This window comes from Aristolochia californica, unplaced genomic scaffold (assembly GCF_029961685.1).
Source record: "Aristolochia californica isolate CCGP_79_NKW_82.1479 unplaced genomic scaffold, dmAriCali1.0.hap1 SCAF_9, whole genome shotgun sequence".
Lineage (NCBI taxonomy): Eukaryota > Viridiplantae > Streptophyta > Magnoliopsida > Piperales > Aristolochiaceae > Aristolochia > Aristolochia californica.
Genome location: NW_027182290.1, coordinates 30,402,443 through 30,457,304, shown reverse-complemented (window position 1 = coordinate 30,457,304; position 54,862 = coordinate 30,402,443). Strand labels below are relative to the sequence as shown.

The 54,862-nt window shown below is 37.8% G+C and overlaps 4 protein-coding genes across 4 annotated transcripts; all 4 read right to left on the bottom strand.

Annotated features, from left to right (window-relative positions):
* Positions 1–10,546: 10,546 nt before the first annotated feature.
* On the bottom strand, positions 10,547–13,977 carry LOC137940753 (beta-glucosidase 24-like). Its single transcript, XM_068785885.1, has 13 exons — positions 13,822–13,977; positions 13,651–13,717; positions 13,495–13,553; positions 13,171–13,246; positions 12,989–13,069; positions 12,770–12,857; positions 12,264–12,516; positions 11,988–12,103; positions 11,552–11,802; positions 11,424–11,455; positions 11,237–11,342; positions 11,051–11,156; positions 10,547–10,948 (listed from the first exon to the last, which is right to left on the bottom strand). The coding sequence occupies exons 1-13, from the start codon at positions 13,975–13,977 to the stop codon at positions 10,717–10,719; spliced, it is 1,623 nt and encodes a 540-aa protein (XP_068641986.1). The 3' UTR covers positions 10,547–10,716.
* Positions 13,978–24,087: 10,110 nt separating this feature from the next.
* Positions 24,088–24,699, bottom strand: LOC137940752 (berberine bridge enzyme-like D-2). The gene has a single exon (XM_068785884.1). The coding sequence runs from the start codon at positions 24,697–24,699 to the stop codon at positions 24,088–24,090; it is 612 nt and encodes a 203-aa protein (XP_068641985.1).
* An 11,930-nt stretch (positions 24,700–36,629) lies between these two features.
* LOC137940751 (reticuline oxidase-like) lies at positions 36,630–38,273 on the bottom strand. Its single transcript, XM_068785883.1, has one exon. The coding sequence runs from the start codon at positions 38,271–38,273 to the stop codon at positions 36,630–36,632; it is 1,644 nt and encodes a 547-aa protein (XP_068641984.1).
* A 4,394-nt stretch (positions 38,274–42,667) lies between these two features.
* LOC137941308 (ABC transporter G family member 42-like) lies at positions 42,668–54,380 on the bottom strand. The gene is made up of 24 exons (XM_068786658.1): positions 54,059–54,380; positions 53,554–53,955; positions 52,692–52,901; positions 52,367–52,451; positions 50,521–50,680; positions 50,324–50,400; positions 50,147–50,200; positions 49,000–49,090; positions 48,300–48,601; positions 47,786–48,067; positions 47,298–47,614; positions 47,032–47,192; positions 46,822–46,931; positions 46,497–46,650; positions 46,236–46,388; positions 45,864–46,033; positions 45,438–45,770; positions 45,018–45,308; positions 44,782–44,865; positions 44,531–44,664; positions 44,001–44,228; positions 43,708–43,879; positions 43,262–43,516; positions 42,668–43,147 (listed from the first exon to the last, which is right to left on the bottom strand). The coding sequence occupies exons 2-24, from the start codon at positions 53,946–53,948 to the stop codon at positions 42,878–42,880; spliced, it is 4,488 nt and encodes a 1,495-aa protein (XP_068642759.1). The 5' UTR covers positions 53,949–53,955; positions 54,059–54,380; the 3' UTR covers positions 42,668–42,877.
* Between the last annotated feature and the right edge of the window lie 482 nt (positions 54,381–54,862).

Here is a 54,862-nt window from a genome sequence, read left to right as displayed (position 1 = left end):
CCGTTTTTGCCGATCCAATCTGTAAAAAAAACGGTAAAATGGATAGACAGCCATCTTGGTTATACAAATTTGTCCATTGGAATTAAAGCTATTAAGAGTCGAATTAAATGGGTAGGTTGTGGTAGTCCGTTGAGAGGGTTGAACAATAAGGTTGAAAGACACGCTTGCATTGATCGGCTGGTGAAGGTCAGATCGAGCCGAGTGCTTTCCGACTTGAGTGACTAGGATTCGGACACCCAAGGAATGAACAGGGTCTTGTCCTCCTCCGAGCTCCGCGAGAGGACCCATAGGCATGTCCGACTGATCTGAGTGAGGCCAGGTGGAAAAGAGCGCTTGGCGTCCCACACAGCGGTAGGTCCAAAGTGGGAGATCCTATATCCGTTATCCGCCTCGGCAACTTGTTCCTTTTGGGTAATTACTAATTACCAGATGCAGAGCGGGAAAAGATAGGAGTGGTTCAACCTCCCGACGGCGTTTTTTGAGTCTGGAAATGTGGCATCGAGTAGCAAACACGTAATTAGAATAAAGATGGACAAACGTGGGTTCAATCATCCAATTAAAAAGGCTACAAATATTTCACATTGGGTCAATCAAAGGAAATCGGTTGCGGTAGGCCGCGCACATTGGTTTACCGCTCTGAAAAGCGCGTTTCTTCGGTCTGAACTTTGAAAATCCTTTTTCCTCGCATTTCTAACATTTTACTACGACCGCCGACGCTGATCGCTGTCGTCGAGAAACGGGAAAATGGGGAAGATCAAAATCTCGCGGGTTCCTCATTCCAACTAGTCATTGACCTCTGAGGTTTTGGGGGGAACAGGAGATGTCCATTCGACCACGTGGTAAAGTGATGATGGAGGAGACACGTCTGGTGGTGGACGCTACGACGCGTCGAGGTTCACTCAACGTCATCATTTTTATTGGCTTCTATACTTTGTGCCCCCGTCTGTAGTAGTAGGCAAAACCCAGCCCTCTGCAGCAAAGGTGGTGCGCGTATTGTTTTTCTGACAAGTCACGTGCAAGATGCAACAATAAAATAATTAATTTCATCAAACGCATCTCACGTTGCCGCGTGAATCACCAGATCCCGCAACTCATATTTAAATAGAAAAATGAATGTGCAAACAATATAAAAACAATAAAAATTGTGCCCTGTAAAATTAAAACTTAAAAGGTCTTTTTCCTGATGATTAGAAATTGTAAAAAGAGAAAAACAAGAGCATCACTGCATCAGTCTCAGATCCAACCGAAAAGAGAGTTCTGATGAAGTAATTGATTTCAGAAAGGGACTTAGTGACGTGCAGCTAATCAGGAAGAGACGTTGCTGTCACGGTTAGATCAACCCATTTTTTAATTTTCAAGTAAATGATCCATCATCTGTTTATATTATAATCTGGGATTAGATGAAATAGATTTGAAATCAAAAGCGACTTATGTTAGGAGTTTGGTCACCAATCTCCTATTCTTATATTTTAATTTCACACATTAACGTTAAACTACTGTAAGACAATAATGTGTACATGTACAGAAAAATAATAGTGTACGTGACATTTGTGTCTATATCGGCAGTAACTCATCCTTCCTTGATAACTAAGTTTATTTGGCGCTTCATGCATGCCCCAGACAGTGGGAAGGGATTGGGTTTTTAATTATCAGGAATGGGTCGATATCGCTCCAACTAAAATGGCGGTGGTTCGACACACGGCTTGAAGATTGGATTCTTCTCTTTTCTGGACCATTTATTGTTTTATGGAAAAAAAGGAGAGAGAAAAAGGCTGTGTGTGGAGAAATAGCAGCCACTCGATGCTAAAGCTGTCATCTTGTGCCCGACTGCTCTTGTCATCTGCTGGGGGCTCACCTTTGAGGCGACTGCAAACGCTCCTGGGAGGGCTCCGCCTTTTCTTTTGTTTTTTTTCCTTTAATATTGGCATGTTATTCACGCCCTATCAATTTTCATTTTGTTTTAAATTCATAAAAGATCTGTTTAGTGCGATCAATACTATATAAATTGAACACGCATATTGCTTGTAACTTCTTGTTACAAATCTGATTTTAGAGGTAAAGTGTGGGGGGTACGATTCACGTTTTTCTTTTCTTACGAACGGGGATTTGACACGTTTAAAACTTCCCCTTTTATGTACACATACAATGAGGGAGAGACATATATGACAAGACATTTTCTTCTTCATTTGTTAACATTACACATCACCTCATTCTTTCCTTTAGGTGTAGAGCATTCCTACAATGTCATTTGTTATTGATGTGTCATACTACTTTGCTTATGTGGCATTTTCATGTAATACTACATGTTACCCGTGTGCCAACTCTTTTAGTGCTTAGTCGTGTTTCATGCAATGATCAGGACTTTGATTCTAATTATTGTTCCTGATTTTAACCATTAATTGATTGTTTAGCTAAACCTCCATTCTTTGTTTATTGAAAGGTCTGACTTTTGTTTAGCAATTGGCGATCGAATTCATTCAATCTTGATCTTTGATCAATGTTTGATGTTTTGAACCGTCAATTGAGCTTTGATTTTAGTAATTGACCTTGAGTGTCATAACCATTAATTAATTATTTGACTAAATTTCTATGCTTTGATGGTCAAGTGGTTTGACTTTGACTCTAGATCAATTGGTAATCAGATTTCTTCAATTTTGATTAATTATTGATCGATGCTATAATTTTGATGATCAATCAGGGTTCTAATTTTGATGATTAAATTTTCATATCCACGTATACATAAATCAAATTCTAAGAACAATGTCATTCTAATGTATAATAAAATCCTTACAATATATTACACAATCATTAGAAAAAAAGATACTTGAATCATAATTTATTTATAAGATATACTTACTCAAATTAAAATTACTAAATAATCTTTTATATAATCGGGTAATCAATTTATTGAATACAAAATAACCCTTATCCACTAATGTTCCTTTTAATCAACCGTAATTCAATAACTAGATAAAATTGTTCAAATTCTTAGTTGAGTAATAGTTTTTGTTATGTTTTTATTTTATTTAATAAAATAAATAAAAGATTGGGTAAACCAACAAGATTAACACCTTGAATCTTGTTATACCTAGGCCAGAAAAAATCCCAACTCATTTTTAATGAAAATTGCCAGGCATTTTAGAGGAAAAAAATAATAATACACTTAATAATTGATAAATGGGTATAGAATCCATGTCCGTTCCGTTTTAGTGTCACCAAAGGATGAGGCAGGGGATAGAAGATCCTTCATTTTTCATTAATTTTATATCCATTGAGAAATACGATTTAAAATCCAACTCGCAAAATTTGATTGTACTCATTCCTTGGTTGGATTTAGCCTTCGACAAACCCTATATGCCGTATCAATTTCTATTTCCAAGGCCTAGATTAGATTTACCAGTTCGTCACCTGTCACATACTAATATTAGGGTGATTGTATCTTGAGAAATCTAGCCTCATAAAGAATTTGCGAGATGCCTTGGATGAGTTTGATTTGATCGCCTAACTTCAAGATTAGGATGAAGTACCTTAAGAAATCAAGCCAAATGATAGAAAATGCAAGAGGCAAAAGATGCCATTACCAAGACAACTTGACTTCAAATAGAGACTGAGCTCAGTTAGAGTTGTGATTGTTAGGAAATTCAAATTTCCTATTCTAATTTGGGAAACATATTTATTATGTAATTATATTTTTTATCATTAATAGAATGAGCTGAAATTAAGTGATCTAATTTTATTAAGCCCATTAAGGAATGGGACATGGATATGGGCCAATTGAGTAAATACCATAGGGAATTATGGAAACCCTATATAAGGAGACACAAAATGGTTATGGTCCCCAAGATACTAAATCACACATAGTTTTTCTTCTCCCCATCCAGAAGAGAGACAAGGTCCCATTGAGGAATAAGGTGAAGGCGATTTAGTTGAAGAAGACCACAACATCAATATCCGTTCTTATCGTTCGTCGCAGTAAATTCCGCATCAGAAGACAAAATTCACGAAATGGATCCAGGTATGTTTTCAATCCTAATATTCTAGCATGTTGTAAAATCTGGATTAGAATTTACTATTACGGATTCTAACAAGTGGTATCAAAGCGGTAATGTTAGTTTATTAGGATTTTTAGATTAATTATGTAGAGATCGACATTGAGCACCGGCTCTGTCCAAAACTGGCACCAGCGCTCTCCAGGAAAGTTGAATTTCTCCACGGAAGTCGTCAGACGCTACAACGATATCTGACGGGATAAATGGGAGCGGTGACAAAATCCGCTGTAACGATGCCCCCACCCCCCCTTTCTCTCTGCGCGTGAGTAGAGCAGGCAATGGAAGAAGCCGTAGAGCCCGTCAATGCAGCGACGTCGGGCGGAAAAAGGGGAAGGCGACAGAGGAAGCCTGAAACGTTGTCCGTTGGGTAGCGTTTTTCTGTCGTCGCCATATCTTTTCCGTTGTCGGGAGGGGAAAGGAGCGACTACCAGAGAGACAAAAACGGGAACGGGTGCCGGAAGAAGATTGGGCGACAACAGCGCCCGTCGGGAGTGCTGCCGTGCCATTGGGCGACAACCGTGCCAGTTGGGAGCGTTGTCGTACCATCAGGTGCATTGTCGTGCCTGTTGGGCGACAACAACGCCTGTTAGGTGTGTTGTTGGGCGCTTTAGTGCCGGTTCACAGCAATGGGCGTGCTGTAATGCCTGTTGGGAAACTGCAGTGCCGGTTCCCCGCAGTGGGCACACGTCCATTGGGCAACTGCCTTGCCCGTTCACAGCAGTGGGCGCGCTGCCATGTTCGTTGGGTAACCGCAACAGCCGTTGAGTGCGTTGCAGTGACCGTTAGAAAAAAAAAACTACTATGGGTTTGTAAGATTTACCTAACGAGATTGACTTGGGTGAGTCAACTCGAACCGGTTGCTACAGATCAGGTCGACTCGGGCTAAGCTGACTCTTGCATTTGGCGCATATGTCCAATAAGGCTGCTTGTATTTGTTTGTTACATTTGGATAAATATTTTATTTTTTTATATATATATTAAATTACAGAACATTCATTGCAGTTCCAAGGAAATAAAGGCAAACGCCGCTGCGCCAATGGGGCGGTGCCATAGTGTTGGGCAACTGAATAAAAAAAAAAATTATTTTGTTCTGTTAGTCTAGTATTTTCAATCAAATTGTTTGAAATTACATGTTGCCAAAGTAACCTCTGTATTGTAGAATAATTTGACTAAAAATACATAGATGTTTGTACGGAGTTATTTATGCAAATTGTGTTGGGCCCAAAGGAAGACACAATTTGGCCAAATCAATAACGTACCTGTGATGATAAATACATGACAATTATAAAGACTTTTCATGTGAACAATAATCGGTCCTAAGAAAGGCTATTGTTTGACAGAACTGATTGTCAGTATTTAATCATTGCACTAAGAGTACCACTTACAATTAATTTATTTGTCCAAAGACTAGGAATTAATATTGTACTAGGTATCTTGAGATGGGTCCCCAATTTGGATTTTATTTTGTACCTGTCTTATTTTTCTTTATATGACATGCTAGTTAATGTTAGTATGGTTGTTTATTTTGTTCTTTATATAGTTTCTATTGATACTGCTACAAATGTTCCTGCTCAAATAAGCAGCATTCCAATGCTTGGCGGGACGAATTTTAAGGCATGGAAAGATACTCGGTTGTATGGATTTGGATCTTGCACTTTGGGCAGAGCCACCCATTTCTACTCCAAATAACCTCAATGAGGTTAAAATTGAGAAGTGGGAGCGCTTTAACTGAATGTGCTTGATGATCATGAAACACTCCATTCCGGAGGCGTTTTGGGGCTCTATGACAGAGAGCAAGAGTGCCAAAAAGTTCCTAGAAGAAATTGAACAAGATTTTGCCAAAAATGAAAAATCGGAGGCGAGTAGCCTTTTGGCTAAACTCGTTTTGATGAAGTATAAAGGCAAAGGGAACATAAGAGAGTACATCATGGAAATGTCTCATCTCGCGTCAAAACTCAAGTCACTTAAGTTAGAGTTGTCTGAGGACTTGCTCATGCACTTGGTTCTGATATCTCTTCCTGAACACTTTGGCCAATTTAAAGTGAGTTATAACACTCAGAAGGACAACTGGTCCCTAAATGAGCTTGTATCTAACTGTGTGCAAGAGGAAGAGCGACAACAACGGGATAAGACTGAAAGTGCTCACTTGGCCTCAACATCTCAGTACAAGAAGAAGAAGAGAGGTAAGGATACTGCGATAGGTTCTTCTTAGATTAAGAAACAGAAGAAGCAGGCTGAGGAGTTTACCTGTTTCTTCTTCAAGAAGTCGGGACATATGAAGAAGGATTGTCCCAAGTATGCCGCCTGGCATGTAAAGAAGGGTATGCGTCTAACTTTAGTTTGTTCTGAAGTTAATTTAACTTATGTACCTAAAGATACTTGGTGGGTGGATTTTGGTGCTACCACTCACATTAGTATGTCTTTGCAGGGTTGCCTATGGAGCCGACCGCCAAGTGATGCTGAAAAAATCATCTTTGTGGGTGACGACAATAAAGTTGCAGTAGAGGCTATAGGAACTTTCAGATTACAATTAAACACTGGATTTTATTTAGATTTATTTGAGACTTGTTGCACCGTCTTTTAGGCGGAATTTAATTTCTATTTCCATTTTGGACAAATCAGGTTTTTCTTGTTCTTTTGAAAATAATAAAGTTAGTCTCTACCATAATTCAAATTTTGTTGGTTCAGGTCCCTTAATTGATAATCTATATATGCTTGATGTTGTTAGTTCCTATAGAGAAATATTACAAATAAGTTCACGTGGTACGAAGCAAAAATTCAGTGAGAATTCCTCCACATTATGGCATAAACGTTTAGGACACATCTCTAAATAGAGAATTCAAAGGCTTGTGTCGGATGGAATTCTTGAACCCCCTAGATACTACAAACTTCCAAGTTTGTGTTGAGTGCATAAAGGGGAAACAAACAAACGTTAGAAAATTAGGTGACGAAAGAGCTAAAGATGTCTTAGAACTTATACATACAGATATCTGTGGTCCATTCCCTCCAGCTTCATGGAATGGCCAACAATGCTTTATTATGTTCATAGACGATTACTCTGAATCATATTTAATACATGAGAAGTCACAATCCCTGGACGTCTTCAAGTCTTTCGAAGCTGAAGTTGAACTTCAACTTGGAAAAAAAATCAAGGCTGTCAAATCCGACCGTGGTGGTGAATACTACGGACGGTATGATGGATCAGGAAAACAACATCCAGGACCTTTCGCGATTTTCCTCAAAGAGTGTGGAATTGTTTCGCAATACACCATGCCGTGCAAACCCAGTATGAACGGTGTTGCAGAGCTATGAAACCGAACTCTTAAGGATATGGTAAGGAGTATGATCAATCATTCTTCTTTGCCAGAGTCACTTTGGTGAGAAGATCTCAAGACCACAGTGTACATCCTTAACAGGGTATTGAGCAAAGCAGTTGCCAAACCCCTTATGAGCTTCGGACAAGCAAGAAGCCGATCATTAGGCACTTGCACATTTGGGGTTGTCCAGTTGAGGCGCGGCCTTATAGGCCACATGAAAGAAAATTGGACTCAAGGATGGTTAACTATTATTTCGTTGGTTACGCTGAACGCCCTCGGGGCTATAAGTTTTACGATCCCACATCAAGATCCTTCTTTGAAATGGGAAATGCGAGATTCCTTGAGGATATTGAGTTTGGAGGGGAAGAAAACATTAAGAATGTTGTCTTTGAAGAAGAATCTGTCATTGACAGTGATCAGGTCTCTATACCTATTGTTGTTCAAGACACAGTTTAGGCACTAGAGGCCAATGTTCAAGCTGTTATTCCTGACATTGTTCCAGATCAAAACAATAATGAGATTCTTCCTCTTGTACCACCTTTCGAACAAACTCAACAACCTCAAGAAGTGCCATTAATAAGATCCACTAGGGAGAGGAGGAATGCGATTCCAGATGATTATATGATATTTCTCCAAGAACATGAGGATGACGTTAGATTGACAGAAGAAGACCCGATTAAGTTATGTCAAGCCTTGTGCAGTTCTAACTCTCAAAAGTAGATTGATGCCATGAAGGATGAGATAAAGTCTATGAATGACAATGACGTTTGGGATCTCATCGAGTTGCTAAAAGGTGCGAAGCCCATTGGTTGTAAATGGATATTTAAAACCAAGAGGGATTCAAAGGGCAATGTCGAGAGATATAAGGTCCGTCTAGTCGCTAAAGGCTTTACTCAAAGGGAAGGCACATACTATAAAGAGACTTTCTCTTCGGTATCTTTGAAAGACTCTTTTAAAACAATGACACTAGTGACTCATTTAGATCTAGAGCTAAATCAGATGGATGTCAAAACTGCGTTTCTCAATGGAGACATTGATGAGACGATTTATATGGTACAACCAGAAAACTTTGTATCTGGTGATCCAAAGTCTATGGTTTGTAAATTGAAGAAATCCATCTATGGTCTCAAACAGGCTTCCTGTCAATGGTATCATAAGTTCCATCAAGTCATAACCTCGTACGATTTTGAGGCAAATATTGTTGATGACTGTGTATATCATAAATTCAGTGGGTGTAAATACTTCTTCCTGATATTATATGTCAATGATATTCTGCTCGCTAGTAGCGATATAGGCTTACTGTACGAAACCAATAAATTTCTGACGAAGAAATTCGAGATGAAAGATCTTGGTGGCTTCTTTTGTATTAGGTATACAGATACTTAGAGATCATTCTCAAGGTATCCTTAGGTTGTCACAAAAGAGTTATATCGATAAGGTGTTGAGCAGATTCGGCATGAAAGATAGTAAACCAGGAGACACACCCGTAGCTAAAGGAGACAAGTTTAGTCTCAAACAGCCCCCTAAAAATGATCTTGAAATAACAAAGATGCAGAAAATTCCATATGCATCAGTAGTAGGGAGTTTAATGTACGCTCAAGTTTGTACTCGTTCCGACATAGCATTTATAGTAGGAATCCTGGGCGGGTATTTGAGTAATCCGAGTATGCAACATTGGAAGACAGTCAAACGTGTGATGCATTAAGTGAGGAGAACAAAAGACTACAGGCTTACTTATCGAAGATCAGACAATTTAGAGATCATTGGGTTCTCTGACTCCGACTTTGCTGGATGCCAAGATAGCAGATGCTCCACATCAGGCTACATCTTTATGTTGGGTGAAGGAGCTATCTCATGGAAGTCTGCTAAGCAGCCTCTCATAGCCTCTTCAACCATAGCTGCGGAGTTCATTGCTTGTTCCGAGGCATCCAACCATGGAATATGGTTGCGAAACTTTGTCACATGGCTACGAGTGGTATATGGCATTGACAGGTCATTAAAGATTTATTGTGACAATAACTCGGCGATACTTTATTCCAACAACAACAGGAGCTCGATGAAGTCGAAGTTTATCGACATCAAGTTTCTAGTTGTTAAGGAGAGAGTTCAGGATAAGCAGATTTCTATAGAACATATAGGGACAGACTCTATGCTAGCAGACCCATTAACCAAGAGTTTTGCACCTAAAGTCTTTCATGAGCACACTGCTCATATGGGCGTTATTTCTGAGGATACTTTGGTTTAGTGAGAGTAATTTTTGTACTATATGTTTGCTTTAGACATTGAGTTATTCGATTTTTTAATAAAATTGATTGTTTATTATTTTATTTATGAACTTGCTTGTGTTTTTCTATGTGCAATGTTCACATTGCATTCAGAACTTTGGAAAGATCTCACTAAAGACTAAAGAAGGACCAGTTGGAAATAGGCATGTTTGAGATCACATTGCATGTAATTTCTATGCTACTCATCCATATTTGATCTATGTCATTGAGTGTATTAGTATAGTGATCATCGTGGTTTAGTCACGACTGTAATGTGATGAAAGTCACGGTGGTTCCATTATTAATATATAAGATGGTTCCATTATTAATAATATACAGATGCGCGCTTCAAGAATTTGTGATATAATTGTTTCCAGAATGATATGTAACCCAAGTGGGAGATTATTAGGAAATTCACATTTCATATTCTAATTTGGGTAACATATTTATTATGCAATTATATTTTCTATCATTAATGGAATGTGCTGAAATTAAGTGATCTAATTTTGTTAAGACCATTAAAGAATGGGCCATGGATATGGGTCAATTAAGTAGATATCATAAAGAATTATAGGAACCCTATATAAGGAGACACAAAATGGTTATGGTCCCCAAGATACTAAATCACACACAGTTTTTCTTATCCCTATTCGGAAGAGAGACGAAGGTCCCATTGAGGAATAAAACAATTTAGTTGAGGAAGACCACAACATCAATATCCATTCTTATCGTTCGTCACAGTAAATTCCGCATCAGAAGACAAAATTCATGAAATGGATCCAGGTATGTTTTCAATCCTAATATTCTAACATATTGTAAATTCTGGATTAAAATTTACTATTACGGATTCTAACAATGACAAGAACAAAGAGTTGCGTCGAATGTATATAAGGCATAAAACCCTGGTGAAGTTTAATCGAATCAAGGGTATAATATATTGGACCTCACGTTGCCGAAACATTTACTTTTTATCTTTTAAACATCCAAACATATAGTATACACCTTCCATGTGTATACACCTGCCATTGGATACGATAGGACACCCAACATGGGAAACGGGGCATAAAAAAAAGGAAAAAATGTAGCTCAAGAAGAAGCCCTGCTGAGGTACCCCAGTTTCCCATTCCGCCTCGAAGGTCTCCCGAGCTCTTTATTCATCGCTTTGCTAAACCAAATGCCAGAAGCCTTCGGAATCCGGTCCAAATTGCTACTGGTGTAGTTAACATAGTAAAGGCCGAGCCGGAAGGGATAGCCATTGTCCCACTCGAAGTTATCAATATAAGACCACAACAGAAACCCCCGAACATCAGCTCCTTCCCTGCTTTGGAAAAATTTACACGAAATCTTTAGGACAAGTTCCCTCTTCTTCTGTTTATCATTGGTGATGTTTAAGCTGATAAAGAGAGCAGTTCACAGTTACCTCATTGATTGAAGAGTATAACTTAGAGTATCCTTTATGAACTGGATTCTGTCTGTGTCTTGGAAGATCTCGTCCATCTGTTGCCCATTGTCAAGACTCACATAACCTGTCAATTGTTACTTACACATGAGTTTACTTAGCAAAGAGATGGATCATACCCAGTTTGAGGAGACTATTCTTGTCTACCTGTTTCCGTGATGTAAACTGGAGGATTGTTGTATTTGGTCTTGATGTAATCCAATAACATTTTTATTCCCTGAGGATATGCTCGCCAATATTCCACACCTCCTTCCTGTATACAGCTTCAAGCGTGAGTTGCAGAAGGAGAGTTTCTTAATAGTTCTAATTACAGTTTTAATTTTAATGTACTTACACTAGGCCCAATTTCAACGCCATTTTTCTCACCTGTATAGTAGCAATAACAATTTCCAGTTATTAACGAAACAGATCTCGCATAATTCTACAGAGAAAAAGGGGAGAAAGAAAGAATGGGCAAATTACTTGTGGTGACTGAGAAAGTGTCTGGAACATCGGGGCTGTCAGGCTCTTCTTGCCCTGGATCTACTGTCTTTGGGGGCGGAGTCCAAGTGGCATTGTCCATCACATAGAGAGTGACGTAATGGTTCACCCCGATGAAGTCGAAAGATCCCTTAATGTCATCAGATTCCTCTCTGGTGAACACTGGTAAACGGCTTGCTACTATCTGTTTGACCGATAATGGGTAGTCTCCGAAGAAAACTGGATCCATGTACCTGAGATGCAGATCAAATATGAGAATCCAACAGCATTTGCTTTTTTGTTACTTTAGTGTATGAAATCGAAGGAGGAGTTTAAATTTATGAACATGATGCGGCAGCACCGGGAAGGGAAGATAACAGTTCATGTTCTTAACTGCAATGAAAGAATTCAAAAATAATGAGTTGACGGAGAAACATACAGGCCTAAAGTGTTATCCAGAACTCGTTGACTGGCATCTACATCCTCGTCTGACGAAGTAAGAGGCATATACCAGTCGGAGTGAATTGAGATACCGATAGTACCATTTTGCTTCCCCTGCTCGATGATTCAAACAAGATCAGAGAAATAATTAAATAAAAAATTACGAATTCCTACTGTAGTTATCTTAGGGTGGTTAATCAAATGAACTCTTGCAGGCTTCATTTGGAGGAATTCGTAAACCAAAGAAAATCAACAATTCTGTTATGCGTTTCACCTGATATTTGGATCTGTAAAGTTTGACTGCGCTTGAATGTGCGAGGAGGAGGTTGTGAGCGACTATATAAGGCTCTGTGGAAGAGTCCCCTGCAGCACATTTTCCAGAGGAAGGGGAACATCTCCCGGGAGCATTGATTCCATTTCCATAACCATGCGTGGCAAAGATCGAAGGCTCGTTTATGGTCACCCACTTCTTCACTCTGTCCCCGAATTCCTTGAAGCATAAATCAGCGAATTCAATGTAGTCGTCCCTGAAACCACCAACCCAACATTTGTCAACATCTAGCTCGTTCATTGCCTCGACAGTTTTACGAGAATTCTGGGTCAGCTACTTGATTACCCGCTGTAATCAAACACTCGTTAGCCATTGCAATGAAAAGGTTAATGGAATAGCTACTCAATAGTTAAAATGGAGATGAGAAGGCACAGTTTCTTTGGTTTACTAGGCACAATTAATTTGGATTTTTTCCCCCTAATCTAGTTATTTGTACGTGGGTGACTCACAGAATTCTCTTGCTTCTGAATCCTCCATATTCATCCTCCAGAACTTGAGGCACGTCCCAGTGGAAAATGGTAGCCATGGGCTCAATACCTTGAAAAAAAAAAAAACAAAGAAAAGGAATAAAGAGTAAGAACATAAGACGGTGCCTTGCCAGTTGCAACATAGTACTCCTGCGAATATATAAAATTAAGCTTCTCAATGAGACTGAACCATCTTCTTACCATTTTGTATCAGTTCATCAATGAGACTGTTATAATATTCCACGCCTTTCCTGTTCACTTTCCCGTATCTTTGCGATCCTCCTGTCCGAAGTCAAAATTCCAAATTAACTAAAATCCCTTCCCATTCCCTGAAAGTTGCTTAAGAAAGACTTGCAAACGCTTCTCTGTACATCACTTAATACCTGGAAATATTCTGGGCCATGATATTGAGAACCTGTACAGATCCGTCCCCAAGGTCTTGAGAATCTTACTATCTTCCTGAAATGTATAAACTAGAGTCAAGCTACAGAATTCACTTAAGGAATAAGATTAATAAATCATTGTTCGTTAGCTCTATTCCTCGATTAAAAATTTAGAAGCTATGAAGCATGGTAAAAAGCATGAATCTATATAAAATAGAAAATTAGGAATGAATGAAAAGGGTCTGTGACTGTTTTAGACTGTTGCGTATTCTGTTCAAACTACTCCTGTAATTTAATATTTTTTAATCTGCAACTCAATCATACCTTGTAGCGATGATAAACATCAGCGGCTATATCTCCAGTTCCCCCGCCCAGAACCTTTCCTGAAGTCACAAAAAAAGGTTTGATCATGCGGAATCAACATCTCATTGAAACGGATAAACTGTGCCATGGATGAACTCGTTGAAAATTTATGTTTACCTGGAATTGCAGTGAAAGTATCCCAGATGCTTAGTCCTCTTCCATCTTCATAAGCTGCTCCTTCCACCTGACATTCTCGCAATGCGTCAAAAGAACAGAGAGAAGTAGGAAAAGTTAAGCTGCTGAAATCGCATGAGATGTCGAGATCATTTTTTATATTGTTTCGTATACCTGATACGCAGATGTGCTGAAACCGAATTGAAAATCTTCGGGGAAGAACGTCCTGTCCACTGCATCGCAGAAGATTTCTACGTTCGTAAACAGAATCAAAGAAAGGAGTAAAGAGATGGTGGTGTTAAGAGGAGACGCCATCTTCTCCGGGTTCATCGCAGGGTCGCTAGACGCAGCCTTGTTTCACGTATAATATATAACCAGCGAAGGGCAGTCGCTTTTCCCAACACTAAAATCTAATGACAAATCCACCCACGATGATCATGATCTGCTCTGAGAGGCAGCCGCGGATTTTTATAAAAGACGAAGATAATAGAAGTCTTTCCGGGGGACTTTTCTGTCATTATGAAAAGTCTGCGTGTCTTTGCTTCATGGGGTTCCGAGTTCCTAGTCGAACTTCCATGGACAACTGATCTCTTTCATTTTCAGGTCTTGTTACGGTAAAAAATGGCGGCTTCAAGGCGGAAAAGTAGAAGTGCTTGGCTAATGGCAATCGAATATTTATCAGAGCCCACGAGAGACGAGCCCCGGCTGCCTGCATCTCTCACGTGGGTTTCTTATCTGAAGTGAATAAAGAAGCTGAGAAGAAATAAATAAAAAGAGTGGGATAAGCTTATTAATATATCATCTCAATATTCTAATCTCCTATTTGTTTGTAGGAAAGAGAGCGTTACACATCCGTTTAAGTTACTTGACGTGTGGGAAAGCCAGGCGGACTAAGACCCACCACTCATTGACATCATACATGAGGCGACACTTAATTGGTTAGTGAGAGTAAACAGACTCTTTAAATTTGAGACAATATTTTTGGAAAAATAAATAATTTGAGAAAAAATAAGAGTTCCCCTTTAAATTTCGTCTCAAAATACCTATAAACACCTGATTTTTTATGATAATAAATTTAACCATTTTATATCGATGTGAGAAGAATTTTTGCATAAAAGAAAATTAATTAGTTTTTTTTTTTTAAAAAAAACAAGACTCAAACCCATGCCAAAGGCTCCAACCTACAAAAATGACATTGAACTATGCACAGGAGTCTAGCCCATCAGGTAAAAAGATTCAAATCTTATGAACAAAAAACACTAAAAAGAAGAATGCAGATGACCCCAGGCATAGGAGTTGAACCCCTTAAGGCTAGTAGAAAGAAGTAAAGAATAAACCCTAGTTGCAAAAACTTTTGGAAGAAACCATAAAATCGACCCCTATATGGTGAAGAAGTAAGAGGAGTTGAACCTATGGGAGGATTTGATCCCATTTGAATGAGTAACAACAAAAAGGATTTAACTCCACCTAATAGAAAATTTTAGGACAAAATATGGAGTTGACTTCTAAAGGGTACAAAAGCTAGAGTAGTCAAATGCAAATGAAGATTCAACTATAAAATTATGCGTTGGAAGAAAATGGAGTCGAACCCAGGCACAAGATTCGACCCTGTACAATAGAAATTTAAAGTTCATGAATGTTAAAACCATATCCAGTTGTTGTAAGTCTTCAAATTTATTAAGTTCCTTACCAACGTGTTCAACAACATAAATAGGGTTTATTGATTATTTTGATCAAATTTTTGGACTTTGTTTTCACCTATATTTTCTAAATGCCAAAAAATCTTTATGTATTCATAACGACTAGTTTTTTGAATGTTGAAAACCATATTATACCAAACTCATTCCAAACATTGAGATATCCTTGTCTCTCCTAGTGCTCCCATAGTGTTTTGCAAATTTTTAGTGCCATAAAAAACTCAATAAGAGATTTTTGACAGAAGTTTTCAATGAAAACTAAGTTTTATTTGCATTGATTTTAATATCAGCTTTTGATTTGTGTAAGTTTCTTAACTGATTTTCAGATCATAATAGGCCCTCATTTTGATATTGGTTGTCTGATTTGAAAACTTCCCCACATTACCAATTTAAGTAAAAAAAATTTAAAGCATTTACTTTAAAACCTAGTACATGGTGGGTTGTTGACTATAGATACCTTTTACCTTATTTTGAGGGGATATTTTAATTCCAAGGCAAGGGTTTCCTTGGAGGAGTAACAATCTACAATATTTATTGTAACCCACTATAAAAATCATCGATATAGGGGTGACTAATTGAATTTAGTTCTATGTCATTGCTTTGATTATAAATAAGATAAAAATGTAATGAAGTTTAAAAATTTGATAAACTTATTCACATCCCTAAAATTGCCTCTATGAGACCTTTCATGTCCTCCAACCACATAAACATTAGGTCTAATAGATCAAACAATTTTTAAAAATAATGTACCTAATCGCTCCCCGGTATTATGGGCTGAGGTAGTAGTTCACCTCATAATACCTTAGCAATTAGTTTTTAAGAGATTGAAACCGTAGCAATTAGTTTTTGAAAACTAACTTGAATTGCTCCTCGTGAATTTTGAAATGGAACAAGTGCAATCCATTATAGAATTGGAAATCATTCTAAACAAACTAATGAGTTGCAACTTATTCCTTGCCAAAGCTATAAGTCAAATAAGAGACATTAAAAGTCAATTGAAAATGTCACTATGCATAATAAGAACCCTATTTGTGAGAGGTCATTTATCTTTTCTAAAAGTGAAATGAAGATTTGAAAGAGAGAAGTTCACGGGGTTAGAATAAGAGAGGAGTAAAATAGAGGAAGAGAGGGAGATAGAGAGAGTTAGAAGGAGAAAAGAAAAGAGATGGGAGAAAAGAGGGAGAGGTGGTAGGCACTTGAATGATTTTTTTCTTCAATCAATATCCCTATTTATAGTATTATTTGGGAAACTCCTTAATTAACTGAAGGAGAAATTTTTGGAAATTGAAAGAATTACATCAACCTAGGAGAGATTCTAGGAATTGAAAGATTATACTAATTAAAAATAAATCTTATCTAGTAAGATCTTATCTTATCAAGAAGAGGGGATATTTTCCTTTTTTACCCTCAGATCTCATGCCACTGGCTATTTTCCCTTTTTACCATCAAACCCCATGCCCCTAGTTTCTTGGAGGCGATAGTTTCTATTTTGTAGTGGCCTCTCTTTCTAATTTTCTTCTTGTCTCCTTCTCTTTTTCTCTTATACTTCTCTAATTCTCTTGTTTCTTGGAGGGTAATTTTTGGTTTTTATCAATGCACTACAAGAAATTAGACACCTGCTAGTCAATTTTTTTGTTGTCGAAAAATCCAAAATTTAATTTACTTTGAGTTGTAGGGTAATTTCTCTATTATCTAGTCTCTCTACTAGATAATAACCTACCACCTCCGAAACCAAAATAACGGATCAAATTATCCTCATCAAAGCAGATAAAGTGCCCTCTATAACAGAGATTGCTTGATCGTAAGGAATTCGATGCTCTCCAATGTGGTACAAGCTCCGTTTGTTAAATGATCTTTTGCCTGATTTTAAGAACCTACCACAAACATTTAACAATGTCAATAGAAGAAAACTTAATTGCTACAGAAAAGAGTATGGAATCTCTATCAGTTGATGGCTTACTTGTGCACTCATTACTCTTTTTTAAATCAATGTCGACTATCAGATTTGAAGACTCAAGCCCTGCATGGGCTAGAGCCTTTGTTACCTGTTGAAGAAACGAGTTATTTTCACGATCTCTCACTATCAACCAAAACAGGTCAATGGAATTATTCATCAAATCAATGTTTCAGAAACATCACAACACCGTATAATGATCATACACTTCATATAAATAAAAACACTTTAGTGATGACAATAAACATGTACACTTAATGCCAAAAACCCTAGGAAAGATTGAAACAATCACCCTTTCAATCAACATTGAGAGTAAACAATCCCTCTGTATTTTGATGTAATATGACAACTACCAGGTGACAACCCTTTGACATATCCCAGTCAATTTGAAACCCTGAAAGTTAAAACATAAGATTAATGAATTGCATATGCAACTTGCTTGATCGACATAAAATCAGTAGCACAATCCCAAATCACCTAATTACCACTTCTCCAATCAACCAATTATCCTTTCTACAACTTTATTCATCCTTTTATCAAAATATATGGAACACAAATCCTCATATGTGTAAGACTTCAGTCAAGATATCCCATTGATCCACATAATAAAGGGAAAGAATATGGTTATAAGCTACCAATTACCCAAGTATCAGTTCTACAGTTGTACCCATCCATTTATCTATGGAACACCCATTACTTTTCTTAGTTTGGGGAATAGGTAATTTGGTAATTGGAATGGGCAAAAATTATTCCAGCCAGTCTTTATTGTTACATGTTTACAAGCCAAAGGGTAGAAATCATTGAGCAAAGACCACCTCGCCATTTCTTTTCAATTTTCATGATCATAGATAGACCAAGCCACTAATAATATTGATAATGCAAGTACTCACAATACATTATAGGATACTGATGGAAAGTGAATGAAACATCTACTTAGGCAACTGGATGCATTCACATGTGGAAGTCATTGAGACCTACAGATTCATTCTGAGTATTTCAATTTGCACCATTGGGTTTTTATGTAATTTTTTGGTACTTCTTTTACTTTGTACAAAATGTGTTTTAATAAACTTAGTCAATATGAAAATAAAATAAAATTAATAATGAGAAAAATCAATAGTTGCTACACTACATATGTTTCTTTAGTTAAGATCAATAGATTGGTATTGAGTTTTTGGCTTGAAAACATGAGTTAATTTGACTTACAAGTCATTTATTTAAATAATTTATTGACAATATTCTTTTAGAGAAGGGACAACACCAAAGTTTTTACTGTTATGGATGGATACGATTATTTTTTGGTATTTAGCAAAAATAGGTGAAAACAAGGTCTAGAATTATGAAAAATTAATTAATAAATTCTATTTTTTTTGTTGAACAGGTTAGTATGTCACTTATAAAATTTGATGACCTACAACATCTAGATTTAGGTCTGACATTCATGAATTTTTTAAATTCTATAGCATGGGGTCAAAACTTGTACTTAGGTTCAACTATGTTTTCTTCTAATGGCTTGATTTTTTTGTTTATTACCTTGATGGGGTCGAATCCTCCTATGTGTTAATGTAAATAAGTATATGTAGATAGGGCATTTTTGTCTTCTTTACTTGTCTAAGGGTATACTTGTAATTTCCTTTTTTATTCCTCATTTTGTATAGGGTTTCTTGTGAGACCGAGAACTGTGTATTGTGAGTTTACAACATAACGAAAAATACTTTTTGAAATCAGAGTAATTTACATGGTATCAGAGCGGGAAATCGAGCGAGTTTGTTTCGATTTTGCATTCTAAGGCGATTCGTTTGTTCTAGCACTCAATTTTTTTTTTGTTTTGCTTGTTTGCGCTCGTTTTGCTCGTCTACAATTTCCAAGTCACCGGTTCCCTCATCGTCTGGTGATCTCTGGTTCTTGAAGACACCGTGTAGCCCCGCAAAAGCTCGATCTCTGGCTGAATCGTCGATTCGACGCCATCAGAGGTGGGTTCTTTGTGGCTTTCGTTGCTTCGTTTCGTTGGAGAGAGGTAGGAGACTTCGATTGTTTTTTTCCCGTATGCTGTAATGGTCTAAATGTAGTGGGAACAGTATTTGGTTGGGTGAAAATTTGATTTTTCTAGCGTGAAAACCTAGAAGAGGTTCGGTGTCATTAGTGTGAGTTCTGTGTGGATTATTGTGGATTTGGATTTGGTTCATTGCTGTTCATAGAGGCTTTGGGATTTGGATTATTATGGATTACTGCTATCTAGAGAGGTTTCGGTATTTGGATTAATATTTGCACAGTTGGATATTTGGTTATTATTGGGAGAATTAGCACTATTGAATTCCCTTTGCAAAGTCATTTGACCATCATTTCTATGGATTCTATTAGTCACTCAAATGATTTGAAGGTTATTTCTGTCTGGTTACATGGGAGTAATTACTCTATTTGAAAGTTTGTGTTGCGCAACTTTTTAGTTGGGAAAGCCTTGTGGGATTACATTGATGGCAATATTACTACTCCAGAACCTACATCCACTGACTTCATCAAAGAAAATAAGAAGTGGTTGACTGATAATGCAAAAATCATCACCTGGATCAACAATACCGTTGATCAATCTATCAGTTTGCAACTTTTGAAGTATGAGACTGCAAAAGAAATATGGGACTATTTGGAAACTCTGTATGAACAGACAAACTTTGCAAAAATGTATCAAATTGAGAAAGAACTTCGATCTGCTAAGCAAGGTGATCGTAACATTCAAGAATTCTACTCTTTTATGACACCTCTTTGGGATCAATTATATATGACGGATCCACCTTCATTTCGGAAGCTACCTGAATATACTAGAGCATGTGATATCGCAAACTTACTGCTTTTTTTATGGTTCTTCGCAGTGATTTTGAAATGATAAGAGGATCTATGATCCATAGAGATCCCTACCTACCTTGTCTGCATCTGTATCTGAGTTGTTGGCGAGGAAACACGATTGAGGTCTTTGGGTGGGCTGTCTTCCAGTATGACATCACCACTTGATATGTCCTAGGTACTTGCTTCTGGCACACACTCCAATTCTCATCAGTTATCAGGGAAGTCTAAAGTGACAGTTGCACAAGATGAATGTTCCTACTGTCATAGTAAAGGTCATTGGAAACAACAGTGCCCCATATTGACCAGCAACAAGAAAAATCAAGGTCATTTCAAACCTACACAACCTCATGTCTCTAGTCATCAAAATCAAGGTCATTTCAAATCTACACAACACATGCCTTTTAGTCGTCAACCTCCGCATCGAGGTTTTCATCCATCTGCTACCGTTAGATCTTTGGATGCTTCAGATGCACCTTCTGCCCATGTTCCTATTAGCAGTGATTCTACGCCCAATCTATCATCATTAGCCATCGAGATCACACACATTCTTGGCAAGTCGTTTGCTCCTAGCACTCAATTTGCATCTTATGCAGGTATGTCTTGTTTGGCTGGCTCCGGTGACACTCATAAATGGATCTTAGATTCTACAGCCACACACCATATGACACCCCATTTGTCTCTTTTACATGATTGTGTTCAGCCTTCTCAACCAGTTAACATCCAAGCTGCTAATGACTCTCCCATGCCATTAGCGTTGGTTGGAACTGTCACTCACCCTACTTGGTCTTTGTCTGATGTTTTTCATGTTCCCTATCTAGCTGTTAACCTTCTTTCAATTGGCAAACTTAATGATTTAGGTCTTATTATTGCCTTTACTTTTGATCATTGTCTTATATAGGATCACAAGTCTGAGAAGCAGATTGGGATAGGCCATAGAGAAGGTGGTCTTTACTTGCTTTATGACTTGAATTTTCCAGTACCTTTGCAGGCGTCTAGTCTTTCAGTTCAATCCATGTTGCATGATTTACTTTTTATAAATAATCCTTTTTACTTATGGCATTCTCGTTTGGGACATGTTTCTGCTTCTCGTTACCATTTATGATTACACACCATATGTTAGATTCTACTATTACATCTTCCACTCTTCGTGATTGTGTTGGTTGTAATCTTGGCAAACAATGCCATTTACCTTTTACAATAAGTCACTATGTTACTTCTTCTCCTTTTGATCTTGTTTACTCTGATGTTTGGGGACCTGCACCTGTATCCACTAAAGGTGGGGCTCACTATTATGTATTGATTGTCAATGATTTTACTCGTTTCTCTTGGATATTTCTTATGCATCGAAAATCAGACTTCTATTCTATTTATGTTCAATTTTGTGCTATGGTGAGAACCCATTTTTCCACTCACATTAAATTTTTTCGCTCTGATTCGAGTGGTGAATATATGTCATCTTTATTGAATGATTTTCTTAAGTCTGAGGGCAATATTCATCAGTTGTCTTGTCCTTATACGCCTTAGAAGAATGGTGTTGCTGAATGCAAATATCGTTATCTTATTGAAACTACTCGCTCTTTACTACTCCATGCCTCTGTCCCTTCTGAATTTTGGGGGTAAACCCTTCATACTACCACTTATTTGATTAATCGTATCCATTCTTTTGTTTCTAGCAGTATCTCACCTTTTGAACAGTTGTATGGTGTTCGTCCTACCTATGAACATTTGCGTGTCTTTGGTTGTGCATGTTTTGTTTTATTATCCCCTTCCTGTCGCACTAAATCATCTGTAAAATCTGTATTATGTGTGTTTCTTGGTTATGGTTTTGTTCAAAAAGGATATCGATGTTATCATCCTGAGTCTGATAGACTTTTTGTTTCTCGAAATGTTAAGTTTTTGGAATAGTTCTATTACTTTCGCATTCCCTTGTCTACTCCTGTTTTGCATGATACAGAATTGTTACACATTGATCCTTTTGGGTCTGATGAGCCCCATGATGATCAATTAATCATTCACCATCTGTCTACTGATTCACCATTGCATCCTGAGTGTTCCTCTCATATGTCTTTGCAACAGTCACCTGCAGATACTAACTTAACTTACCTTCTCCTATGGCGCCTCTCCCTCTCGACTTTCTGGACTCTGGTGATCCGCATCTTGCCACCCCTCGCATTTCCACTCGTGTCCGTCGTCCCCCTCAGAGGTATAGTCCATCTTCATACTTGCTCTCTTCCACCTATTTGACCTTTTTGTCTAAGATTCATTCTTTTGTTGAGCCTAAGTCATACAAGGAAGCTGCATTCGATGCACATTGGTGCCAAGCCTTTAATGACGAGCTTACTGCCCTGCACCAAACTGGTACTTGGGAGTTAGTTCCACTTCCTCCAGGTAAGCATGCTATTGGTTGTAAATGGATTTTCAACGTCAAAACTTAATCAGATGGTATACTTGAGCGATACAAAGCTCGGTCAGTTGCTAAAGGATTCTCACAAACTGAAGGCCTTGATTATGATGAGACTTTTGCTCCTGTTGCTCAAATGAAGACAACTTGCACCTTGATTTATATTGTTGCTGTTCAAAAATGGCATCTTCATCAAATGGATGTTAAAAATGCCTTTTTAAATGGTGATTTGACCGAGGAGGTCTATATGTAGCCACCACCAGGCCTTCCTCATACTTCTGGTCATGTTTGTTGTCTTTGATGGGCTTTATATGGTCTCAAACAAGCTCCTCGAGCTTAGTTTGAGAAGTTCAATTCCTCTTTGATTAGTCTTGGATTTGTTGCTTCAAATTATGACTCTGCCATGTTCATTCGCAAAACTGTTGTGGGGCATACTGTGGTTCTTCTTTATGTTGAAGTTATGATTGTGACTGGTGATGATGAAAATGAGATTGCAGACCTTAAACAACAACTTCATTCTCAGTTTGAAATGAAGGATCTCTGATACTTACGGTATTTTTTGGGTATTGAAGTTGCCTATTGTCCTGAAGGTTATATTTTGTCTTAATCGAAATACACCTATGATGTGATCAGTTGAGCAGGATTGACAGATGATCGAATTATGGACTCTCCTATTGAACTCAATCATCGCCTTAGCCCTACAGATGGTGAATTGTTATCTGATGTCACACGATACAGAGAGGTAGTTGGTTCACTCGTTTACTTGACAGTAACCCGTTCTGATATTACCTACATTGTTCATGTGGTTAGTCAATTTGCTTCAACACCACGTACCGCCCATTGGACAGCCGTTCTCCGTATCTTACGTTACTTACGTGACACTTTGCATCATGGTTTACTTTTGTCTTCCACCTCTGATTTGGTTCTCACGGGTTATTATGATGCTGACTGGGCTGGTGATCCGACAGATCAAAAATCTACTACTGGGTATTGTATCTTCCTTGGTAATTCTTTGGTGGCTTGGAAGAGTAAGAAATAATCAGTTTGTCTCTCGCTCTTCTGCCGAGGCAGAATATCGGGCTATGGCAACCGCTACTGCTGAATTAATTTGGTTTCGTCGATTACTTGAAGAACTTGGCTTCCCTCAACTATCTGCCACTCCTATGTTTTGTGATAATCAAAGTGTCATTCAGCTTGCCAAGAATCCTGTTTTTCATGAGCGTACGGAGCATATTGAGATCAATTGTCACTTTGTACGACATCACTATTTACAAGGCTCTCTCACCTTGCCCCATGTTTCCTCCACATGCCAACTTGCTGATGTCTTCACAAAATCGCATACAACGTCTCGTTTTCATCATCTCATAAGCAAACTTATGTTACTTACCCCATCATGGGGGGGGGGGGGGGGGGGTTCTTTTTTCTTCCTCGTTTTGTGTAGGTTTTCTTGTGAAACTGAGAACTGTATATTCTGAGTTTACAACATAACGAAAAATACTCTGTGAAATCAGAGTAATTTACCTATGGAATTGACTCCTCTTGTTTTATCACCGTATAGGATTCAACTCTTTTCCTTCCCGTGCATGCCTCGGGTACTCGTATAACCTTCGAAGCCAACGAATACAGATGTCACTCTCACCGATGTCCTCTTCCTGCCCTTCAATGGTATAATCAATGGAATAAAGATTACCTGCTTTGTGTGGAAAGTCAATGGAGTCGCTGGTTATCCGGCTCATGAGCCCTCGGCAAGTGTTCAATGCTACAACCTCCTTCGGTTGTTCCATGATCATCACCAGGGCACCTATTATGCCTTCTTCTGGGATTGGATAACTCACAATATCTGATTTGACCTTTTCAAAAGTCTTATGGAATAAAAACTTGTTCTTCAAGTCCATACTTGGGAGTGTTGGACCAGACCTTGACGAGGAAAGAATCGATTCTATCCATTTCATCTCTTTCAACTCATTTATCGTAGCATTCAGTTCGGGGAAGGTTGAGTTAATTGAAGGAAGAGTTGATTCTATCGTTCCTAGGAACAATCCAATGAAGTTCAAAGTGACTTTATTGTGTGCCTTTCCGGCGGTGATCTCAACCATTATGAAGAAGTCGTCTTCTACATCGGATTCAATCAGCTGCCATTTGTGCAGCAGCTTGACCATTTTCTACTGGACTCCAACTTATGATGGTTTCGGTATTTCCACTAACTTGATTTTTCAACCAGCAACGACCTTAAAATCTTAAAATCAATGTTCATAAATACTTAGCTTTTATTAACAAACTCAGTCAAAAGTAATTCTTGGCACTTACTAACACTATACCTGGAAGTTTAGGTCAAGTTTTCTAGGTAAAACATGCTTCCCAATGTTCAAAAACTAGCCGCTATGGGTGGATATGATTATTATTGGTATTTTACTAAAAAGGGTAAAAATATAACCTTAAAGTTATTAAAAAATAAATCATATTGTTACTGTTAGTCATGTTGGTAACACACTTCCAAAATTTCGAGGTCCATTCCTTTGGCTCCAATAGTCAGTTGTGAGATCAAATCATTCTCTATGGGCTCGAATCCAACTGCAGCTTTAGTACTTGGGTCGACTCTAATTCAGAAGAGTCAACTTCTCTTCCTTTTTCCTTAATATAGGGTCAACTCCTCTTATATGGGCTCAACTCCTAGGTAATTTTAGTACCAGGGCCAACTCCATTTTTCGATCGAATTATTACTGTCAGTGTTGACCTTACTTTTCCTTTTTCTTGTTAGAAGCGATTGACTCCATATGGGTGGGTCCGACTCCTTTACAAATATCTGTATAGGGGGTCAACTCCAATTTTTTGCACAAAACTTACAATAAGCTGGATTCAACTTCAATATTAGTTGTGTATCACATGGGCTTGACTCCACGAATAAGGGGTCGACTCCACTTTTGAAAATGACTGTTGTGCCAATTTTCTGCATAAATTTCACTTATACACTAAGCTAAATAACTTATTTTTTTATGATTAAAGTATGGATCCTAGGAAGAACCTTTATATTTAATTCCGACATTATGTGTGTGTATTTATCCTTCAATTAATTTAAAGTGCAAACTCAATCTTACAATTTATGTTTAAGCACACTGGTCAAAATACATTCAGTAGCAATCACAACCCCCCCAACCTCTTCTCCCTCAAGATGTTTTTGGTACCTTCAGGCTTCACTTATTTTTAGGTTGCCCTACAATATTTACAACAAATCCCCTCTAAAAAGGCTAATTATAATACTATCAACACAAGGACTTGTATCATTTAACTAATCGCAACAATCAATTTACAAAAACACAATCAGATTTATAACAACTAAGTAGGCACACTTGCTTAGACCCACAAAAAGATTTTTCGACAACTCCCTAGATTATACAAGCTCTTACACATGGATTTTCAGTAGTTCACTACGGACACCAACTTAGACCCACAGAAGGGATTTTTAGTAGTTCACTAGGCACAATAACATAGACCCATAAAGGGATTTGCAGTATCCCTTAAGAGGTGGGCATCAGGTTGGGTTTTATAGTATACCCGATCCCCACCCAAACCAACTTGAACAATCTGGGTTTGTGTTTTTTATATCTCCTTATAGGTCGGGGATGGGGTGGGGGATAAAAACAAAGATATAAAATGGGGTTGAGATGGGTCAGGTTCTCGGGAATGTAGTGGGGAAGGGTCGGGTTGATGAGAATGAGGTGGGGACAAGGTTTTAAGGATGGTGATAAGGTCGCAGTTGAGTTTGGCAATTTGGATTTTTAGGGTTTTTTTTGGGTCCAGATTTCAGGGTGGGGGATCCTATAAATCTGACACCGACCCTACCCAACCCATGCCCACCCTTGGTACCCTTTACCTACACAATGCCTTATGTCTCACACAACAATAAATTCAATTTTCCAACCCCTACTTCTCAACTTTAAAGGCTTCTCTCAAACTCTTTGTCCGTTGAAGGTTTGGCATAAATTGTAACGATTACTTGTTTACAATAATCTACTAGTAAATTGACTCTAAGTAGACTAATTTGAAATTGTCAAACACAAAAAAGGGTATATTAACCCTATGTACCTACCAATGTCACCAGTAACTTAAAATAACCTTTAATGACTTGATTTGAAAATATAGATTGCTCATATAATCTTTGTTGACCTTAAAGAATAGGTAACTCAAAATGACCCTTAATAGTTTGATCTGAAAATACTAGCTTAATGTAAATCTAGGATTATTTTTTTCAAAATGCGGAATGCACACAAAACAACTCAATTTGTCTAATTGTAACGATTAATTGTTTACAATAATTTACTAGTAAATTGACTCTAAGTAGACTAATTTGACGTTTGTCAAACACAAATAAGAGGTATATTAATCCTATGTCCCTACCAATGTCACCAATAACTTAAAATAACCTTTAATGACTTGATTTGAAAATATAGATTGCTCATATAATCTTTGTTGACCTTAAAGAATAGGTAACTCAAAATGACCCTTAATAGTTTGATCTGAAAATACTAGCTTAATATAAATTTGGGATTGTTTTTTTCAAAATGCATAATGCACACAAAACAACTCAATTTAATGATTGATTTCAAAGTAAAGTCCATGAATAATAATCTGAACTTAACTGAATAATTTTAAAGTGTTATAACACTAAGTTCAATGTGTACATATACTTGGCTTTGAAATCTTATCCCCAAATTTTAATGTTTGTAAAAACTATTTGAGATGTCCTAATAAATAAATATATAAAGATATAAGGTTGATTTTAAAATAAAGAAAGCTGTTAATATAGATTTTGAATGGTAGTCAATCTCACAACCACTCACAATATATTGGCCACATCAAATATGATCTTTAAAAATACTTGCCACACGTTCATGAGACTCATTTCTTAGTATTCAAGTAAGATTTAAAATATTAAGAAAACTTCCATATTTTGGTTCATTTCAAGGTTTGGAGGAGCTAAAACTTCTCAAAACAAGTTTTAGAGGTTGAGAGGCTTGGCTTTCAATATAGGGAGAGAGTTCATTTGGGATGAGTTTGGAATGAATAGTATGATCCCAATGCTAAAAAACTAGTTGTGAATGGGTAAGATTATTTGGTATTTAACAACAAGAGGTAAAAAATTATGGAAAATAATAAATAAATCCTAGTTTTATTTTTGAACATGTTAACAGACCACTTACAAAATTTGGAGACCTATATCTTCTTAATTTGGGTCTAACATTATGAAATTGTGAATTTCTAAAGTATGAGTGTGAATCATGTGCCATGTGTTCAACTCCTCCTGTTTTTGCACTCTATAAGGGCCAAATCCTTTTCTATTCCAAAAGTTTTTTTGTTAGGTGAATTTGAATCCTTTTTTCAGTTTTTCCACATAGATAGGGCAAATTTTTTCATAGGTTCAAATCCTCTTGCTCAAATAGGTTCAAATTCACCCTATAGGTCCAAATCCTCTTAGTGGGGTTCAAACCCACCCAAAGGTTCTACTCCTCCAACACACTTCCTAGTGGATTTTGCTCATTTTTTCTTTCAAAACTTTTTGTTTACTCTCTCTATCATGATATGGGATAAAATCCTTCCTTAAGGATTGAATCCTTTTACACCTTTTTTCACCATATGCTTGAGTCATTTTGTCTTGCGATTTGAGGCTTCATCTTTTTTAGTGATGTGCTTAACTTTTATGTATGAAATTGACTTATTCAACTTTTGACCCTTGAATTCTTCAATTCTGTAGTTGAAGTGACAGTCTTCTTCCTATGTGGTCGACTCCTTTTACCTTTTCTATGTTTGAAAATATTATTGTTCCTTTCTTTTGTTTCAGTCAAACAATATTACATGGTTGATTGGATGATGCATTTTTCGACATGAGCTACTCACTTCCCTTTTATATATAGATTGTTAAGATGGACCATGGCCAGTTCAACAAATCTACTGTCAAAAAATTCATTTAAGAAATTTTTAACTACAAGCTAGTTAATGGACATCATTAAGAACTCATATTTGTTATCATCAAAATAATTTTAATGTGAATCTTGAGACCAATAACCCCTCCCCCCTCTCCTTTGCATATCCCTTGTCCCCTCATTTTAATGTTTTAGCTCATAGAATGGTATAATTGTCATTACTCTCTTTTCTTACTTGATTATAAACTGATATCTTGATAGTTTGCAATTTAAGAGGCTTTAATTAGAAAAAAGGTTTTTTGTGGTCAAAGATAACTCACTATCTTCTAAAATTATGTCAAATTACAACTAATTAGTGATTTACCAACTCTAATTCTCTAAAGATCTAAGAGACATGGCTAATTGACCATGCGTTCCTTACAGGGTGGAGTCATTGACTTAGTCTATGGCACAAAACGTAGACCTTCATTTTGTCATAACTTGTTAGAATAGCTGAATCGATTTGAAAGGGTTGACTCCACAATATTGGATTTGAAAAAGCCTATAAACCAACTAACTAAACCAAGTCAAATGGTTTGGTGATTAGACCCAAAGCCAATCCAAGATTTTCAGAACCGCAGGAATCTAGTAGGGGTCCCTCCTGGTAACGAGAGAGAAGGTGCATGCCTCTCGTGTCTCTGTTTCTCTTGTAGAGACAAAAAACAGATCTGAAAAAGGATGGGGATGACTTTCTACCTTTGAATGCGGAGTATATACTTGCTCAAATTGCATTATGAAGACTATCTACTTTTGAGTTGATACATGCTTAATGGGCGATGATACTAACCTAATTATGTAAATGGTGTCGGTCTTTTTATGTTTGCAAGGTTCAAAGTCTAGTTACTCGATCACACTTTGCACCGACTTCGGCGCTCAAGATAAAGAAATAGTAATAACTTTGAAGAACAAATATGGAAAAGTCTTTCATGACTCTCACATTAAGAAGTTTTACTGAGCCACAATTATTATGGAAGGTCTCACAAAAGAGTTTCCAATTAAAGATATTTTAGTTATGTTAGTCTTCTATTTATGTTGAGTTATTTAATTATGCTAGGACTTATCTTTAAGTGTTAGAGTTTGGGTGTAATTGGGACAATGGTAGTTTAATTGTAATTGGACTCTACTACTTTCCCCTATTACAAATAGGGGTTTATGTACTTCGATTATATTAAGTCAATAAAGTTTTTCTCTTTTCTATAAATTCAACATGGTATCAAAGTAGATTATGTGTGTTGACTCGGTCAACACACAGAGATAATGAGATCCTTTTCTGATCTATTATCTCTAGCAGTTTAGGTTCGTATCTATTTTTTTCTCTTTTCAGTCCCTATACCCGTTGTTTGTTTTAATTTTTCACCTTTATACTGAGCTTTTAATATTGTATATTATATATTGACGAAGTTTTATTCTGAGAATCATCTTCTTCTCTATTTGGTTTACTGCTGCCTCACTATTCTATTTTCGGGAGTTTCTGGTTCATCACTGACGGAAGTTGCTGATTATCTTGCTGGATTATTTCCTCCACAGAGAAGAGAGGTTCATCGCTATGTTTGGAAGCACCATTGAGGAAGAAACTCTATTCCGAAAACTTGATCTTGATCTTATTATTGATTTTTTAGAAACTCCTTTGATTGCCAACTTTGGTTCATTGTTGTCTGGACGTGTCTTTTACAATCTGCTGGACGTGTCTGTTACAATCTGCTACTGTGTGTTTTTAATTTTTGGAATTCTTTTAGAAAGTCTTCCATATTGATCATATTCAATACCCAATGATCCAGCCTGGTCTTATCTGCTAACGTTTGATTGGTATTTCCTCTCATCCGAGCCAACCCAAGATTTGCTCTTGTATTCTTATTGCGGATGGATTGCTTTATTTCAAAAATTTTATTTTGTTGTTGCTTTTCTGAGAATCTCTGGTTCGGTCGTGGTCTCTCTTTTGGTTCCGCCGAGTTAATCTGCCGGATGTTCTATTTTTGGAAGTTGTTGATCACAACCCGCTGTTGGTTTCGAAAATTCCTCTTGTCATCTTGTTGGAGTTTTGTTGTTCATTGCTATCCTTGACAATCAAGTAATCACCAGCAATGCTTCGAGAATACGAAGATGTCTATCTGCTAGTAATTTGTTTAAGGAGCTACTGATTTCCTTTTCCGAAAACATTTGCCTGAGTTGGCACCGCGACTATCTCTCCCTTTGGTTTGCTGTTGTTCCGCTTTGTTCGGAAGAGGGGAAGACGACTTGCTATCGCGGGGAGGAAGATGATTGCCAATTTAATTTTTCCTAAGTTAGAAAAAATTAAACCAGTGTTGCGGGACGACTCTACTGAGTCCGTGTTTTGTTTCGGCTAACTGGATTATTTTCTCCACCGAAAACTCTATTTTTGCCTAGTTATTTGATCTTACCAGTTATGACTGACAAACTTTCATAAACCTGCTCTGTTACTTGGTATCCAACCTACTATTTCTGATCCTTTGCTCGTTGCTGCCTCTGCTAGATTGTTATTGAGCTATCTCTGCCGAAAATCATAGTCCTATTGCCATTGTTGGAGAAGATGACACTTTCGGTGTTTTTGAATCTCTTTCGAGGCATCGACAATAGGAGTTTGATCTTGCTAGTTCGTCGTTGTGCTGTTCAGAAACTAGTGCTCTTTGGGGAAGAAGAGACACTTACTGGATTTTTGTTGTTCTCTGTTCCCATCCCCGATTACACTCTGGTTGTAGCAGACGTTGATTCATCAAACTCTGGATTCATCTATTCAGTGTCGACGAAGAAGACGAATACGGATTTCATTTTTCCTAAGTTAGGAAAAATTAAACCAGCACTGGCTCTACCCGAGTCTCGGACCGGACCCACCCGAGTTCACCTGGCAATGGTTTTTGCTGACCCAAGCTTACTGCTTCCGCACCAGTCTACCGAGTTAACTCGGACCAACTCGGTTTGGGTCAATTCAGTGAGTCAACTCAGGTCCGAGTCAACCTACTCAACCCACTTATTTTCTGCCTCGGTTATAAGTGTTCGGGTCCTGAGTTCTATACATATTTCTTCTATGATTCAGTTATATTAGTCTAGTATTTGACTCGGTTCGACTCAGTTCTCTATCTCTGGTTGGATTATTATCTTGGATTATTACTCGGTTCCAACATACTATTTGGTGCAACTTCCTTATTTATTGATGGACTCGCTGCTAATTATTTCATGTGTTCTTATTACTCTTAAAGACTTTCATTATTTACACATTATCTATTGTTATACTACTACAAATTTGATACATGTTATTTGGGCATTGGCCCAATTCTACTGTTGTTGTTGTGTCTCTTTGATTGAGACATTATTTCTTAAGAAGAACTCCTCGTTTGCTTGCCTTGGATTCATTATTTGCTGATTATTGTTAGCATTGGTTTGTCTGATGCTGCATTTGAATTTATTTGAAAAATAAAGCACATGGTGGCCTCAGCATCTTATCTTCCTCTTTACCCATTACCCATTGGTTGTTTGGCAGTCTTTCTCTTATCATCCTTTAATTGACTCTCACATACCCCTTTGGACCAACCTCTTGTGTGTTACTTCGGTTGGTTTACCATTATATATATACATATATATATATATATATATATATATATATATGGCTGTTTTTAAGGCCATTGAGACTTTTTATATGTATCAGTGGGTCTTTTATCACCGTCTTATGAATGACAAGCATTACCCACTTTAGTAATTATTATCACTATATTTGTTTGAAATCCTTTGAGTTTGGTTTCGACTTATGTTTTATCACCTATTTCTACCTTTGAGAATCAGTGCCTGGTGTCAAACGCCTAGCCAATACAACCCAAAATATTGGTCTGTTAAGTGCGGAAAACCAAGTACCTAACCCATCAGTGGTGGACGGAACCACCCAACTCTGACACCCACAGTTTCCGTTCCCTAATGCTTCACCCGAGATTCGAATGCGGAACGTGGTGCCCAACTTTGATACCATGTCAAACGCCTAGCCAATACAACCCAAAAGACCGGTCAGTTAAGTGCGAAAAACCAAGTACCCAACCCATCAGTGGAGGATGGAACCACCTAGGTGGATGGAACTACCTAGCTCTGCGTTGGGACACCGTGATGGAGGAGCTTATTACTATATATATGTTATTTGGTTCAAGCTGGGATCACTTTCATTACCTCCTACGTTGAGGGGAGAAGTAGAAAAATTACAAGAAATATGTATTTTATTCCATATGTTGTGGTAATTTTTATGTGACCAAAATATTCAAGAAAGGGGGAGCACAAAAGTAGAAGAAGTGTAAGAAAGAGGTATTTTATTCCATATGTTATGGTAATTTTTATGTGACCAAAATATTCAAGAAAAGGAAAGCACAAAAGACGAAGTTTTTGCATCTATGAAGAATTGTATTTGTGAAGATTTTTTTTTCAGCAAAATAAAATTGAAGACCAAAAATCCTTTTCATTGCAAGCTGAAGTTATAAACTCTATCTTGAGAGGGAGTGTTGAAGAGCAAATATGGAAGTCTTACATGACTCTCACAATAAAAAGTTTTACAGAGCCACACTTATTATGGAAGGAAATCTCACAGAAGAGTTTCACTTTAAATGTGTTTTAGTTATGTTAGTCTTCTATTTATGTTGAGTTATTTAATTATGCTAGGACTTATATTTAAGTGTTAGGGTTTGGGCCTAATTAGGACAAGGGTAGTTTAATTGTAATTTGGACTCTATTAGTTTCCTCTATTATAAATAGGAGTTCATGTACTTTGATTCTCAAAATCCGGCAGAAAGCACTTTCCGCCGTTTACTCTTGGGACATGATCTCTTGAGTCATGGATGATCATGTACATGACATGAAGTTTGGCGCTCCCTAATGACTTCAGGATATGAACTGAGTAATGCGCATGAAGATCATATCCTGAGTCATGTTGACTGACCCCCCTAAGTCATTAAATTTTCTCTCTTTTTCATAAATTCAATAATAACAATTAAGGAACCATATCTGCTTGTCGAGCAAAATTCTAGTCATCAGTGATGGAGCCAAAAAAATTCTATTAGGTGGGGCGTGCTTGCAAGGGGAACTAGAAATTTTATTTCAAGAGGCAAGCTAAATATTACTTAGTAAAGTAAAATCTAGTTATCTTAAAATTAACAATATTTTTACCAAATAAAAATTTCCATATATATAGTCAAATATAAATAAAATACATATATCATAATTATCAATTAAAATAAAATACCTCTATAAAGATCATGGGAATTTTTATTAATGTTAGTTAGACATAAATTTTGGAAAATCCCTTCAGCTAGAGGATCTTGCTTGTCTTCCCTTATGAAATTCTTAAGTTTCTTGAATGAAGTACTAAATTCTCTTTCAAATATCTACTAGCAAAAGAACAGTTAATAGAAGTACTAAAACTAGGTCTCACAAGAAAGTTTATTGGTTAAAATATATGGAATCGATGAACAAAATTTTATCGTTTGTAGTATTATATTAAGGGGTCAAAGGTCCTTAATTTGGGCTTTGGACCTGTTTTTCCTTATATTTATATTGTCCCTAATGCAAAATTTCAATGTATGAAAGAACAAAAAAATGAGAGAGTATAATGTCTAAAGTCGGGCTAATGTGTAATAGATCAAATTTTACCATTTGCTAGTCCAGATGTGTAATAGATCAAATTTGATAGTTCATGTACAAAAAGTCGGGCTTGTCCACTAATTTGGATAGATATGTTAGAGTTGGATTTGAATTAGATATCAGAGATTTAAATAGATTAGGATCTCTCTATTGTAATTAGACTATTAGTTGTAACTTTGGGGTTGTTTAAACCCTTTGTTGTATAATGAAATTATATTTTTTGCTTTGTTATCAAGATATATATATATATATATACATAGGGTTGATCCAATGCGATAAGATATTTGGTGCGAAACACTAGCTCAACATATATTTCACACCAAATGACTTTCCGTATTGGATCATCCATATATATGTGTGTGTGATATATATATATATATATATATATATATATATATATAGAGAGAGAGAGAGAGAGAGAGAGAGAGAGAGAGAGAGAGAGAGAGAGAGAGAGAGAGAGAGAGAGAGAGAGAGAGAGAGAGAGAGAGATATGACAGTTTTACCCGATTACCCATGTACCATTATTCTCAACAAATTAAAAAAATCAAGAAACAAAACCTTTGGCCATGTGAGGATTTACTGCACTATACATTTATTAAATGGAATAATCATTAGCAAACACTATTTCGTATCCGATTAGTTGTTTACTTAGTTCTTGATTAAAAAGAAGGATAATGTTATAATTTTAGATTCCTCCACATATATTTTTAAAAGAATTTTTTATATATAGGATAACTTAAATTAGAAATGCTCAATTAAATATAATTAAGTTATATGTTTAATTAATATTTCTACATAATTTTTATTTTTATGTCATTTTATACTCTTTATCATAATTTTATATATTAAATTTAAAATTTTTTATCAACCTATTTATCTAGTTATCAGGTAATGAAACACCCTTGTTCATATAAAATGGATAAGAAAATATCATAGTCAAATTGGCCAATAACAAAACACTCCAAGAGAGATCTAAACCCATTGAAATTGCAAACCTTTTCTTTGGTCAAATAGAAAGTACATACTTTAATTTATTCATATGATAATTTTAAACTTTAAATTAAAAAAAATGATTATTTTTTGGTAGAGTCATCGTGCAGATTGACAAAATATGATTTAGACCCATCAACCAATTGTGTATCCAAAAAGTGGACTCGAAATAAGACCAAAATAAACTAAGCCTTATAAGTTGAAACATTCTTGATGGTTTACTAAAAAAATTGGTTTTGTCAAGGTTCTATGCATGTAATTGCAAAATGGTTTAATTAATTCTCATTTGGAAGGATCACATCCAATCAATTTAGCTTCACTCCAATGATTCTTTATTCATCAATGTTTTCCTTTAGGTATAATTCAAACCCTTGTTCTGACAATCAGTACTGAAACGAGAAAAAATTATGGGAAATGAAAGGGAAAGGAAATCTAAAAACCTAAAAAAAGGACCATTCATAATGTTATTGACCAGCCAAAATCTTTCCAAAGTGATAATTAAAATTGCCTCTTATGGAGAAAGAAAAGCATTCGTCTTCCAAAACAGTAAGACAGCATCAATTGGCCGGTTTCTGACTTCATATGAATTGGTTTCTGACTTCATGACTACTTACATTCTATTTGAGCATTCGTCTTCCAAAACAGTAAGACAGCATCAATCGGCTGGTTTCTGACTTCACGACTTCTTACATTCTATTTGTCCATGGCCGGCCAAGCAGGCATAGCCGGCCTAGATACCACCCTCCCTTCCCATGTCAACACTGTCCATATAGAAACCTCTTCACCGATCCCCTCTCCGAGTGCTTGAGGAACTCATGAGAGAAAGAGAGAGAGAGCACCCTGTACTGCCTCCCTTCTCTTTGAGTAAACAAAAAATAATAAAAAAGGGAGGGTTGGATCGCTTCCTCTCTACCTCGAGCTTCTATTAGTAGGACTGCTTTCATGTCACAAATAAAAATATTTTTTCTAACTTGTAAGTGCAGTTAGCATTGCTCTATTGATCTGTGCCTTGAAAGTATATTTCCATGTTTGTAAATTCTGATGAAGCAATCTATCACATACTATTAAAATGGTAAAAAATTCCAATAATGGATTTAACTTCAAACTCAAACCTTACATCGACGTTTCAGTCGAGAAGAGAAATTAAAACTAATGACAAGTTTTCAAATAGCATAAAGGTTATTAAAATATGTCGTGGTTTTACTTAGAATCCCAGCTACAAATCGTCTAGGTTTGGCCCCCTCATTTCTTTACTCTTTCAGAAACGTCTATTTTGAAAGACAGAATAGGATTAGGTCCAATACTTGATTTGACAAAATCAGTTGATAGGTCGTCATCAATAGCCGGCCTGATTTTTTTTTATTTTTTTAAAAAGATGGTTTTCATGCTAATTTACAATACGTTTGTCCATACTTCTCTAGAAAAATTCACTAGTTCCCCTGTTGACCTGTGATCGTGAACATTTTATTTCACTTCTCTTAGTCCACGCAGCTTCACATTTTCTAGAAACGATGTTAATAGATGAGGTTGAGAGGAGGAATGCTCTGCGGGTGCCTAAACACATCGCTCGGATCAATCAACGTCTTGGCGCGAACTAATCGATCGTAGTTACCCATGAAATACTTCTCTCCCCATTCCCGAGCTTCTTCCACAGCGTCAGAGTAGTTCCCTGTAGTGTTCTTCTCGCCCCAAGTCAAAGTTACTTGTGCTAAATTATCAGAGCATTCCCTCCTCTGGCTCGGCCGGTTCGTTACTCCAAGGTCAAGGTCCACGTTATTAACGTAAGCACCCCTTGGCGTTTTCATCGCGAAATGCGCCATGTATTCGTAAAGTCTCCGCATCCATTCAATGTATTCTTGGCTGTTTCCATCTTCTTCTTCGCTCCAATCCACAAAATACTCGATACCGTAAAGGGTACCAGCTCGGAAGGGAAATGGGCTGGCGTCACTCTCTATCATACGCATGACCCCGCCGTAAGGGTCCAGCAGGATAGCTAGTTGCTGTTGCTTGGCAACCAACTCCAGAGCTCCTTCGAGTGCAGATAACGATATGGGGACCTCAATAAAATCTGATTTGGCCTTGGAGAATGTCTTCCTGAACGAGAGTCTGTTCTTCAGGTCTTCCACGGTCTGCACCTGCGGATCTCCCCGGAGGGAGATCATGGCCTCAGCCCAGAACATTTCCTCGCAATGGTTCGAGCTGGCTTTTAATTCTGGAAAAGCCGAGTTTATAGAGGCAAGAGCAGAATTTTTTGGGCCGAGGTATAAACCCATGAAGAGCATCCAAATTGTAGTTTCAGGTTGGTTTCTTGCGGCAAGGACTAACGCTTGTAAGAAGAAGTCGTCCTCCAAAGTTGAGGCTACCAACTGCCACTTATGCCATAATTTAGCCATCTCGCTGGTATTGCCACTGCTCATGATGCGGAGGGCAGTCACTCTTTCGGGTACTCTCACCAACCGGACTTTCCAGTTCACAACGACGCCAAAATTACCGCCTCCACCGCCACGGATGGCCCAAAAGGCATCCTCCCCCATGGCTTTGCGATCCAACGCACGACCCTCTGCGTCAATGAGGATGGCGTCCACCACGTTATCAGATGCAAGTCCATACTTTCTCACGAGTGCGCCATACCCTCCCCCGCTGATATGCCCACCAATGCCCACTGTGGAACACATCCCAGCCGGAAACCCATAATTCTTGCTTGATGTAGCGATTGCGTAGTATACTTCACCGATGGTCGCCCCGCCTTCCACCCAAGCTGTCTCTGATTCCAAGTCGATCGAGATTCTGTTCATGTTCATCATGTCTACGATGACAAAAGGGGTATCTGCGTGGGATGACAAGCCCTCAAAGCTGTGGCCACCACTCCTTAATCGTATAGTCCATGAGCCTTGCCTGGCACACCGGATTGCAGTCGCTACTTGCTCTACGTTTTCGGGAAAAATCACTGCAATTGGCTTGTTGATGTGTGGTTTTGTAAATCTTAGGTTCTGGATGGACAGCAGAAAGAGGCGGCGGCCACTACCACTGTGATCCGTGGTGAAATTTGTCACTTCACCCGATGACAGGCAAGCAATAAGCTGTTGGGTACGAGCAAAGTTAGGAAGGCCGAGTACAAAGAAGAGGAAGAGCAAAAATAGGGTTGTGGGGATCTTCATGAATAGAAAGAGAAAAAGAGGAGAACCACAAGATGAGAGGCTCCAACTGCTGCCACTATAGATCCGTAGTGGTTCTGTTTAAATAGGAATCCTCAGAGATATTATCGATTGTTTTTGGTTGTGCGTGATTCCTAACTGATTAAGTGATACAACTTGACATTTAAATTTTTGGATAAAAAATTATTCTTGACTCTTGACTGGACTGAATCAAACCCACTATTAATGATCAGAAGGGGAAAAAACTAACATACAAAAAAATTCAAAGAAGCACACAGGATCACAGGCTCACAGCTCCAGGGAACTTGGTCCTGCAGTTGTCAGGCTTACATTAAAACGTTTCACTGTGTATGCATTAGGGACAAAAGTAAGGTGGAAAGTCTTCATCAAACAAAACACCTAATGTCTAAATCTCTATTAAAAATTCGAATGCTCTTCGGTCCACTAACATGATAAAAGTCTTGCTATACGACTTTCCATATGACCAGTTTCTTCTATAGGTAGGTATTACCCAGAACAGATCAGTGACCATCTTAGATGAGTCAATATATTCGTCTACCAAAAAACAGAACAATTGTCAAGACACCCCAATCTGACTTTTTGAATATCCTTCATTATCTTATACTGCTTTATACCTCTAAATACTCTCGTAATGTTGATGCCACTCACGTCTATTAGATTTTCAGTACTCGGTATAGTACCCAGAATGAAATCCTGTCCTGGACAGTGACAAACCTCGAGCAATATCTGAAATGAATTTTAAACTCGTATTTGAATTATACCATTTGTAAGAATTAGCCAACAAGAATTTCACTCTGTGAAGGACATCACCAACCATACACATAACATTGGTCTTTAGAAACCTATGGAGATAATTTTGATGGTAACAAATATTAAAGTTAGTAATAATTTGCATTAAATATGTCATGTAACTCAAAACTCCCTTAAAGGAGTTTTTTACTAGCTTATCCATTGGTAAAGATTGTCTCAACTACTTGCGTTAGAAATTAGATGCCCTAATTTTAAACTAACGAGAGCAATAATAATAATCGTGAAAGAAAGGAAAAAAAATACGAAAAATAAACGACAAGATTTATATAGGTTCGCCTCAAGGTGAGACTACGTTATGTCTTCCGCCGCTCCAGTAATCCACTATGAAGATGAAATAGTTTACAAGAAAAATCGCACAAACTTACAAGTGTTTTTCTTTAACCTCTCGGGCTGCAACTTATGATGTTCTTCGGATGATAAAACCCTAATATCGGCACCCCCAAATATAAAGAAAAAATTAGGGCAACTGAATTAAAAGTGTAAAATCTCCAAACTACCCTTAATGAAACAACAATCAATATATTGTGGATATGGCGGGGGCTGTACAACCCCCCCCCCAACCCTCACGGTGACCTTACTATGAATATCGACACACGTACCAAATCGGCGTAAGGCGTTAATTAGGAACAACTTAACAATCTCCCACTTGGAGACTAATTCATCATTTATATCTCCTTTACAACTGCGAAAACTTTTCTATCCTCAGAGAGAAGTCCAACTGAAGTTGCACATAACTTAAGTTTCTCAATCGTAACAATGTCTTTAGCCATGTCAGCATCTACATAACCCTGACACGCCCATTTATTTTAATGAGCTGCATGAAAAACTCATCAACAAAGAAGTCTCGTTACGTGGTCAACAAGCTCACTCCTCTTCGTTTCTAGCTTCTGCAAATCCTGCCAGTGCTCGGTCCAATTCCGGTAGGACCGATAATCGCAATCATCGACAGCAAGGGGCACCCTCATCACACTCACAACCAGGTACTACCTCCGATCTCCACAATATAGCACTCTGGATGGTCGGTCTCAACCTCGACCTTATCTCGGCCGTTGTCAGTTGTGCCGGGAAAAAGGACACATTGTTCCACAGTGTCCTGTCTTTCGCCACATGCAACAGTCTCTGCCACCTCCCCAAGCTCCTTGCACCACCTCTCATTGGCAACATCGTCCTATGACATCATGGCAACCACGTTCTCATCTTGCAACCACCACCGCTTCTACTGGTTCTCCTTGGCTACTAGATAGTGGAGCATCACACCATGTCACTACCGACTTGAGTAGTCTCTCTCTTCATACGCCTTATGATGGAACTGACGACATTATGATTGGTGATGGCACGGGTCTTCCTATTACTCACATTGGTTACAAACCTCTCTCTCTCTACACCCTCTTGTACATTTTTATTAAATAATGTTCTTTGTGTTCCCACCATGCAAAAGAATCTTATTTCTATTTCTCAATTTTTTCAAACTAATCATTCTTCCAATGAATTTTTACCACTTTTTTTCGTGTGAAGGATTTTTGTACAGGGGTAACACTTTTGCAGGGTTGAACTAAGGATGGTGTGTATGAATGGCCATCGTCCCCAGTCCAGTCTCCACCAATAATTGCTATCTCTAGTGTCAAGACCACTTCGTCTGCTTGGCATCATCGTCTAGGTCGTCCATCATCTCAGATTTTACGTAATATCATGTCTACTTTTTAGTTAGACTTGTCTCATTCTTTAAATTTTAATTTTACTTGCAATTCTTGTCAGTGCAATAAGAGTCACAAATTACCTTTTTTCCATTCCACACTTGTCTCTTCTTCCCCTCTTGATATTATATTTTTCGATGTCTGGACTTCTCCAATTTATTCTATTGATAATTTCAAGTATTATGTCATTTTTGTGGATCATTTTACAAAGTATATTTGGTTTTATCCTCTCAAACAAAAATCACACGTACTTGATACCTTTATTTGATTTAAATCTATAGTTGAAAATTTCTTTGGTAAACGGATTAAGACACTCTACTCTGATAATGGGGGAGAATATAAATCAATGTCGTCTTTTTTGGCGTCCAATGGTATCTCTCATCTTACGTCTCCTCCTCATACACCTGAACACAATAGGTATTCTGAACGACAACATCGTCACATTATAGAAATAGGTTTGTCGCTTCTTTCGCATGCCTCTATACCTCTTTCTTACTTTTCATATGCTTTCTCCATTGTTGTCTATCTCATCAACCAGCTTCCCACATCTACACTAAGTCTTCTTTCACCTTATGCCAAACTTTTTAGCAATCCTCCTAACTATTGTAAACTACACAGTTTTGGTTGTCTTTGTTATCCATGGCTCCGGCCATACTTTTCTCACAAACTCACTCCTCGTTTTTCTCCGTGTGTTTTCTTAGGGTATTCTACTACTCAAAGTGCATATCTATGTCTTGATCCCACTATATATCGTCTTTATGTGTCGCGTCATGTTAAATTTGTTGAGTCTATTTTTCCCTTCACTTCACTTCATTCTTATCTTGACCGCCCCTCATCTGACACACTCTCTCACTGGTGTTCATCTGTGTCCCTCTCGGCTACAGGCACATCATCTGCAAATTCGATCCCTGCGCCCCCGGCTAACCCTGTTCACGATCCCTACACCCCCGGATAACCCTATTCACGATCCCCCCTCCTCAGCCCTCTCCATCCCCCCCCCCCCCCCCCCAAACTACAATCCCACTTCGACTGACCCGTACCCATTATCTCTATCATGTATGCAAAAAGTCTTTGAAAAGTGAATTTTATCTTTCAAATGGATAAGATTGGAAAAATACACTTGCAATAAAGACTTTTTTCATTGAAGGGGATGTTGGCTAAAATAAAGGTTTTCTCATAGAATGAGAATAACAAACATTTCCTTTTTTTTTTTTGTTTTCTTTTTGAGTAGCCAAGAAAAATACATTTTACAACCATAGGGCTGAATTTATTTTGAATGGTGGAAAGATAATGCACAACAGAAACACAACTCCAACTATTAGCCCGCTTGACTACAAAGTCGTGTCCCTCATTAACGTTAATGTAGTCTTTTGTGGATTGTACATTATCTTCAAGATGACATTCCTAGAATTGACTCTCTAGCATATGATATATTTTCTTTGAAATTACCTTTTTAAAGAAATTGATATAGTAAATTCTATATATATATAAAAAAAACATAGATCTTAGCAACATGGAATTCCTTTAGATGAGAAAATAGAAACTTAATGCCGTATAATGCTTGAAGTCGGTAAATTGTTTTTGGCGATAGAATACCGTATAACTTGATACATTAAATCCTGAGACGGTAACTAAATAGGACACTGACCACTGCTCTTCAGTACTGCTTACTGGAAAATTGACTACACTGGTTGATTACTGCTTATGGAAATGTTCATCAACTAATTTTAATTTCCAGTCAATTAGAGGCCTACACACACATGGCATAGTCTGTTTATCATCGACGGAAAGACAAAAAGAAGCTGCTTACTGACACTAATTTTCTTGTTTATCTGAAATTTACTTCAATTTTAAACTTGGGAAAAAATAAAATAAAAAAAAGGGACATCTCTTTAACACATAGTCAAAAAAATTACATACAGCCCCATGGCCATCCCACCCAGCTATCCATAAGTCTTACTTCCAGAAAAATGCTCCATTATCCTACTCGACTACCATCATTCGGACAGCTTCATCAAACGACAATTATTTACAGATTCAATTTAGACAAAAAGTGGCTTCGCCACAAGATGTTCCCCTCGCTTATCTGTTCTGGAAATTTAGTACTCTAATACAGTATGCATACAGGAAGGCGAAGAACACAGTGAAACCCACCAAAACTGCAGCAACTGGGCCCATGAAATCACTGCGATAGCCATAGTGGTCTTGCACATAGAGATTGATTCGCTGGTCTCTCTCACCCGGCACCTTGATAAAAGCCTCTACATCACTATATTGGGAAACAATCAGCCCGTAGACTGTCCAAGCCACAGGGCAAATCCAGTAGTACCAAACCCACCATTTGGGAATTTTCTGCAATTCGAAGATCAAATGTATCAGTATTCTAGAACTGTTCTCGACTCTCCAAGTATTCATCTTTTAATTAGTCTTAGAACTTTATATAACAATGATAGTGGGTAGACTTACTGGTCTGGGGATGAAAAAGCCAGAGAAGAGGTTGAACAACGAATAGAAAGCAGCAGCAAAGATGGCAGCAATTTGGTGATTTGGCGTGATGGACACAGTCATCATTCCGTAATAGGTAAAATAGAGAAATGTGAAAAAGGTAATAAAGAAGAACCAAAAGAACTTTGGCGCCGTCCAGGTAAAGCTAACCATTGCATACACCACTACTGTATAGTACACGGTCTGGACGAGCACATATGGTATTTCTATCAAGACCTGCATGAACAATGGTTTCGTTACAATGCATTGCTAAAACAGTTCAATCCTACCATGCTCACTTATAGCCACACAATTTCACATTAATCCAATATACTAATTGCATGCTGAAAATAGAAGAAAGTGTGAGAAGCTTGAGTAAATTCTTCTCCACAGCCTGTTGCCTTAACATGCAAAGGAATGCATCTTACCTGAGCAAGGGCATAAGGCAATGCTGAGTACATCCCAGCTGCTCTTTCTCGATAGAATACAGTTCTTTCAACTGCAACAACTGGTTGCACCGTGGAGCAGTTGTTGATACCCACAAACAGGACAGAAGAATACATCGCCCCAATAATGATGGTCAAGTCATTTGCATTTTCCCTACAGCAAACATCATATGAACATGGATCACAGCAAACATTAATATTTGTTATATAGATTTAGAAGATGCTTAACCAGCAGCTTTTTAGAACAAACTATTGGGGATAGGGAAGAGCCTTACCTTTTCTCACCAACCTTCCAGAAGATCGTACCAAGCATCAGGGCAGCAACTAAGGTGAAGAAGTATCTAACAAGATTGTAGTCAGGGCTTCTCCAATAAGTCAACCATTGCTTCCAAAGACAGGATTTGAACTGGCCAAATATAGGCTGAGAGTATTGTGTAGGAAAATAAAGATCTTTTGCCCCAGGAGGGGGTGTGCTCAGCTCTTTAACCAATGCTTTATTTCTCCTGAAGAGTCGCAGAAAATTTAATATGTCACTTTTATTCCATAAAAAACAAAAAAAAAAACAAAGAAACAAGAATTAAGAAATGGGTGATTCTCTCGGGTTTTTTACTCTCGCCAATAGGAAAGATTATTAAGAGGAATAAACCGGAAGCCAATTTTTATAAGGGACATATTTCACTTCAGGCCACAAGCTTAGTTTGTTTCAGTACACCAGATTGTCAATAGGCCGTTATCAAGAAAGTTTTCAGTGATTTCAGTTGGGAGATGGCAATGGTTAAAATGCCACGACTAATGCTATACTTACTGGTATAAAGGTGATGACAGGTAATACTCAGCAAAATCCATTCCTAGTCTGACTTCAGCAGCAATTGAACTAACTTCAAGCATCCATGTTGCTGGATTATACATTTCTTTGATTTTAGGGACACCTGGAATGGTCTGGAGTAATATATTGATGCAAGTTAAGAGTCTGAATAAAGTGCTCATGCAAATAAGTATCATCTGTACCATCAGCCAAACAGACTAACGATGGAAATGGAAAAAAGAATATCATACCTCAAAATATTCAATAACTTTGTGAGAGTTCCTGCCCAAAGGTCCGGAGTATATGACCTGCCCTCCTCTCTTCATCAGAAGCAGCTGGAGCAAAAAACCAATTATTGAGTAAAAATGCAACAAATATTTTCAAGTCAAATTAATATTTAGTTAACTTGAATACTGGCAAAACAAGTGAAGGCCAGAAACACGAATAACAAAGCCACCAATATAATTACTGATTGCAATGTTAATACCTCATCAAAAGCTTCAAAGATATCAATACTGGGTTGGTGTATGGTGCATACAACTGTCCTACCAGTGTCCACAGTGTTACGCACAGTTCTCATGACAATGGCAGCCGCCCTTGCATCTAGACCCGATGTAGGCTCATCCATAAAGATAATTGAAGGATTAGCAACCAATTCCACAGCAATTGTTAACCTCTTCCTTTGTTCAGTTGATAGCCCAGTAACCCCAGGGAGACCTACTATTGCATCTTTCAGGTTATCAAGCTCCACTAGCTCCATCACCTCATCAACAAATATCTGAAAGCAACACAAGAATTTACAGAAAATGGTAATCATGAAATTCTCACGTGACCCCATCTCCCCCCTCCCCCCAAAAAAAATAAAAAAATAAAAAAACAAAAAGATGAAAGAACTTCATTTACGTACCATTTTTTCTTCATCATTGACTTCCTTGGGAAGACGCAGAAAGGCAGAATAGATCACAGATTCCCTTACGGTGAGCTGAGGAGAATGGATGTCAGTCTGTTCACAATACCCTGAGATTCTTGCAAAAGTTTCTTGGACTTTGGGAAAGCCTGAGATTCTAATATCTCCTTCAACGTAACCCCCTGTCTTTCTGCCTGCTAAGACATCCATAAGGGTTGTTTTTCCAGCACCACTAACCCCCATTAGTGCAGTAAGTACACCAGGTCGGAATGCTCCCGTGATTCCCTTTAGCAATTGAAGCCTTTCCTCCGTGATTCCTTGCCCTCTCATTTCCTATAAAATCAATAAGAGGCCATTAGAAACCTACCAATAGATTGTTCAATTGGACGGTAACTGAAAAGGATACAGTTAGAAGAATAAAAATACCGGGGGCATGTCAACATAGTAATTCACGTCATCGAAGGACATAGCTAGCGGAGTGAATGGAAGAACCATTCCTCTCTTGGGGGCAACTCCTGCTGCTGCCTCAAGCCCTGACTCATTGCGACTAAGATTTCCATTGGCTTGGCTGCTCATTCGACGGATAGCCATTTCACCTACAAGAAGCAGAGTTAAGTTTAGCATCTCTAGGAAAGTTGCTAGTCTCATCTGACCTTCTCCATCAAAATGTATAGTGATGAGAAACATCAATTAGCTGGCCAACTAGTAAGGATAAAGCAGTAATGACAGATGCCAATCAAATTGACAACTAAGAGTATTCAAAGAAATGAAAACTGAACACTGGGAGAGGTTTCTTACGGTCATGGTTTCTGTCCGTAGCTGATAAAGACCGTGAAGATGAGCTTCTGCTTGATTGTGGTTTTCCAGATCTTGCCTCCTTTGATTGATCGAAGTTTCCTTCCAACTGGTTTGCCGCTTCTTCAGATATAACAGCTTGTGGTTTTCCTAATGCTGTTGGACAATAAAAAAACGCATTAAAATCTTGATTTATGGTTATTAACTAAGAGAAGAGAGGGGGAGTTTGTCACTCTTTTGGCCGAGTCATAATGCTGTACTTACGATTAAGATACATGAGTGCCACAGTGAAAAGGACATTAAAGAGGACGATGAACCCACAAAGGACAGCAGTTCCAATCCAAAACCAATAGTCATGAGCAAAGACATTGAAGTTCTTCAACACTTGAACACCTAACGTAGTGACACCATCAGATGCCTGCAAATTTAGTGGACTTCCAGTTAGTTATCTCCCATTACGGAGGATCTAGAAGTAGCACCACAGAGGGCTAGGAATACATGTTAATTCATAGTCTACACAAAAGGCATGTTTCGCACTGAATTAGGCACATTGATATTAAATGAGTAGGGACTAAACACGGTTGCCCACCAGTTTATTGGTCCACCTTGGAGCTAACATCTCATTGACTGCAAGTGCATTATATGCATACGAGAGGGGCGAAGCCCAGTAACCCCAAATCCACCAATTGGGAATATCTCCTGTGATCAAAATTACCCATCTTGTTACGTAAAATGATCTCTGTAATGAGCTGATTGAGCCAATTATATGTTGATATTGAAAAGGATTGAAGTAGAAAACCTCGAGGCAGGATAAAACCCCCAAGCATGAAGACAATCAAAAGAGTGAGAGCACCCCCAGTGTTGGCAATGATCATTGTTCTGCACACTCCAGCAATAAGCCTAAAGAGTCCAGCAGCCATTTGTTGAATCAAGATGATAACCAATAAATGTTTGAAGAACCTGAAACAGAAATGCAGTACGTGTTTTTGTCATAAAACACATTTAAGTGAGCGAAGAAGATAATTGCAAAAAAAATAGAAGGATCAGGTAGTCAAAATTAATTGCCTGCTAGCTTCAGGGGTAAATCCTACGGTGTAGTATGTTATCCCCACCCAAACAGCTGCCTCTAGAAGTGAAATTGGAATCTTAAGGAGAAAATTCGGGAGTGTGAACGCCCAAGCAGGATAAAAGAGAAGATCCCTTTGCTTGTAAAAGACGGGAAGCCTCATGATAGTGAAAGAAAGCTCTGCAAAGCCATTGAACATGTTCAAGATCATTGCAAACAGAAGTATCCCGACGTAAAGGGCTCCATCTCCTTCAGTCCTTGTATGTAATCGTGTTCGTAGGAACACAGTGGAGGCAATTGCAGCTGCTATGATCATCTGGTCAAGCAAAATGAAAGAGCAGATCAACCAAAATGGTCACCACACTAAAGCATCATATTATATAGACACTAGCTAAACTAAAGAAGAAGGATGAATGAAACAGAGCTTGAGAAGAGCAAACCACAAAGTAAAATTGAAAATAGTTTTACATGACATTCAAATCATCACCTGTACAGTTTTAAAGACGTAAACAAAGGAATTTCTCTTGATGAGAAGCCACTCTTTAGAAAAGGTGGCCCTGAGAAGGTCCATGGTTGGGACAGCATGCTTGCTGAACACAAGAGCAGCTTTGTGACTCTTGCTCTTGTCGTAGGGAACAGATAGTTCATCCTCCAAACGCATACCCACATGGAACCTCTTGAAACGAGCTGCAAATTCGGAAACTGGTATGTAGCGGTAAGGCTTGCTCTTATCTCTCCAGTACTGCTCTTGATCCTTTCTTGAAGTAACCTGAATAAATACAACCGAAAGCGCTTGTTAGAATTCTGATCCTTCAAAATGTTCCTAGCAAGAAGAAGATCATTTTTGAAAGTTTGTACTCCAATAGGCCAATCTTTACTGCCACCCAGTCAAAGTTAGTTTTATTTGGGTGCATATTTAACTGATTGTCCACATAAAATTTTGACACTAGCACACGTGACATAAAAACTAGTAAACGCATATGGAGCAAGGGAGCATGTACCTCTTGCAAGAAATCAGCAGTTCCTTTCCTCTCTGGGCATACAAATCCACAGCTCTCAAAGAACTCGACAACATGCTCCCTTGGTCCCTGGTAGACTATTTCACCTTCTGAGAGGAGGACAATGTCGTCAAAAAGGTCAAATGTTTCAGGGGCGGGTTGAAGGAGAGACATGAAAATGGTGGCCTCCGTGAGGTGCACAATCTGTTGAAGACATTTCACTATCTGAAACGTTGTAGAGCTATCCAGACCTGTTGATATCTCATCCATGAAGAGGGTCTTGGTAGGACCTACTATCATCTCCCCTGCAATTTTCACCCATCTCTTAGTTTGAAGTTTTATAGATGATACAGGAAAGTTTGTGTTTGTTTTCCTCTTGGAACATACGTCCACAACAACAAGGAGCAATTAAAGTTACGGATATTTAAAAATGAAAGAAACTTTCAACCAGCTGGGATCTGCTATGAAACAATGAACAGTATAAAAAAGTCACACTATCACTAAGAGTTGATATTTTCGCGGCCACAACCTCCATAGTGTTTCTTCCATCACTGAACCATAGCAGATCCCATTCAAACTCCTCGACTACGTAACTATGATCACTGACCCTCTGTAAATATCTCCTCAAGTTTAATTAGATTTTAGTAATTTTAGAAAGCAAATGTAAAATTATCTTGTCAGGCATCACTCCAGGAAGACCAACCTGTAGTGACTCGCTTCTTCTGCCCTCCAGAAATCCCCCTCATCATGTCGTTACCAACAATCGTATCCTTACAGATGTCAAGCCCAAGTATCTACATAATTAATGCACCACGCATCATCAGCTAAACCGTAACATATATATCGTTTTCTTCTTTTTGTCATAGACACACCCAAGCCAGAAGAAAAAACAATTTCAATGGTAGCAAAAATATTTGTTTCATTCACCTTACCGCCAAAAATAAGTACGAAATTGTTACTGTGAGGAAAATGGACCATCCAGTAGTTAAGTTTTGATTTCTACCAGCAAAAAGCATAAAACTGACGCATTTTTTGGATAACAAAGAAAAGTACTTTGTTTTTATGCAATAAATGAAGGGCAGTTAATCATTTAAACTCTCAAGTGGTACGAGTTATTCTAACACTTCGTAGCTATCGTGGAAACAAATATCCGTTTATCACTTTCAGAGATGACGAGTCACCACTGAGTTCATACTTAAAATGTGAACAACTACGACCCAATAGTATAACTATCATTGATGCAGGGAGTTGACTTCAGGGTTCACTCCGTAGCAGCTACCCATATCGAAATTTAATAAGCCATCAGGGCCAATTAACCGAAACTATTAATGCAAGCAATTGAGTTTTTCCTTTATTTCCAATTTCCTGGTAGAAAATGTAATTAATGTAGGGAGTTAGATCTCATTGAGATGAGAGGTACTGGCCCGACTTGACCCCCACGAGGGGTAAGCCAGAACCATTATTCTTGTCCAGAAAAGCAACTTAAGGTCTCTTCGTTAAAGACAATCCTGCCGTAACTTTATCCTAACGTTACACTTTTTTGTTTTTTTTTATATGAAGGAGACGGGTCATTCAAAAATGCTAACCAAAAAGCATCCAAAAGCCTTTCACGGACAGGAAAAAGGAAAAGAGATTCGTTGGAAAGTTAAAGCCAACCACAATTCGACAGGAGGAAAAGGACCAGAAGCTTCAAGATCTGCAAAGCTCCTGGAATGCCGCTGTCTTTAACTTTACTTTCACCATGAAAGAATTCAATGCATACTATATCTTCGAAAAATGCAAGTCTATTTCTACAAGCATGATTTACTTTTGCTCATAAGCACGAGAAATGCAAGACAAGGGAAGCTTACTCTGAGTGTGTAATCCGTCTGGAGACTGCTTTCTACTCCCTCCATTGCAGTAGCCTGAAAATATTTAACAAACCAGAGATTAGCAATTAAGGCCGCCATTACTAACACCTCAGTAAACAGCAGGAATCTAGTTAAAAGAGAAAAGAGAACCAAAAAAGAATTATCTAATTTCACTACCTTCATAAACAGATCAACCTCGGCCTCTGGGAATATTCCCGCGTCCTTTTCTCTCCTTGCCAACTCAGTGAGAAGCTCTACATGTGCAACAGATGTATTCCCAATCATTTGACATAATCTCAAAATAAAGAACTGAAAATAAACATCAGAGTTCGGAGAAGTGAATTCAACAAAACAAGAAAAAAAGTAAAATTTACCATATCGGGATCCAACTCCTTGGCATCTGGCGGAGAAGTCTAATGTCTCTTTAACGGTTATTTCACCAATATGGACATCGTTTTGGCTAATGTAGGCGGCTGTCTTTTGAGGAACAAACTCGCTCAAACGGTGACCGTTGTACGTTATTTCTCCTTGTACCTATCAAGCAAACGTCCCAATACAATCAATAAAATCTGGACTGTGAAGGAGACACCTTCGGCAAGAAGAGAACAAAAATGTTTCAGTATCTTTTCCTAATTCTTGAGACGATATCTATACAAAGTTTAAGATTATGAGAATTTTCAATGGCTTATTTCTTATCGCGTCTTGAGCCTTAGACGGGAAATCTGGTATTTCCCGTAGGCAGGGTCGCTGTAGCCAGTAAAGAAAAGCTTCGCTCTCACTTTTTCCATCTCTGGCTCCACCATTTCTGAATACCAGTTTAATTACTCTGCCTATTTTTATTGTTTCATATCACATTCAACTGATGATCAGCAGACCCAGGTTTCCAAGTAAAAGATACAGCAGAGGGGACCACATCAGCGACGCTCTCAGAATCCAGGCTCTAGACAAACAGTCAATTGTGTCGTTGTACCCTCACGCATTTGACAAGGCCGTTATAGCCCACACGTTTTGGAATTTTAACGGGCCTATGTGACTGTTCAGGAGACTTGTTTGGGGGCTGCCACATCACACACTCATCTCAACCAACCAAAGCTTATCCTAGTGCATGATATCTGAATGGATAAGAGCACCGTTTATCAACTCGTCGAGTCACTCGTTTCAATTGCATTAATTGCTTGGTTTTACCCCAAAAAAAAAAAAAAATTTGGCAAAATAGTAATTCTCACTCCACGGTTCCTACACACTAGTAGGACCCACTTCTTATTCCCCTGCATATGCCGTCTTTAATGCACGGGCCATGCCTTGGACCTCTTCCTCCATCTCCACCATGGCTCTCCCTCTTCACATGTAATTTTTTATTTGGTTTATTAAATTTAACTTAAGAAAGATTAGTTAATTACATTGATCAATTATTAAAGTATTCGTCAATATAGTTGATTAATTTTCTAATCTTCGGTTTGTCCGCCTCTTTGATTATGAGAAGGTGACTGATATCATATGGAAAACATTTGTAGGTTATTTAATATGTACTTAGTTGATTAATATATGTTACATTTATATTATGGTTAATTGGTTATTATGATTGCGACATACTCCAACAATAAAATATAAATAAATCAATACTTAGTAGCAATAATAATTAAAGTATCTAATTATTAAAAAAATATTAGTAGTAGTAATTATTAAGTATAATAATCAACAATGTTAAGTGTAACTTAATTGTTAAATTATTATCACTAAAAAATATTTAAAAATGATAACATATACTAATAATCTAATATAAATGATGGAGTACATATCTAGTATAGGTTTTTGATAAAAATTTTAATATTTTTTAACATATCTAGTCAATATTGTTTTTAGTGGATTAGGTTTTATTTAGTTTTGGGTGCTAAGCGTTTTCAAATGACAGCTCTAATGTATAATTAAATTTTAATATTATCTAACAAATAATTTATATTTATGATTTTTTCCCTCACCAAAACAGGTACTTAAGTCTCCAACATATATACTAAGTTTATGTCTAAAAAATAATTAGTATATTTAACTAATTATATATTTTATATTATATATCAAATTGCAGATATTTTTATAATTTTTTTATTTTTTATTTTTTTAACCGAATTGCCATATATAAGAATTTTTTTGGGTAAAAGAGTAACGGATCGGACGAGCTCACAAAACCATTGTTTGAACCAATACTAAGGATAGGTTACCTACCTTCAAGCTCGAATCCAGCTTCCCTGCCAGTGTCAGCAACAGAGTCGTCTTTCCTGATCCCGGAGGCCCCAGTAACAGTGTCATTCTGTAATCAAATTTAAAAAAGATGATAAGGTTCAGTAAAATTCATTCGAAAGAATTTTAATTGAAGCTCCCGCAGACGAAAAGAAATACTATTATTGGCAACCAGGCAAAAAAAAATTCCTGAGACACCAAATAAGTTCCTTGCCCTAGTCAAGGTTAAAGCAGCTTCTTCCTGCCGGTTCCATTAAATTGGATAAATTCTCAACGGAATTCTTTTTCGATATAGTACTCATGGACGGACCTTGAAGGTTTTATAATCCCAGAGATGTCTTTAAGAATGGTAAGCTTCGTCGTCCTCGCCAGACGAATTCCCAAGAGAGATAGAGCCGATTCTGCGAGATTCCTCGCTGTGTTGAGAAGTGTAGGAAGAGCTCTAGTTCCAACATAGCAGTTTGCTTCAATCGTGAGGTGCTCAAAACGAACTTCTACCGTCGGAAGTTGGATACCGACCCTGCGACCAAAAACGAACAGTCAACTCGGTCCATTCAACTGAGTTACATCGACTGCTAGACCTCCCAACTGAGTCACCGCCCTCAGACAATGCGGTCAAAACTCGAAATCATACAAACTTCAAGGAAAAAACGCTCGAATTTTTTTAATTCTTTATTACATCGACTTTGCTGCAAACACCCGTGATTACCGTATTCATACATAGTTTAGTAGAAAATGTTGAGAGCATTCAAATCTAATCTGACAAAAAAAATTTGAAATAGAAGACAGTGGAGATGGAATATTGAATTTTTTAACAATCGTTGTATATATTATTTCAAGTTTAAATCACCAATTTTATAACGAGCATCTTAGCATCTTATGTAATAATGCAGAAGCAGTAAAACTTAAGGATATAAAATTCGTTAATGGACAAACAAAGGACCAAATTTTAGAGAAACTCCATTCAAATTCGTTCAGACTTTAAGAGACACCGAAAGAACAAGGACAAGCCTGTAAAACCAAGATAATCGCCGGTGTACTAGAAAAATGGAGAACAGACCGTCAAAACGAAGCAAAGGAGTACGACAGAAACAGATAATTACTTGCCGAAATTAGGATGACGAAGCCAAAGAAAATGAGCGGAAGATAAATATTATAAAATTTTAACTTACTTGTCAATCCTGTCCCTGAATTTTCTTAGAAATTTCTCATTATCTTCTTCTGCAACTCTGAAAATTCTCTCGATGAACTCCTGTCGCTCATCGACATTTAGCTTCCGCACATCTACTTCCTTATGGATTAATTGATCCTTGGAGGTCTCGGTCTCGACGTAAGATTTCAATATACTGGTTCTCAAGCGATCATATGTTGGTAATTTCTCCAAGGCCGCCCACCGAAGAGCCTCTTCGTCATCATCCAACCCCCTGCCACTTCGGCGCGACCGTGATGACCGCACAAACACATCTTCCATGCCCCAATTGCTCTCCCTCATGTTTCTACTGATGCTCCGACTAAGATTTCTGCTCGCTCTCCGGCCAGAATCCCACACTTTCTCTATACTCTCCATCTTGAAGCTGGCAAAACATGAAATCAATAGATCAGAAGTTTAAAGAAAGAAAGAAAACAGACGGTAAAAAAGAAATCGAGTGAGGCCTGGACGAGGAAATTTGAACATACCGGAGGAGAGACTCTTGTATGGGACTTGTACGATCTCCGACGTGTTAGCTTTTGATTTCTCTCTTGCTTTACAGGAGAAGGAACCCAAGTCGCTCTTGGAGCTGCCAAGTCTGATCCGTTCCCACTCCTCAGTGATGCATCACCACTTCCATTAATGTACTGCACGAAGATTCTCTCTTCCAGAAAACTTCAAACCGGGACTTTTCGATTCAGAAGAGACGAGTCCGGACCTCACAGAAGAGGAGTTCGAAAAATGAAAATCCGTCTCCACTTTCTCGCCGATTTTGGGCAAGAGTTCCTTGGAGATACTCAAGAGCTAGCGATCTCGAAACTTGGCCCCCGAGACGCTGAACCAGTCCGGTTGGTCCTGAATAAATACTTGGGTGACGAGAAAAATAACATGGGAAGATTGTGAGAGGTAATTGTAAATTTGTAATATAATAGGAGTACTTTTATCGGTTTACAGTTTACATTTTTTAAAAACCAATTGGCCGACTTGGTTGACCAGTAAAACCTCGATTTCTGTTCTCATCTTCACTTGATGATCCCTTTGTATGAGCTCTGATGAGAGTTTTGCCCCGGGAACCTCACGGCTCCTTGATTCTCTACCCGTGCACCGGTTTTTGCTTGTGTCAAGTCTGATCACGCGTAGCTAGTAAGAAGGAAACGGTGCCGGTATGTCCAGCAAGGTAAAAAGAACAAAAATTCTAGTGAAATTGTATACACAGTAATCTCCTATTGAAATTTTAAGGGAAACGAGCAAAAAGATAAATAAGGAGAAAAAACGTGCAGACAACGTTTAAT

Bases quoted from the DNA above. Each gene is read 5' to 3' on its own strand.
- LOC137940753 (XM_068785885.1), bottom strand. From the start codon at position 13,977: ATGAACCCGGAGAAGATGGCGTCTCCTCTTAACACCACCATCTCTTTA. The intron at 11,803-11,987 runs GTATGTTTCTCC...TCTGCATCTCAG, and splicing joins CTGGATAACACTTTAGGCCT to GTACATGGATCCAGTTTTCT. The intron at 10,949-11,050 runs GTAACTGTGAAC...TTTCCAAAGCAG, and splicing joins TATACTCTTCAATCAATGAG to GGAAGGAGCTGATGTTCGGG.
- LOC137940752 (XM_068785884.1), bottom strand. From the start codon at position 24,699: ATGGTCAAGCTGCTGCACAAATGGCAGCTGATTGAATCCGATGTAGAA.
- LOC137940751 (XM_068785883.1), bottom strand. From the start codon at position 38,273: ATGAAGATCCCCACAACCCTATTTTTGCTCTTCCTCTTCTTTGTACTC.
- LOC137941308 (XM_068786658.1), bottom strand. From the start codon at position 53,948: ATGGAGAGTATAGAGAAAGTGTGGGATTCTGGCCGGAGAGCGAGCAGA. The intron at 50,681-52,366 runs GTAGGTAACCTA...TTTGCTTGATAG, and splicing joins AGCTGGATTCGAGCTTGAAG to GTACAAGGAGAAATAACGTA. The intron at 46,932-47,031 runs GTTTTCTACTTC...TTTTGATCACAG, and splicing joins GGGTTTTATCCTGCCTCGAG to GAGATATTCCCAATTGGTGG.